Source organism: Mastigoproctus giganteus, chromosome 13 (assembly GCF_048544385.1).
Source record: "Mastigoproctus giganteus isolate SK-2022 chromosome 13, ASM4854438v1, whole genome shotgun sequence".
Lineage (NCBI taxonomy): Eukaryota > Metazoa > Arthropoda > Arachnida > Uropygi > Thelyphonidae > Mastigoproctus > Mastigoproctus giganteus.
In genome coordinates this window covers 155,200,091-155,261,038 of record NC_143587.1, presented here as the reverse complement: position 1 = coordinate 155,261,038, position 60,948 = coordinate 155,200,091, and the positions used below count along the sequence as shown (strand labels likewise).

At 41.0% G+C, this 60,948-nt stretch overlaps 1 protein-coding gene across 2 annotated transcripts; it reads right to left on the bottom strand.

Annotated features, from left to right (window-relative positions):
* Positions 1 to 5,518: 5,518 nt before the first annotated feature.
* On the bottom strand, positions 5,519 to 33,175 carry LOC150076537 (metabotropic glutamate receptor 3-like). 2 transcript variants are annotated; one of them, XM_090387081.1, is made up of 4 exons: positions 32,989 to 33,175; positions 8,795 to 9,839; positions 6,660 to 6,839; positions 5,519 to 5,760 (listed from the first exon to the last, which is right to left on the bottom strand). In XM_090387081.1, the coding sequence occupies exons 2-3, from the start codon at positions 9,759 to 9,761 to the stop codon at positions 6,673 to 6,675; spliced, it is 1,134 nt and encodes a 377-aa protein (XP_090243207.1). In that variant the 5' UTR covers positions 9,762 to 9,839; positions 32,989 to 33,175; the 3' UTR covers positions 5,519 to 5,760; positions 6,660 to 6,672. The 2 variants fall into 2 exon arrangements, with proteins under 2 accessions (XP_090243207.1, XP_090243208.1); XM_090387082.1 differs by having other exon boundaries at positions 5,519 to 5,751.
* Between the last annotated feature and the right edge of the window lie 27,773 nt (positions 33,176 to 60,948).

Here is a 60,948-nt window from a genome sequence, read left to right as displayed (position 1 = left end):
AAAGCAATATATTGCCACTGACGACTTTTCGTAAGTGCTTATTAGTGTTTCGACATAAAAGGGTTTTTTTGTTAACGGCCCCCGGGCCAAATTACCGATAATTAGGTGTTGATGCACCGGATTCCGAACACTTCTGGCAGAAGGAACAACGAGTGGAAAATTGTCTTAAATCTTTCCGACTTCGATGATAGGCTTCGTAAACAGCGTTTAATCCCATTATCTGCTGCCATATCGGGTTCGATCTTGAAGTATTTACTTCGGCCACATTGAATGCTAATTTATGTTTATTTTGTAACTTTATCGAGGAGGTGGGCAGTGAGCAAATCTCTCTTATCTGGAGAGTTTCTCGAAGAAGACGTCTCATTTTTAACAACTCGCGAATGAGACGTAACATCCCTCCAGTTAAGAGAGATTCGCACACTTTTCGTATAGGAATTTAAAAAAATAATCTCAATAATAATAATCATAAAATCATTTTTAAAAAATACAGTACACGCTCGCATTCACTCTAACGCAAAACCTCTGTGATTACCAGCCAATCAGCGAGAAGCAGTGGGCGGAGCTAGATCTGGTCAAGATTCTTTTTCTGAATTTAACCTTTTTTTTTGAGTTAGAGTATTACTATTAATTTATAAAACGTTTTTTTTTTTTTATTTACAGTATATACAGCTATTATTATTATTATTATTCCATATTATTATTAATTTGTTAAACGTTTTGATTTTTTATTTATAGAATATCCAAAATCCTCTACAAATCGCGAGGTATTCACGATTGGAATGTTAGTGGTAGTGGACACTGCATTGCTTTAACACGACCCTGGTCGAACCCAGTTCCAGTCTAACAATGTCCTAAAATATGTTTCTAAGAACATATTTTAGAACCTTCTTAGGAACATTTTAAAACTCCTCTTTTGACCGATTATATTCAGGAAGTGACCACAACGATTTAACTGATTATGCAGTGCACATTATCAACCCACTGCAGGATGGAAGCCTCCTCAACAATTCATGCTAAGAGAAATGGACCATAATCTACCACGCTGGTCCACTGCTGGTTGGCAGATCGACCGTGTTTAGCAGTCACTTGAACCCCGGTCTACTCAAGGAGTGTGTGTGTGTGTGTGTGCTGCAACGGAGGGGCACATTATATTAATACTAAAAGGGGCCCCACTACGAACGCCAGCCCTGAGGTCTCCAAGACCCTAGATCCGCCCTTGGTCAAACTATACACGTGACCACATTTCGATTCCTTTGAATACATTTGCACCGACAATGCAAACGTGGTGGGGCTTTAATATTTTGGCACATCAGTGTATGAACAATAAAAAAAAGCTGAATCTCGTTCTTTGGAAGCGTGAAACGTCCAAGGGGAATAACCTTTACAGTTATGATTATGAAAGCAAATGGCGTTATACTTATTTCGAGCAATTGCAAACAAAATATTGTTTTTACGCATTAATCGAAAAGGAATACCACTTACCTGAAGGCAGTGAGCGTACGCAAATAAATCCTCGCTCTTCTCCAACAAGAAAAAGCAGTTTCGTCAAAACACTAACACTTAAGGCGTGACCTGTTTTGCCTTACAAATTGCGCAGTTCTTTCGCAATTAGAACTGGCTGCACAGCCGAAAGAAGTATCTCGTGCCATCTCTGCTTACCATTAATTAATAAAGCGAAGTTATGCAAACTACTGGCGCCCTAATTGCTGTTGTCTTAACAGGGTTTTTCCATTTGGTGTCCTTTAATGAGAAATTACGTCGGATAGAAGGCAAGGATCTGGTGGTTTTTAATTTAACGAGATAATTAAGGTGAATATCGATCTGGAAGGACAATTCTATTTTCATGCTAATTTGTAGCGGGCACGAGAAGAGCTCTGAGCGAGATGCGGCACCATTAAGTATCATCAAGGAAGTCCGTCCGTCCCCCCGTGATAAATGATTTATCAGATTGGATACGTCCATAAAAATTCCCAGAATTCTTTAGCCGAGTACCCTCTGGAAGAAGCAATTGACTGAAAACCGGATAGAAAAAAGGGGGGAGATCACGTGATGTCCACAGCCGTCAAGTGGGACCCGAGCAGTCTTCGCCCGGATGATTTAATATTCAATGTCGGACAATAAACTACGGTATTAAGCCGATAGGGATCATCTTCCAACTCAAATATTTGGAATATTGTCGGGCACCGTGGTAACCCGTTCATTTGTATGCCTTACCTCATTTCACCGGGTCTTATTAACCTAATATCACTTGGACCGTGTGTTAGACAAGACGTCATGGCGACTGCTTCATAATTAGACTTACACCGCAGCTCCATCTGGCGAGGAAGCTTAATGCGCGTTAAGCCTAATTCGAGTTTTAAAGAAAAATTAAGCTCGAAGAAGTTTACGATCTTTAATTGATTTCATACTGGATTAAGTTGTCAAATATAGTTTACTACCAGGGGATATTTACGTCATAATGGCTACTTTATACATTTCGAGACAGTTTGTTGAAAGCTGATCATTATAGGGCACCTTATTTAAATGAGGATTTACAGAGGTCAGACGGCACTTTATGTATATTGATTGGGAACTTCCTTATGTTATAATTTCGAGAAGTTGAGTTCAGAAGCATAGAAGTGGGATTTTTCTACGGGTATTCCTTTCTTGTTTTCTCATACACAAAATGATCTATGCTGTAGAAGAAGAAATTTGAGTTGGATGGATTTTAAGTGCCGATGACCTTTATTCATCAGTCTTCATCAACCCACTTAAAAGTTCCTTTGTGTATGAAGAGGACAAGCAATTTCTTCAGCAGCCATTCTTCCTTCTGGCTAAATGGAAGAAGGCTTTGGAATATGAAATGGCCAATTTACCATTTTCTTTATATTCTCGTATTCTGTAAGCGTTATCTTGTCCTGGGATAACGACAGAGCCATTCAAGTGTGGGTGAGTTTACTCCAGACAAGGTCTCCCACATCGGAGTGAGGTCAGTCACTGAAAAGTCCTGTTTCAAATCCACGCCGTCGCTTATCGCTACATCCAACAGCGGCACACTGGGACATAATGAAGAGTTTCAACTCATCGAGAAGGTCAATGCTATACCTCTCTCTCTCGTCTTACACGCGTTATCTCTTCATCTCGGTTCTGTTTTTTTTCGCTCACAATACAATGACACCTGAAGGCGAGGGTTTTCAGATACGTCTTCGGGGCAGGTGTGAAAGGAGTCGGATTACTGGCGACATTCTTGATCATGATAAATGGAGACCTTTGCAGATTCTTCTCTGTCCGAAATAAAAAGCCAAGAAAGAATTCGTGTCAGATTTGCCCTTGAAAGTGGAAGAAAGCGTAAGATGTGAACTACCAGCTCCTTTACAGCGTCGTATCCGGACGTCCGATAACCCCGAACATTTTATAGCATCGCTGGAGCCCGTGAGATTAACAGGTCGAAAGATGGATCACGTGGTATATTGTCTCGATGAGATCGTTTCAGTTGCAGGCGAAGCGAACTGAATCTTAAACAAGCGGAATGGCATTTGGAGAAGAAATGTCATTAACCACCTGACGCCAGTGACGGTGTCACTCTGTCCCAACATTATTTTTAACGTTCTCAAGAGTAAAATTCATTGAAGGAGAGCTCAGTTCGCAGGGCTGGGAGTTGGGGAGGAAACTGCTTCGGGCGTAGCTTCTGTTGGCCGTGGAATTTGGTTATCTTCGGAGCATTTCATTCTCTTATCTCAGACGGCAAATTTCTGTCCCACGATTCTCCAAGGTCTGATGACACCATTTTAGAGTTACAGCAATATTTTATGGTTTTATTGATTTATTTTGCCGGATTCACTCACAATAAATTGAAACTATTTTCCATGGTGACTTTGGAAAATGGACTCTGCAATAAAGCTGTCGTTCGCGAACAAAAAAATAAAATAAATAAATAAATATTTCTTAAAACATAATCAAAATACATTTATGGATTAAAGAGGGGATGGCCGTGGTTCGAGATAAGCGATTTATTATATTATAAACTTTGTAGTCAAAAACTGATTTATGGTCACTTTGGTGGCCAGCTGACCTTTGCCCTTTTCTATTGCCTATTCAATTATTGGAACGGTTTTGTCGGAGCTACAAATTCCCACACACACCGGGAGACCTGTCTTTAGAGGAAGGTGCAACGCAATCTACCTGGACCTCGATTTCAGAGGGCCCAATCCAAATAAGAGGCGGTTCCCCCTCAGTACTTGGCAAGGAGAACTGAGTAGCCTCAAAATTAGTTAATGCACCCTGGCTTCCTGAACTCTAGGATCGGCCCTTACGTGTTAATTTGCTTTGGTGCACTTTCGAGATTAATCTACCCGCAATATTTTGGGCAATTCTTCGTGTTTTAATTTGGGTGAAACATAAACACAAAGAATTGCTCAAAAGGAAGAGTTCCATTTTGTTTGGTCCTGTCTTCACCGTTTAAGGGATGAAATGGCTGGGAATCTCTGTCCTTGAGTGTGGTAGAAGTTGAGACTTCCTCGCTAGGTGAACCACCTACAAAGAAGTCGTGTTTCGCTTTTGTTCTGTTCGCTTGTCTTCTGTTTCTCCGCGCTCCCCCTCCCTTTCCTATTAACATTACTTTCACCGCGACCTTCCACCGTCTCTCCGCAACAAGATAGCTTCGCAAACGGACTGGTTCCCTCCGATAATCCCGCCCGTGGTCACGTTACAACGCACGTGAAGAGAAGTAAAAAAAGCAGAAAGAAACCTTTGAGGCCGTGGAAGTAAATAAGCCGCTTTTAAAGGTCAGTGGAAGCGAAACGCTAACCTGGCATTTCACGTGGCTGCGAGTGACCTCCCACGCAACAGACGGTTGGCAGAGTCCTCGAAGTGAAACGTGAGATGTGCGCGCGCTCCCGGAGGTCACCACTTAAGGAACAAAGGAGTGGTCGCTGCGGGCAGCGAGGTTACGATTTTGAAGTTTGTACGCGCGAGATGTAAGAAGGGTTAATGTCTGGAATGAACGTTCTGTGCGGGGTCTGCTTGTCATGTGTCCACCCCCTTCCGAGAAACGTCTGAATACTCCATCGGGGAAACGACGCCAAAGGAGTGGACTAACTGAAGTGGAGAATGGAAGGACAGTTATTTCTTTGCTTCTGCAATGCCCAAGTAAAAATAAATAAACCCGAGAGAAGGAAGGTCAAACTGGAATTGCTAATAACCGGCCTGTTCGTTATTGCATCGTGTCTAGCCACAGACACACCTTTTTCCGACGGTGGAAGTGAAGAGCAATTCTCGTCTGTGACTTCGAGTGGAAGTGGCGAAGTCTAATGCAAGATCTGCGCTTGTCCAGTCTCACAAACCACCCACAAGTCTTTGGAGTAATTTACAATTCTTGACAAGTCAAATTGTTTTATAACCAAAAAGAAATTCATGATAGAGTTCTTTGGTATCAGCAATAGAAGTCTACATATGCTGGAATACTCGAAACATTTATTGGTTGTGTTGGACTAATAAAAAAATAAGTTAGTTCCATGTAATTAAAACCGTTTATTTAAACTCAGGTATACAAATTTATCTTCTATACAGTAGATTGTCTCTTGATTTACAAGAATGGATTTGTTCTTCAAGACTCACTCAGTCATTGGCGTATGTGACATAAAAAGCAGGTTGCTCTCAAAACCTTGATGACCAGACTAATGCTCCTTATGTGTTCATCATTCTTTCTTCCGTGTGTACTGTGCATCAGCAACGAATCAGAAAGGTCTTGCCAGGGAGAGGTCAATCGGTTGGCTGAAGTTACTAAAATGAAAACAGTTAAATTGTCAACCACACACACACCTAGCAATATATTTAAGAAAAAATGGCAAAGGTACCATAAGACGGACTCTTTGGCCACTGAGGGCACTTAGTGCATTGTCACAAACAATAAATTAATTAATTGAAAATTGATTGAAAACAAGAGTCTGGTAAAACACCTAGCCTGTCTTCGTGGCTATCAGCTACTGTCAATTAAACTGCATGTCATATTAGACGCTTTAGAAAATTTCTTTAGTATACAATTCAATGGAAGTCAGTAGAAACTTTCAAGATGGCGCTGTAACTTCTTTTATTTATAAGACGATAAGTTAACGTTACCTGGTACTCAAGTATTAGCAGCAACCCAGTTAAAAAATAAACACTCTTTTCAAATTTTAGGTAACCTAACCTTTAAGAAGAAAACATGTATTAAATTCACAGTATTTAATAGCCTTTGTTTTTAAAAGAAGACTAGTTGGCTTTTTTAAAACTAGGTTCACCCGATGGTATCGCATTCGAAATATAAAAAAAAAAAGGTTTGTTTTTAACGTGAATTTTGAAAGTCTAAAATTATTTATTTATTCGTTTATTAGCCCTCCCTTTAATAGTGAGGTTCTACTGTATTTTAAGTAGCTTCAAAATAAACCAAAAGATATTTTCTAATTGATGAAAAACTTTATAAGTGTACCTGGACCGAATCTGTTATCCACAAAATAGATGGGTTGAATCCCTTTCCCAAAATCCACCTATTTTTCATGCCTCGCAGATTTTTTCATCAATTTGCCGAATGCCCCCACGGTCGACTATGCATTAATATAATCTAAACCCTCACGTGATCATTTCGTACAGATATTCTAAACACGAACCAAACGCTCAAAGATAATTACTGCTTCGCCACCTACCTTTAGGTCGCTGTCAGTACAGCGGTGTCCGACTGAAAGTTACGTTTGGCTTTTTCTGTCCTGGCCTCTCCGGGTGAAAACAATGCATGTGGTGGTCATGTGGTGCCATCTGGGGATGATGATTGTAAGTATAACGCCAAACTCGTCCACCAGGATACATAAATATTTCGTGATCTACAGCTTTAATGACATAGAAAAACGGGGGAAGCAAATCATTAAATGGAAATAATCAAACGACAAACCTAATTTAAAAAAAAAAAATAGCGTTTCACGATTCTTCTGCGATTTCATAAAATAGCAACAGATCGCAGTATGCAGTCAATACTTTCTTAATGCACTTTATACTTATGTAAAAAGTTTCGCGCGTGTCAAATTTGCTTTTTTAAGAGCTGCTTTTTATTATCAGTTTACTAAATATATTTAAATCATTATTTTAAAAAATATACATTGAAATGTAAAATTCGTGGAATATTTCAATTATTATTAAAATCCAGGAGGGAATAAGTAAAGTATATTACAAAAATGATGACTGCATACTATGATCTTCAGGTGCGCGTTTAGTTTATTTTATGAAATCACAGAAGATCCGTGATTATACGCATTGCATTTCAATCGTTATTTCCAGAAAGAAATATTACAGAACGTTGAGTGAACATTACTTTGGTGTATTAAGTGAAATGAAAGCAATTACAGTACTTTGTATATTATTATTTAATTAGAAATCAATTTCGTAATTATTAGATAATTACCTATTACTTCTCACTTCTATTAATCACAGAAAAATAAAAGAAAAATCAATGATTTAAGAAATAAACATCGAAGATGACTGAAATGGTGGACATTTCCCCACGATGGACTAAAGTAGAAGTGGAATCTCTCGGAGATCAATTCTGAAGCCACGCCTCCTGTTTCTATTCTTCCTTAGTGACATTGATGAGGCAGTACAGGAGTTTTCTGATTATGTCAATGTAGAAAATGCGCTTAAGGACCGGAACTGCACCAGACTGTTTCAAACTGGCTTGGGATCAGCTGAAGAATGCCAACTAAACTTCAAGGATTCTAAAATTTTGTAAAATAAGGTTTTAACGTCTATGAATCAGAGTGTTTGCTTTCGTCTTCCCACAAATGGAAGAAATCTTCAAGAGATGAGAAAGAAATAGAAATTCCCCAACAGAAAATGTTTGACACTGCTCTTCACCCCCCAGAAGAGCAGTGTCAAACATTTTCTGTTGATTAATACGACAACGGGTGCCTTGATATAATGGTAACAATAATGGCATTTGAAAGGCTTCACGAACAGGACAAACAGGTTTTATTTGGCTTCAGGAGACTCATTCTTAACTTACGATGGTCCAACACATTCTAAGGGAATTTAGAACGTGTTGGACCCCCCAAGCATCGTAGGGTTTACTGAGAAATTCCCATTGTGCCAATGCCTTACAGAAGCACGTTCATTCTTGGTGCTGGATATCCCAGAGTGCATTTCATTTCAAGTCAGTGTCCCGATTGTTGTCCCGGGATGGCTATAACAAGCGGTTCAGTTGAGTCAATGGCCACTGGCACGCAACTTACCACCTTACTGAAAATATATTTTATTTTTTTTATAGACGAGTGCATAATAAGAGTATTATTGTGAGTTAATGAACTCCATCTTCCACTGTTTCTCGCTCAGTTGGTCCATTTTTTTGAACGTGGGATCCTCACTTCAATCTGGGAGGTCCTTCCTATAGATTTCTGAGCGGTCACTCACGTAAGACAGCAGTACAAACTGCTGGGCACAATAAACAAGACAGGGATCTTCATAGATTGTTTATTATGTCTAGCATTTTGTACTTGTCTTTAGGAACCCTTGCAAAAATCTTGACATTTCTTTCTTTATAACACGCTTGCAAAATATGTTCTCCTTTAATCTGTTTTTGCTCCCAGCAGAATTTAAACTGCGCAGACAGGACAGCGATAGAGATACAGGACAGGGTGAGCTGCTGTGGGATATGCAAAACCATAGTTCAGCTAGGAAATCGCCAAGAATTTTAATCAACCAGGGTGTTCGCTTCTGCGCTCCCCCCTTTATAGATAATTTAGATAGCTTTTCTGGTTGAGCATTTTAAAGAAAAGCGTCCTATAACGTTAATTACCTCTGTCGCCTGACGCTGTCGGCTGTTTGACGAGCGTGTTCGGCTTGTTGAGCAGCACGGAGCTGGGCTTCATGTGCAGGAAGGAAGGGGTGTAAATGGAATGATTAGCGGAGGAGATGCCGTCTCTGTCCTCCATGTAGATACGTTCCTTACCCATGGACGCGAGCTGCCGGCCCTTAGGCAGGAACATCACCAAGAATATCACGCTGGCCGTAACCACCACGCCGAATCCCATGGCGGCATCCCGGTAGCGTTCGTCTGCCAACAAAGTCACCAAAATCCACGCCAGCCACGTTGGAATGATCAGTCCGATGGCACTGCCGATGAAAGTGGCTTCCCGATGATTCTCGCGGAGTCCTCTGGTCCTGATGGACAGGGCGGTCACCATGAGCACCAGGAACATGTTGTACACTAAGGAGATGACCCCGTCGCGGTGGGAGACGTTGCACTCCAGTCCACTCCCGCCGTTCGTAACTATCACGTCCGGCGGCCGAAAGACCAGCCAGTGAACGGCGATGACCACTTGAACACCAACCACGAAGAAGAGGAGCAGTCCCTGGAACGCTGTGGGGAGATAAATCCCCACGTGCAGGCTGAGCAGAAAGACGCACTTCACCAGCAGGGTGGCGAACACCAGGACGCAAGCCAATCCCATGCCCATTCGGGTCAGGGCGCACGTGACCCAGTGGTCCGTCAGGACGAAGGCGAAACCCAAAGCCGAGCACAGGAACAGTCCGAGCAGCAGCATCTGACCCAGGAAGAGGTGCCGACGACGGCTGCGGCATGACTTGTATAGCACGAACACCTCGAAGCACCCGATGACCAGGACGTTGATGGTGGACAGCAGGATCAACGGAATCACCCAGATGTCGCGACGGACCCGCACGTGGTCGGCGACAGTGGTGCAGTTGTCAAGCTCGGTGCAGTTCATTGTCGTCTCATCCGTAGCGTTGAAGATGGTCTCCATGGTTACGGCGGTGAGAAATACATCCGCTGGCAGGACAGCCTTCCTACAGAACTCGAAGATTCATCTCTGGTAAAAGCTCTGCAGAGGGAAATAAAGGAAAGTCAATGAGCAGAGTGATGTACAGCTAAATAAACACAACAAAACAGACATGGGGGGTGGATGGCTCATTACAGTGCTTATTGTCCAGGTGGTCGATGGAGCTCATACAGTCCCACGGCCACCAGTGAGGTGATCATTAGACGTGTTCCACGCAACAGATCTGCGAAGTCATCTCCTTAATTCCATCTCAGGGTCGTCGCTAAGATGCTCCACGAGGCTGGAACTCCTTCGGCGAAGTTAGCAAAACCAGATTACTTTCTATGAAGCGGGTTCAAGCCTCATGGAGCATTTTAGCGACAATAATCCACGAAATCTGCGAATTCTAACAGCGTTAAATTTGAACACATTAAAAATGTGCACAACGTATTGTAAGGTCAGAGGTCACAGAGTTACGGTGCAGTAACAAAGGGAGGCAGATGAAACAACAAAATTGCAATTAAAAATGTAATTAGAGCAGACCGCGTCAGTAAATTAAGAAAAATACGAGAGCAGGCTTGATGGTCGGGTAAGTTGTGTGCCGACTTTTCATAGGAGCGCATTCTTCCTCGGCGGCAAATGGCAGGTGCCGACGTGCTATACCGTCATCCCACAAGCCTTCCTCGGCACTGCGATTAGCGAGGGCACGAACCACACAATTTCGTAAAGGCTCCCTCCAGCCACGCGCTCTCTTTTCTCTTCGCCGTGATTTAGCGTGGGGTAATGCATTAGCGTCGAGGTCGCCTTTATATCAACATTCCTTTGTTCGTCCGTTTACGCAGGTGTTGAATTCAATCAGTTCTTCGCCAAGACGTAGCCTCGAAAAAACAAGACCTTCCATGGAGATTAGTTTCGCTTTAGAAATTCTTGTCTACTGCAGCCATGTCTCCTGATCCCCCCCTCACAACGTTAGCACAAAAAAAAAACCTTGCCCTTGCCTCCCCTGGTACTTAATATCAATTATTTAATCATGGCGTACTTCGTAACTATGGATCTAAACTTAATTCAGAAAAATACAATTCTTAAGATATCCAGTGCAGAAACAGGAACTTAGAACCTTAAAAACATAAACCACAAATATGACCGAACAGCTTATTCACTTTATTCGGAATAATGAATATGTTACCCAGATAATTTTGCGGTAAAGCGTATATTCCCCCCTATTCCCTTGTTTAAAAATCGGAAATGAACTGAAATCTGTTGATATTTCCCACTTATATCAAAATCACTTGGTAAAAATTTGGGCTTTTACTAAAGCGATTCGTAAATCCTAGGATTTACCAGAAATCCCAATAGCCCTACAGGGGCAATTCCCGCTTCCCCAATAGTCCAATCCGCCCCTGAAAGAATGAACCTATTTTGCATCGGCTTAAAATACAAATTAATATCAATAAAAACAATTTCCCAATCGCTTATATTATTCCCAATGCCAAAAATTGCTCATTTATTTTCAACTCGAATTTCTCCAAACTCTCCGCCTTGGCCAAGTTCGCGAATAATTTATTCAAAGCGCTGCTCGAAAGAAAACTTCAAACCATAAAAGATTACAATCCTAAGATCCCATATTTTTGTCCCCTAGTGTGTGTTTTTAACCCTTTCAGATATTCCCCCCTATTCCCTTTCAGATCCCCAGTTACGAGAGCCCAAAACATACAACAATCCTACAGCTTGAATCTTGCCACAAAGTATTATACTCAGTGACTGAATTGCCTTTGAATTTTAACTTGACCACTCGGCTGTTGTTTTAACACACGCGCAGAACGCTAGATGGTAGACGCGCGAGGAGTATGTCCAGTAGGGGGCAATGACCCATTCACTATACAAACAACACGAATGGCATTGGCCACTGTTGCTTCCAAAAGCATTTATTCGTTCTGAGAATTAAAAATAAATAAAAGTGTCATTTTAAAGCCGCGCAGTAGCTTTTGTGAACCTGAAAGCGCCACCAATTGTCACAGCAATGAGCAGCAACCAGTTGCGGAAGCTTCAAACAGTCACGAACTCGTGAAAAATGAGTGGAAATTTCTTCGAGGTGTTTTTAATTTTTCAAGAATCCGTAATGAATGACTGGTTCCCGGGTACGCCAATAACGACACCTAGCAGATCTTGGAGTAATTAACCGTTGACGAGCCAATTACTGGCTAAATTAATTAACATTTAAGTTCGGCATTTCAATTAGCAGCGAACTCAAGAACTACGAGTCGGGGTTGCCGACTGCCATTAATCCAGACCACCCAAACGCTCAAGAAACGCCAACGTCAATAATCGGAAGAATTTTAGCCGGATATTCGCTTAATCAGTGTCCTAACGTACGAAATAGGCCCCTGTGAGCCCCTGTGATTTTAATAATATTAGCCGAAGCGGTCTGATGACGTACTCAAATTTCCCGATGACGTCACGGCTTTGTTGGAAACGTAAAAGTGTCATAAACCGAAAACATTGCCATCGGATCAATTTTCGTACACGTACCGCCTACAGCGACCTCTGCCTGACCTCTGACAGAACGCAGGAACTGCAGAGCGTTATTTATGGATGTCAGGATGTTGGGATCATAATGATGTGGTCACTACAGAGGAAACAAGTTATCAAGCAAAAGCGCAGCAGCATCAGTTTTTAATGGAGCGCAAACCAGTGATTATGACAGCTAACGGATGGATTCTCTCTCTGTCTGTCTGATGGCCTCATTAGAGAGCAGCTGAACAGTGACCACTACGTAGATGCTGTAATAAGCATCCAGCAGTCTTAAGTAGTTCTTAGTGTGATGGAGAGTCACTAATATTGTTTAATGTAGCGTGGTTACAAAAAAATAAATAGATCAGTTCTGTTGCTAAAGACGTTAAATATAAATTGTTACATAAATATCGTAATACAGAACAATGGGGAAAGATGTACGCTACCTTTTCAAAAAGTATAAGGATGCCATTGCTTTTTTTTAAGAAAACAGATAATTAATTCGGGGCGAGTTGACTTTGGGCAGTTCAAAGATTTGTAGATATGGCGTAGGACAATGAAACCTCTTTAAAATCACGCGAGCTTTGCACTGACACTTTTACAACTGCCCTAATTTGCGTAGTCTTAGTCCCCTCTTGCGGGAAGTAGGCAGAACCCACCTTCGTGGTTAGTCCATCTGGGTTCGAGTCCCTTCTAGATGGGAAGACCTTTTATGGGCTTTAAAAAAATATATTGCCGCGTTACTGGGGCTTTCAAATATTCCTTTCAAGTGCGTTTGACATAGATTTTTTTTTTTTTTTCCTGCACGTCTATTTTGTCTGGGGGGCTGTCGGACTTGATATATAACTAGCGCTTTCTCGCGCTAATTACTACACCTGAAAACTGCTTTAAACGAGGCGTAATTCTTAAGTTATGAGGACAGTCATGAAGTGTAGATCGATTCGAGCGACATCCAATACTCCAGAGAAAGCGAAGCCTCTAATTTATGATCCCTAATCTAAAATGTAATCTTGGAGCACTTTTCTCACCTGGCATGTTGAGTGCGCAGTTCAACCTGCGTGATTGCTTCCCATCCATCAAAAAATACTACTTGCTCTCCTCCAGTCGAGTTTCAGTTGAAACTATGTCATACGCACGCGCACTCATTCTCCAGTGAGTGTCCGTCTGTCCGTTCCATCGATATAATGCGTTTCCAGTGGTGATCACGTGCTTTTGTTAACACGCACTCTCCTTTCCATGCTTATAGTATCGTCTTTGATTCTTGTAAATGCCTTTGACCGTCCCATAAAGAGAAACAAATTTTGTATTCTCTTCTTTTATACATACGTCAACGACTCTACAGGTTTAAAACTCAAAATTCGATTAATTTATTAATAATTATTCTTTATTATATAAATTTCTTACCACGCTTAATAAATTCCATAATTTATTAATTAATTTTTAATAAATAAATTAATTTTTTAATAAATTAAGAAATTTATTTATTAATTTTAATAAATATCCTTATACAGTACTACTAGCAATGAAAAATGTCATTGCCCTTGAAGGATTACTTCCTGGCACGACAAGCAGTTTAAGGATAGTCGCAGACAAACATCAATGGTAGAGGCGTGGCTTAATGCGATGTAATATTATACGTCATTTGCATATCGTGACAGAACAACTCCTTCTTCCTATGCCCGATCGACCACTCCGACCGAATGCACGAGAACGATAATCGATCACACAAGGGTGCTTAAGGATAAGAAGTCGGAAAGTGCGCGGAATAATAGGGAACAGGTTACAGATCGGGAGAGGGTAATGATTGTCTGCTAGACACACTGGCTAATGGGAGTCTCGCTTATTTGCACTGGGGGGGGGGGGGCTTCGTGGTATATTTAGACGCCAACGCGGACAGCACGCGCAAATGTCTCTCCTACATCTTAACGAAAATACTAACAACAAAAGTTTCTTAATTTTAGAAATTACACGAAAACGCTCTCTTCAGACATCAGATTTCCTCCTTTTGAAAATAAGAAAAAAAATTAATGCGACACCCGATTAACGAGTTTCCTCTTCGGAGTTGTTCGTAACTATTAATTAAAGCCGGCGGAAAAGCAATTTCTTAAAGCGAGGCGATCACGACCGAATAATTTAACGCAGACGGGAAATTTCCGCGCTGATGGAATAATTATAAAATTATGGGACATCCGATAATGCTCGCAGTGATTAATTAAAGGCCACAATAAAAGTCTCTTACGAACGGCAATCTTAAACAATTAAGAAGACAATTATAAAATTCCTTAATGGAGGAGAAGTGTGAGAAAATAAAAACGGATCACGTGATAAAAATCTTTGAATTTCGGAAAGGCAAAATTTGCACGCTCGGTCAAAGAAAGATATTTCGCTCACCGCTGTATTCGAGCAGGAACTCAATAAAACGCCTTCGCTGTACGCATTGCGCGTATTTTATTTATTTTTTTTAAATTGCACGTGTCAGAGAACGCACAATCATGCTGTCGCAAGCTTAGCCCTCCATGCAGAACGTGACGAATGATAGAGCCGCACTCAATTATATCTCGGGGTCTTAATGACGCCATTATTAGGGATTCATTAGAAGAGAAGAGACAGCCGGCCCTTGAAATGAATTCATTCCTTCGAAAAAAGAAATGCCGACAATGCATTTTAAAAATCATTACTTTTATAGCTTATTTTATTTTTTTCTGATTTTTGGCTGTTGGATAATCTTTAAGTAGATGAATTACTGTATTAACTTTTTTTTAAGTTAATAACAATGGCTTGCATAACCTCAAACTATTTCCAGTAATTTTACTGTCGGATGTACGAATTTGGCCCCTCTTGTGGCCAATGTGCTTTTACTATTACCCTTCCACTACTCTATAGTAAGTTAATTGACCAGCGAGTTACATTTCAGGGCTAATAAACGTACTTTCTCTTCTACTGTGATTAACAGAAATGAAAAATAAATAATTAACTATCTTATAACCAATTAATTATTAATTGATTATTAATTTATAAAAATAATTATGTTCGATTCACTATACACCTTATGACATAATATTTACGCCTTGTATTTCTGAAATTTATTAAAAACAAAATGCTTGTTGTAATCAAGGAATTTACTGATAATAAAATAAAAGTTAAAAAAAAAAGCACAACTTTAATGCGCACAACCGAGAAGAAAATTTCTTTTCTGCGCATCCGCCATATTGTCTTTTCTGCGCATCGGCCATTCTAGAGCAGTGTTCCTCAATATGTGTGCTGCGGCACACCAATGTGCCGCATAAAATCCAAATTTAGGGGGGAAAAAAATTGGTAAACCTTAGAACAGGATGCCACTCCAGATTGCTGGAACCCGTCCCGAATTAATAGCGTATCATAAACTTTTCTTTTTTTCAGTGTAGTGCTAATCATTATTAATTAACGAATCATTAATTGATTGGATCTGTCCCGTAACTAACCTAACCTTTTTTCACTGGAGTGGCACCCTGTTCTTAGATTAGCCAAAAAATTTATAAATCTAAGTTTCATAATAAAAATTAATCATATTTTTATTTGTTTTTATATAATTATATTAATTTTTACATATTTCCTTTTAAATTTCATGTACCTTGTGTATGCTGAAAAAAAAAAGAGTTATTAAAAAAATAATAATAAGTGCATTCTTAAATATACCCAACAGAAATAACTTCCCATTTGTGAATATATGAGTATAGTAGTATGCCACAAAATTGTAGCGTGTTTAAAAGTGTGTGGCAGCAACGAAAAGGTTGAGAAACACTGAATTTACTATTTTCTAGAGTTTAGTTCTAAAATATACGGCATATGTGATGTGTATAAAAAAAAAAAAAAAAAAAAAATACTTGCCAGATTTCTGCTAGTCAGATTTTAATATAATTTGGGGCGTCTTGACAAATCTAAAGAAAAAATAAATTTCACAAAATCCATATACTGGAAGTCGAGTTATTGCATGTGGACGGATAGACGGACGGACGGACTAGTAAAGAAAGTCGACACTTCATTGAGTTGATATGGAAATGAATAGACACCTTGAGCTGCCTATTGTTTTTCTCCTCACTATAATAGTTGTTATACAGAGCGAGGCATAAAACACGTTACCATTATTAATTCAATATTTTCAGATGTCACTGATAAATAATAAAGACAAGAACAAAATTGTAATTATACGAATATTTTCAAACATTGTTTTTCGAATTAGTGGTGGAAGATGATGAAAAAAAAAAAGAAAAGAAAAAAACTCAGGCTAATGTCCTGCGAATCCTAAGATTTAATAATTATACGAAATTCGACCCCACTGAGGATGACACGCGTTGTGTGTACGTGTCCTTTCTAGAATGCAACGCTGTTTACGCAACGCCTGTAGATGCTTCTCTCTCACACACACACACACACACTCGAATTCCCAAACAAACACTTCTATCACTGTCGAGCCACGGTCACGTGTCTTCGTACGAGAATAATCGCGCTGCTCCTCAGAAATTCGGCACGTCCGTCCGTCACGCAGTTGCGATGGCTCACGAAGATTGACAATTAACCATAATGACAGGTGTCTCCGCCGTGATTACGGTGCTTTGCATCCTTACGTACGTATTAAGCTATCGATGATTTCGATGGGGAGGAAAGAAAAGGGGGAAGGATTTCGGATAAAAACAGGTATTGAAAAGGGAAACTTGTAGTCGACTTCGTATCGGAATTCCTTCTATAACTGATAGCCGTAAGGAGCAATTATCGGAGAGCAGTTCCTCTCGCCTTACGATACACGATTCGGACATCGAAAGCACCGCGAGCTCCGTCCTGGGTTGGGCCACTTTTGAGCCAAGATCGCATTTTAGAAATTCCGAGAAGAAAATCAATTTACGAACACCTTAAGAATTACATTAAAGAAAAGAAAAATAAAACAAAAGATATTTCTTGGCTAAATGCCTGAGTATATGATGAAGGAGTTTGTTTATGCATGGGTAACACACACACGCACATCATTTCTACTACCAAAGTAGTTAAATTGGCATCGTTTTAATTATATCTCATATTCTGAATACCTTCACAACGAGTTGCCATGGTATTCCACCACCCAGACGGCTCCGTTTCAAGGCTTTTTGGCCTCTCTTCAGTGGGTGGCTTTGTTGTTGTGGGAACCCAGTTATAAAGTATAACTCCACAATATGAGCGATATTTGATGGTATTCATTAAATTAAATGGTGTGTGTGGATTTAATCACGCACACCATCAAGCATCCCTCATATTGTGGAGTTATACTTCATAACTGGGTTGTCACTATTGCAACAACAAAGAATCTACCCACCCCACCGAAGAGGAGTCAAAATGCCTTGAAACGATGCTGCTCGGAGTTTCTGAGAATTCTAGTGCTCCCGGAGTTTCCGAGAAAAGGTAACAACAGTCTGGGGAACCACTGCCTATTCGGAGAGTTTATGAGTTGAAGGAGTTACTGTTCCTTTCATTCTTCTACACCGTTTCTTTTCTTCTTGCTCTCCTACTATTACTTTCCCTCTACTTTTTTTGTCTTTAGATCTAATAGGGACAAGTGGATAGTAGAGTGGATAGTATTATCCTGCACATATACAAAAAAGGCTTGAAACGGTGGGTACCTGCCCACCCACCGATAAGAAGCCAATAAGCTTCGAAACGATGCCGTCTGGGGAGGTCTTCATGGAGCCCTCGTTACCGCGAATTGGTAACAACAGTCTTCCCTGATGGGGAAGCATTGCCTATTCGAGGAGGGGGGGGGGTTGAGTGATTTAGTTCATTGAGTGTGAGGAGTAACTGTCCCTTTCTTCTTTTTCCTCTCCTAATATCACTTTCCTAAGTCTCATAGAAACAGTATGTGGATAACACAATGTTTTGCCTATATCCTTTTTCTGGGTGGTGGTATCGGCCGAGATCTTCTCCACTGGTGAACAGTTACTTCAAGGTAGTGCAATATCATGGCAACTCGCTGTGAGGGTATTCACAATTATTATTATAATTAGATACATGATGCAAGGAAGCCTGAGGCTTTTGCTGCGCCAGCCAAAAAGAAATTTGATTTATCCTGCGACCCAGAGAGAGAGAGAGAGAGAGAGAGAGAGAGAGAGAAGTAAAGGAAATCACCAAAAAAGAGAAGAATGATGATATCCAGCTCAATATGAGATATAATGTAAACTATATAATATGATGAAATTTAATGTGATGTATTAACAAAACAAGTATATACGCGCACATACGTACAGTATTATGTTCGTTATATATATATATATATATATTTTTTTTTTTTTCTTTTTTGTATATCAAGGTTTAAAGAATTAAGAACTTTTGTTTGACTTTAATATTACTTAAACTGACAATAAGTGTATTGTCTGTTAAACCGTATTTCTTAAACAATAAGTATATTTTTAAATACACCTGGACAAGGTTATTTTTTGTATCGTAGGCTTAGGCGTTTTTCAGATAAAAAAAAAACAGTCACGTGTGGCAATGCTCACAAAAGAAAAAAAAAATTATAACCTTAGGGAAACTTTCAATGGACTTTATATTATTATATGAGCTTATAAAATGTTGCTCATACAGTAATGGATAGATTAAAAATATCTGCGAAAATGTAGAAATACTGGATTGCATGAATAGGTGGTCTGAATGGCAGGCGGTTAACCTTGGGTGAAAGTGTCGTGTCGTACAAGTGACGTTGTTTACGATTCCTCGCTGCCCGTGCCAGAAGGACGCCATTCAAGTCGTTACATCATCGAAGGTCTCACCGCGTACGTTATTAATGAAATAATATTTCTAAATAGCCGCGACCACCACCAGGAAATGCTACTACCTTCTCGGGGATGTAACAACGCTAATACATCACCGGAAATAAACTGTCATATTCCGGAAGTGCGTGTCAAATGCTACTTCCGGAATACCACTGGATGGAAGTGTGCTCTATACTTCTAGAACCGCTCTCTTTAACAGTAAAAAACATTTTGTTGTCATCTTCGGTGACAACGGAATCCATAATGATCTCCTGTTTATTGGACTGGAATCATTTTGAATCGGAAATACGTCACCTTCATTTACGTCAATGGAACGTGTTCGTTGCTATGACAACTCCAAAGCAGACGAAACGCAGAAGGAAGTTACGTTTCGCTTAGAACTGTAAGCACTTTATTCCACGGTACCTCGTGAGATGAATTAAGGGTGCAGTGCGGGGAAGTTTGCAGGGAGATGGGGGGATGAGGTCGATTATAAGTCAGTCTTCGAGACAGCGTAGAAAATGAAGGCCGGTCGTGAGTAACTGTTCAGAAGTGAGATGTAATTACATCTTCCTCGCACCACCTGTAACGAGGCCCTTAAAATAGCGGAGTGGCTCTTCCTAGGAAGTGGGTTAGACACGCCCTGCCCGGGCAAGGTGCGCACCGTACGAACAAAGAATTTATTAGAGTCGTAAATTACCGCAGTTCGGCTTATTAGGGTGCGCGGCGGGAGGGAGTCACGAGCTACATTTTTCACCCGCCTGTGAGGCTACGGGTTAACGAACAAAAGCGAGGCAGCAGTTGTAAGGCTTGCGCGTTCCACTCCCGTGATTCGTAAGGGCACTAGAACGCTTAGAAAATATTGCGTACGTTTTTCCCGTTGTTTTCGTAGACGGGTGGATATGCTGACACGCGAGATGAAGGGTGTTTATCGTAGCTAGGTCACTGATAATTCTGTCTGTTGGACAAATAAGACGATGGGAAATATCGGAACTAGTCGGACAAAACTGCTGTCTTTCCCCTAGAAGAAAACGGGGTCAAAGGAGTACCCGAATGGTTCCTATATTTCCGTTCAGTCTTAAACGAGGAATTACTGCGATCGTGGAAGTGTCAACTACGATTCGATTTTATTTAAAGTTTCGGCAGCAGCCGCCAGTGATTAACATTCCCTTCGCAACGCTATCATTTCTGCTTCCCGATACACTGCCATAATTGTCTTTTCTTTTCCCCAAATGGGCTCTTAAACACGCTGAAAGTTTCTCGCGTTCTGTAATTATTCTCCCGTTGATGCTTCTAGCTCTCTTCCCAGACTTTAATTGCCCCCTAACCTGTCATCGTCTCCTCCCCTAAATCGCCACTGGTTTCAAACCTGCGTGAAACACGGCGTGAAGAATTCCGATTTTTCAATTCTGTTTCGTTTGAAACTTTTTGAAGCGTTACTGGCAGACAACTGTTGGGCAATTTAAAAGTCAATAAAATAGACGATTGCTACTTTGCAACAATATTTTATTCATTTCAAGCTTCTTTCAATGTTTCTCATTTATAATTTACATTTAAAAATTGTCTGCGTGTTCAGAAATAGTCTCGGACAGATTTTACGAAATCCTACGAAAGCAAAAAGTCCTCGCTTTGCCTCTGGTGGTAGTCACATGACTACAGTTGTGGATATAAATGCGGCAGAACAACATTTCTAGTATCAGTTAACGTACAAACCGTAGCAAGAATGGGGGAAAGTTTCAAGGGTGTATTATAATTATTATTATCATTGTTTATTTTACATAGGGAAACCACACCGGGACGGAGGGTGCTAATTACATGTCAGGGTATGAGATACTACGGGTTACATATACTGCACTTCTCGTCCCATTTATATTTTTGCGAGCTTAAAATCTTGAAATAACTATAAGGAAACCTTATTCCCTCATCCTGAGATAGTCTAACATTAAGCCATTGTTATAGCCCTCAAAATTTTCCCCAGTTACCAACAGGATTCGAATCCCGACCTCTCCGAACCCATTATACTATCTCGCTAAAGTAAGAACGATATAGGACATAAACCAACCGAGTATTGAGAATGGCGCAACGAACAGAAAGCATCCTCTCAACATTTCAGAACAGAAAAATCCTCTCATCTTTGAAGCGTTGCCAGTTAACTCGCAGTTAACGCTCAACACCACAACGCTTGGGCAATTTAAAAGCCTCAATAAAACAGATGATTGCTAAAAGCCCGCCATGGGATGGTTCCAGGAACAAGACAATGAATTTTCTTTGCTGCATTCGCCCGCACATGCGCACGCGCATACCCAAATGCACATGCGCAATGTGCACTCCCACTCAAACGGTAGATTCTTAACTAAGTGCATCTGCGTGATGTATATATGGAACACATGTGTTCCATACATACCTGCACACACACACACACACACACACACACACACACCTAAATGGACATACGCACGCCCATGTCCATTAATTGACATGCGCACACGGAAATAGATATGCACATGTCCATTTAGAAGCACATTGCGCTCATTATGCCCGCATAATAATATTATCATTTACGTGTGCATGTCCATTACATACGCACACGCGAACGCGTATGCTGTGTAAATTTATATGCGCTTCTCCCATGTACATGTACATGCGTAAATGATGCGCATTTACGGGTACATGCGAACACGTAAATGGACCTAAATGCGCACGCCCATACCCGAATTCGTGAATGATCATACCTAAAATGCACACTGGTGCGCATGCGTGTGTACATTTGAGGTACAGTGCGTACTTTAAATGAACCTGCGCGCGCATACCTACTGCGCACGCGCATACCTAAATTGACCTGCGCACGCGCATACGTAAATACACATGCGCACGCGCATACGCAAATGGATCTGCGCACGCGCATACCTAAATGAACCTGCGCCCTAATCCTGAGATCTGTGGGTCGGTTCAAAGATCTGTGGGTCGTTTTCGACTCCAAAACGTCATACAGTATTAAACGTCTCGACTGCTGACTTCACTAGCTGTTAAAAAGATATGGCGTCGGCCCCCGAATCCATATCTGCCCGAATCTGTAACTCCACCTTCCTCCAGCTCTCAGATCAATGCAAGTTAGCATGACTGCGCATGTAAAAGAAGGCTGCTGTTCACATCAAGATGGCCACTGGTAAAATTACAGGGCCGAACTTCTGGGATCACTGATACTCCGAACTTCTGGCGTATTCCTCCCCCCTTATCTCCCGTCTTTTGCAAGCCATAACCTCGACGGTGTACTTAGAAGGGTTGTTTGTGAGAAAAAGATCAAGCGTGTTGGATTGTCCGAAACAATCTGTGCAAGGTCATTAGAAATTACAAAAGCCTCAGTATCTCGACCACCTGAGTCTGTGTGAACGGAAGCCAGCTGGAGTTGTGAACATTAAAATCACCATGGAAAATTACCTCACTGTTAGGAAAGTTGGACTGGAGAAAGTCAAATTGCAAAGAGAGGAAGTCAAAGAGCTCCAAGTGATTAGTGGAGTTGGGAGAACGGTAGAGACAACATATGAATTTTACACAATGAGGTAGAGAGATTTTAATCCAGAGAAGATTCCAAATTACCAAGTCTTTGACGTTGAATATCAGAACGGACATATGCACAAGTACCACCTTTGCGGCGAAAGGAGTCATACAGCGAAAAATTTGGGCAACTGAGATGAGCAGTAGTTGAATCAACCAATAACTGAGATTCTGTCAGAAAAAGTACATGGGGTTTGGAAGACTGCAAGTGGAAATGGACATCGTTGAGATTAGAATTGAGACCACGTATATTTGTGAAATGAATTAGGAAGTCCTTGGGAGGTTTAGATCTTTTCGCAGATAAGCTTGTTCTATTAGTTTGACAATTCATAGTGTATTCAATAGTAAGTAAAAGTGGGTAGGACATGCTGATGAAGTAATGAAATTTTTGGATATGGCGTACATGTGGGTATAAGGATCTGGGTATAAGAATATACCCAGATCCTTGACATAACGTGGCCTCGACAATGCTCCCCGCATACACACTACTCGGACTAGGAATCCTAATATAACAGCCACCAAAGTGACACAGTTATGTACGACCTGGGCAGCTTGCGCCCACGTAATCACACCCATAGGTTCCTTCTATGTGGTCTCCTTATATTGTAGACCGGGGGTAGAAATCACTTTTGCCATAAACTACCTTCAACACCTCTTGGATGTCCTTCCAAACCAGAAAATCATCGTCGGAGCAGATGTCAATTGCCGCTCGCCTGCCTGGCATAGTGCAACCGAAGATAGAAGAGGAACAAATAATGGCCAGCTCTTGGAAAACTTCCTTGCGGGGTCACCCCTAGCCATACTCAACCAGCCGCACCAACTCCCCACCTTTTGCAATACACTGTGGGAAGCAACAATTGATATCTCACTTGCGTCCACCAACACGGCCGCCCACGTCTCTGACTGGAGGGTAGAAAACTCCTGGACAACCTCCGATCACCGTGTCATCACGCTGAAAATCTCTAGGACACTAACCAGAACTCAGATCCCAAGACAACTGGACAACCGATATGCAATAAACAAGGCAGACTGGAATCTGTTTGCTGAGAAGCTCCTCACAGCAGTAAATGCTGGAGAGCAGGACCTGATGCTGGAAGAGGATCCGGACCTCCTTCAACGAAAGATTACGGAACTCATCACCAAAGTCAGCAAGATAGCAATTAAGAAGAAAATTCCATCCCCAGGGGCAGTGCCTTGGTGGAATCGGGATCTGCAGTCACTGCGGAAGGAAGTCATCATGCGCAGGAAAGAATTTCAAAGAGCCCGGCGCTCTTGGCCAGAAGCTGAAGTAGAAGTCATGAGACAGCGCTACAAGGCTGCCAGAAACTTGTATACGGACTCGATCAGAAGAAGCAAACGAAACTCCTGGGAGCAACTCGTCTCCAACATGGGAAACACAGATCCCTGGGGGGTGGTATATAAAGTTACCACCAACAAACTCCCCAGGGGGGAAATCCTTACTACTACCAGAACACCGCAGGGACTGCTTACAACATCGTGGGAGCAGTCGATTGAAAACATCCTCAACTCGATCTTCAAGGAGCAGGTTTACCCGCAGTCCCAAGCACAATGCAGGCTTTGTAAAGAAAACGATGACTACGCCACTGACAACCAGGAACAGCCGTTCACACAGGAAGAGCTTCAGAGCGCTGCTGCGCAGATAAAAACTAGAAAATGCCCGGGCAAGGATATGCTTGAACCGGAAATCATTAAGCGTGTTGTGGATTTAACACCAGGACTCCTACTTCGACTCTATAACTGTTGTCTGAAACAGGGGTACTTCCCCAAGGACTGGAAAATTGCCAATACAAAATTAATCCTAAAAAATCCTAACAGAAACCCAACTCTTCCGACCTCCTATCGGCCCATTGCTTTGCTGTCGGTCTTGAGCAAGCTCTATGAAAGACTTTTATACAAGCGGATTCAACAGTATTACTCCATAGCAAACCTAGAGGCAGCAAACCAATATGGCTTCAGGCCGGGACTGTCAACAATCGAAGCCATCAGGAACCTTATAAATACTGCCAATTCATGCCAAAGTAAATATTTCCTGGTGATCGCTGTGGATTTTGCTAGGGCGTTTGACTCTCTCTGGTGGCCAAGCGTCCTTGGCAGACTCCGCAAAGCTCATACGCCCATAAACCTTTACAATACTATCAAAGCTTACCTGTCCCAAAGAAGAATTGAAGTCATAGCGCCCTTCCAAAGGATAACAAGAAATATCCATAGAGGATGCCCGCAGGGGTCCGTTCTTGGCCCCCTGCTTTGGAATATAGTCTTCGACGACTTCCTTGACACCAACTTGGGGGAAGTAAAGTGTCAAGCCTTCGCAGATGACCTTGCACTGATGGTGGCTGCAGACTCCAGGGCCCAACTGGAGATACAGGCAAACCATGCCCTAGAGATCCTACAACAATGGGCGGAAGAAAACTTCCTACAAATTGAACCGACAAAAACAACGTCGATCCTTCTCAAAGGATCATTAAATATCAGAAGACCCCCGCAAATTAAAATAAAAGGAAAAACGATAAAGTTTACCACCCAAATGAAATATCTAGGTGTCATCCTTGACAACAATCTCTCCTTCCAACCTCATCTCAAGCAACTAAGAATAAAAATTAGAAACTACTCTGCACTGGTAGCCCGTGTTACAAGGCGTGACTGGGGCCTGAAAAAGCGAACACTCTCTCTCTACTATAAGGCTACATTTATACCAGCAATCTCATATGCTGCTCCAATCTGGTTCCACAAGACAGCCATGGCCGTAAATAAAAGAATTCTTGATTCAATCCAGAGATCAATCCTTCTAACAATAACCCGCGCATGCAGGACTGTCAGTACGCATGCGCTCCAGGTGCTGGCGGGGGTTCTCCCGCTGGACCTGGAGATTGTCAGGTGTGGCCTGTCATACTACCTATCTAAAGGGATGCCCGTCACATTCATGGGGTACACCATCGAACTTACAAATGACAGAAAGACAGAAAAAACCCGATTATTAGGGCATCTAAAGCAAGAGTGGCAAACCCGCTGGACAAACAGTACCAAAGGAGAAGTGACAAGGAAATTTTTTCCGGAAATACACAAAGTGTACCCTAAATCACCGCCTTGGCTCCACCCAGGACTGCACTCCACTTACCTCCTGACGGGTCACGGCCCTTTCAATGAAAAACTTGCAGCCTTTCGGCTTGTGGAGGACCCACATTGTCCATGTGGGGAACGCGAGAGCTGGCAACATTTGATGCACCAATGTCCACTGTACGACGACCTACGCGGAATCTTAATCACCAGACTAACTTACTTACCTCAGGACCAGGAACACCATCTCCTGGACAGCTTCGATGAATATAGTGCGCTCGCCAAATTTGCACAAGACTTATTTGCAAGAAGGAGAACACAAATTGCAATCAATAATGCACGCCATTAGCCCAGGGCTCCCTGCAGATGAGCATCCAAACTGAACCAGACTATGGCCGTTATGGTGGGACCTCACTCTCCCTGTCTCCTAGGATTGAACATCCATTGCAAATGATAGACGATCCGACACCATATATGCGGACTCCTACTAGACAATGATCTCTCTCTGGACGGGACTCTTTCTCCCATGTGCGACGCAATGACTGGACCACATGACCACAGCAGCTCTGCTTCAGCACGCCGCCTGGCGTTCTAAACTAGGCACCTTTGCCCAGTTCACTTTTAAAACCCCATCCCTAGGCAGGGAAGGGGAAGAGATAGGCCTCTGTCTCATCCCCTCCCCTGTCCCCCCCTTTCCTCCCTGGTGGGGCTTGCTCCACTGACACTCCTGGGATCGCCTTCTCTTTCGTTCCCATACTTCTATCTGTTCCCCCCAATCTTCAGTCTTCCCCCACTCTACCTTTACCGACCGTGAATGTCCCACTGCATGCTGCTAAATTTCAATGTAAAAAATTAACCTAACCTTCATTTAAAACCTATCTCGGCCTTACCTAAACCTCTAGCGTCTACCCCATTTTTTTTTTTTTTTTTTTTTTACATAGGTCCTAGCCACTGAAATCTCAGGAAATTAGGTGGCAGGGCCTGCCAGAGTAAATAATTGTAAAACTGGTGTACCTGGTCTGCCTCCACGGGGCCAAGTGTGGGCAACGTTGGGCCTCAGTAGGGGTCCAGCGGCTAAATGACCAGATGAACAACGGTACACGACAGTACACATGTACAATATCCACACACTTTTAAATCTCTGGCCTCAACAGTGTTCTGTTTCACATGACAATGTATACTACGCGGAGATGGGGGAAAACCCCTGGTGCCGTTTGACACGAATACACTTTACACTTTACACTTTACTACTCGGACTCCCTCCAGTCACTATCTGGCAGAGTAGAGGTAGCAAGATTATACACTAGCTGATCCGGAAGCCTCCTAGGGAGTTACCAATAGGTTCGGTCCGGTGTTCTATCTAGCGGCTGGCCTGCGAACACTGTTTTAGAGCTGTACCCTCGAAATGTAAGGAAGATTGGATCTCGCCAGATGTCCATCATAACGTCAAAAGTCATCAATCATACTGCATGATGGAAGAGATGGGGAAGGGTTGACGGGAACAGCTCTGGAGACTAAACATGGGTTCCACCACTTCAAGCCTCCAATAAGCAAAGTGATGGTATTGCACCGGTTGATGAGAGTCATCTACCACCTAGTACTGCCTGGTAACACAGAGGGGCAGCATTTTTCCAGTGTGGGCGCCACACCTCGATCCCAGCTTACGTTGGCTCACACCTGGGTGGTCACCCACAGTGTGCTTGTGCATGGACGTTATACCCAGGATTACTAACAGTCCCACCATCGTGAAGGTGCGGACTTCGCCGAAATTGGGTCCACTTACTCGAGTGCCACCCGAATATCAGTTCCATCAGCATTTTAGACTCCCAGGTAGCAAGCACAGCTTGTCTGGCATATCTGAGAGAATGTCTGTGACAACCTCAAGGACCAAAGTTGCGCCTCTGTGGAACATTTATGCGCATACGCGTGTATGTTTTTGTTCTTATCGCTTTTAGTACTTTTATTAATAGCGCTCCCTTACAGCGTCAATGATTCACAGACAAAGCGAATTATAGATTAAACGTGTTAAGGAATAAATTATTATATTTTATACATTCGATTGAATTCATTGCCGAAAAAAACTGTAAACTCCTCAGCCCTGGAGGTCGAGCGCGGTATAAACACATTTATTAATATTTCGAATGTCTTTTCATTTAAAAACATTTCCGTGTTTGAAGCGACTCAGTGGTATCGAATTTAATTAGAAACGATGTCAAATCACTCCTTTAAAATCGATTACTTTAATGAAACGCCTCTATGAATAATTTAACGATTGAGTTGGAAACGCAACTGGGTTGGAAGAAATTAGCATTATCGATAGTATCGTTTTTCTTGCGATACTGCCGTTTCCACCATAGAGAAACAGATAAATATTGATTAAACTTACTAATAACTCTTAATTTAAGCACCCAGAAGGGAATATTTTTCCTCCTCTCCCAGTTTCCGTAAGAACGTTCCGGTCCAATTCGATCACTCAATTTCAAGCTACCCAGTTGGAACTGACTGCTCCCTCACACACACATGGGTGCTTGCAGTCAAACAGCCCCGGGGACTTCAAAGCTATTTTTATATGTCCGAACAACGACATCTCAATGCATGCATTTTCAGAAATGTAGGGTCCAGCTTCGAACCATCGCTGACTTCAGGAACTTTTGGAGTTGGGTTGGTTGATCTTAGCAGAGGTTCTTCTGAGAATCTCTGCCACCAACTTTGAAGTATAACATACTTCGAAAGAATCAATGTAATCTTATATTGTATGTACACGCGTGCGCGCACACACACCTCCCACGACCCTGTCGATAATATATCCAGTCCAGGGCATCGAGTTGCCATGCATTGCGCAAACACCCCACTGTCTATCCAACATTTTCTTTTCCCGGAATTGAAGAGAAAATGCCAAATCAATCCCATTCCCCCCCCCAAACCCCTCTTGTATTGAATCCTGCTGGGTGGAGTCGTTCAATCAACATGGACAGGTGTCTGTCTGATAACACTTTCAACTCGCACGATAAATTAGATATTCCTGACCTGCATGTAGAAATATGTAGACAGCAGGGCGGTTAGCGGTAGACTAGTTAAGGGAGGCAGACAAAGACCATCCCACACTAAACGTAGATTTATTGTTCCTAGAACTGAGAAACGACAACTACCCCTATCTATAACCGCATCTTATATTGCATACCCCAACGGCGATAATGCTGTTATAAATTTTGATTTTAATCCACGCTTCTCAGCGGGCTGGTGTGGATATGACGCCTTTCTCAGAGTGGTTTTCTTTGATCCGAATTACTAAGAAAAACACATCACAACAGGATGCAAAAGTCACCCAATTTTGCATACGGACCTTCTTGTAGGTAGTACCTCAAAACGGTGGCCACCCTGATTTTGTTCGAAAATTTCTTTTCTGATTTCATTTTCGTCGACTTCCAGCTGATCCATTGGGTATGGATAATTCTTGCAACCCTTCTGACAGTGAAAAAAAAAACAAAACATCGAGATTATATTTAGGTTCAGATAACTAAAAATCGCACGGATAAGCAATTGGAACATGAGATCCAACGACTTATACAGAATCCCTAATTCCTGTTATATTTTAGCTCAACAAACTCGATTTCATTTGGACGATTTCACATCCGATTTGATTTTATCTTTCTACCTACACAAGAAAGCCGAGCTACAAAGGAAAAAGAAAGCAAATTTGAGACCACTCCCTGTCTCTCAGATACACACCAACAGGAAACATCAAGTGCTTGAAGGATAAAGAGGGGTGTCTGTTCTGTTGCCAGAAGCAGCTTTGGTGGACTGTTTCGCAACTTCGAAACACCTCGAAATTCTGTACAGGTTTCGTCCTTTCCTGCCGAGTGAAAGAAGTTTGGCTTCTCGCCATGCCATCTGTTGTTTTACGAAAGTGAAATGCGATTCCCCGGGTCTCAAGGACTTCCTACTAAGTTTTAGAAAACGAAAGGAAAAACAGTCGTATTCGTTAGGCAGCCCAAACACGCTGAAATTTTGGTTTTGAGTCAAGTTTGGTAATTAACATTCCAGCCAGTTAAATATCAGCTTATTTATTATTTGAATGGTGAAACGAGTGGGTGCAGTAGTGCACGCTTTGAATCGACTGTGGTTCTAGCCCACATAACTGCTAAATACGGCACTGTTCTTATATTTTAATAATATTTATTCCTTTAATAATCGGGAGGGGTTTGTAGTTTTTTTAAATAATCATAATCAGTAACAAAATGACTTTCATTTAATTCTTTTCGATTTTTTTTTTTGGTCTGGTGTTTGCCTAATGACCTTCTGAATAACCTTGTCGACAGGATGCGGGCTCGGGGTGAGACATGTAAAGGAGTGAAGGGTGAACCCTCCCCTTTCTGCTTTACGATTATTTCTCTGTGTATCCCTTTCTCTTTACACTTCTTATATAAAAGGCTTTCATATGACAAGTAATAATAAATGTGGGTCTTCTAAATTTTAAAGGGGTGGGTCATTAAGTGCATATAAGTTGTGTAAGGGATACTTGAGAGAGAGAGGAGAAAAGCTGATGATCACTACTAGCATAGACAATCGGATATTGAGGTGCCAAAGGGAAATGCTACGCTTAAGTTCCATCCCAGCTCAAAGAACAATACCGGATATCTTCAGTAATGACTGGGAGGGAATGGGGTGCTCAAATCGACTTCCTTGTTGGAGCCCACCTTTGGCTCTGCTAATTTGGAAGTACTTCGGCATATGTGGCTCAAACACAATCGCCGCATTGTCCCCAGATAACGTCTTTCCGTCTGAAATGAAGGATTGCATTATTTGTTTTGGCTTTTAAAAGTGGTTACGATGATGTTCTGTTATCCATCAATTCAAATCATTGGCTTCAGTTAATGGAGTGGAGTTAAGCAACCGTGAAGCCACGGTGGTCACCTACGTGACTCATCGACAGCTGACTGCTAGCGGGGGTTGCATTTGGGCATTTTGAGATTTTTCCCTCAGCTGTGAATACAAAGAGAAATCTGCATACATATTAAAGAAAATATTGCTTGTCTTTTTACCTTAAGGTTTATAAATCTTTCTCTACCCTCCCTCTCGTAAAGCAGGTTTGGATAAATGTATACAAAAGGGAGAAAAGGGAGATCAGTACACCGTAATTATTCATCTCGCAATATAAATTGTCCGATGTATTTAAAGTGGAGATCTTAATCTTGCCTTTGCTTGCTCTGTCTGTCTATTCACCGGGGGTTTCTGCATAATCGTACATGCATTAAGTAAATTAAACTCTTGAACCCCTAGAATATATCACCCTGAAACATGTCACAGTCCCAGACTGTGTGCCTTGGCGCTTTAATGTGCCATGAGATCAGGGAACACTTCATTCAACTCAACGGCAATCACTCTTCAGACATACACCACAAATTTAGCGAGTTCAGGGAATTTAACATTGCTAGTCACATTGCCCTCCCAAGGTTCTCTGCCAAAGCTCACTAAAAAACTCTCGTCACTTCTATGTACATAAAACACGGTTATTTCCTTAACTGGATATTATAGTATTACTATAAAGACTACCATTCAATTTCAAGGTTTACCACTTTCTCCTTAGCCAGTTGTTTGAATGGCTTCGTGACCTTGTGAAGCTCCATTGGAAGAGGAAAGAGAAAAACACACTTCCAGTACATGAATGATCACCAGCAGTACAAGACCAACGGCGTACACAATTCAGCAATGTGAAACGAAAAGGGGATAGTTTCCGGAGGTCGTGAAAATCTTTAAAAACACAGCCTAAGAGACCTCCGGGAGGGCTTATAAATTGGTAGTTGGACCCTGAATCCACTGTATTCTTCAGTTCACAGTTGTTACAAGGAGAAGAAGAATTGTTGTTAAGAAGAGTTGTTGTTAAGCACCCCTCCACGAAGGAACTCATCGGGAGTTAAGTCGGATACCATTTCGCCTCCAGTCCACGAGTTACAATTCTTTGTCTGCATCCCTTCTGGAACTAAAAGATTCTTGAGCAGCGAGTTCTTTCAGGGAAAAATAACCTTCAGCGAAATCGCCGTGCAGTAATAAATCAGCATCAACCGCAAATTTGTTAAATGTTGCTATTGGGATGATGCGAAAAACTTCAGATCCTTTTAACAAGGGTTCAGTTCAATGGTCTTAAGAAAGGATGCAATGTTTCCTCAAGATTTTCTCCAATTTTTATTTTATTTATATATTTCATCGAATTAGCAGCAAAGCCACCCCCAGAACACAAGCAATTTATAAGTATGACCTATAAAAGCCCCCCCCCCCTTCTCTCTGTTCTCTATGAAGAATTACTTCTTCACTCAGTTCACTCACTCACTACGAATAAAAACATAATCCAAGGAGCGCTTCAAGATGAAGTTGGAGTTCCACTTTAAACTTCTGTCTGTCTATCAGCACGTGACTTAAGTCAACAGCCTCGTTTTCGATTTCGGGTGCAGAATTCTTCCTTGTGTACAATCCACAAGACGCACCCATTTGCGAAATGGGCATTTCGTGATTGTTCGGGAAGATAAACAAAAGTGAAGGAGTGGAGAAGGTCGCTTGCTTTAGTGCACTGATAACACTCCACACACCTTTACTGGGTGTTTTCTAAACATTCTTTGGACGAAAATGGGACACCTGTCTTTAACTTCAGCGAACAATCCCTGCATCCTTCATTACTCGAAGGAAGATTATATCCCCCACAGTGATTCTTACTTCCACGCATGACCTCATTCTCGTACCACACGTTGACCTTAAGAAGTACTTCCACTATCGCTTTTATTTCACGCTTTCCTCTCGGTTAGTAGCTATGGAATTTTAACGCCATGTCTGGAACACAATATTCAGCAACAATTATAATACGAAATGGCGTTTACACCATGGACCTTTTGTTTCCTAGGCTTTCTGAAACCAACCACGAGATGAAACATTGCCAATAAACTGTTCCATTCTTTCCGTTTGATGCAACTTTGTTTGATTGCATTTAGATCGAAATTCTCCGATCATAAACCACTTCCGGTGGTGTTATTCCACTTCACCAAGCCCCAGGGGGGAAAAAAGGAAGTTGCATAGACACCTGGTTTGGAGATGGTATTTTCAATACTGCGTTTTGCAATACAATTCAATACTAATATGCGTGTTTCAACGTACAGAGAAATTCTGGGTGCATTGAAAAAGAATGGCTTCCGGATCACCAGATGAAATCAATGAGATTCAGCAGAGGGATCTGTTCAAGATGTAGGGATAGGGTGGAGGGGGGAAACAAACAATCAAAAAAAGCAAATTAAGATTAAATATCTTACCAGCTCCTTTCATTACGAACTTACCTTCACTCTTCTATCACTTTCGCTGTTATGACCTTTTAAGTCCAAACGAACAGAGCGTCCTTGCGATCCGTAGGCCACTCCTCCCGCTTCCTGCCTACTCCTCCCTGTCCCAACCGTTCCAGACTGTCGCCAGCAGCTGCCGACTACTAACCCACAGATGCCGGGACAAGCTGACACACTGTCCACCGTCCTCCCGTGCTCCCAGGTGCTCCTGTTGTCGGCAGCGTACAGCGCCACCTATGCCGAAGGAGACAACCAGTTTCGTTGGCCGTGGGAAAGGGCTGCTGTAGGCGTGTCCTTCGCCGCTGTCAAGTAGGGGTTGTCACTAGCAGTACTTATGTCTGTGTGTGTGTGCGTGTGTGTAATTAGGAGAATGAGGAAGGTATTGGCGGTTGAGTCTTCCAAATCGAACTGGAATCTCAAGGTCAGTAGTGAAGATGTCAGCGAACAGGTAGCCAGCAATCAAGTTCAAGGAAATTCTTTGTCGTATCTCTGCGTGTCCTTAACTATACACACGTCAAACAGGACTCTTCCTTCAGGGTGCGATAATGACTCTTCAACAGACTCTCATTCTCCTTTCATAATGAATGTCACTTGTCTCCGTGGCATCCCTCGTTCATTACACTCGGGGCCGGCTCTAGTTTAAATAATACCCCTGGCAGAAGAAGAAGCCTTTCTGAAGTGGTATCCTTCGATGGTTTAGTTAGATACCTCTAAATGGTACCCCTTATGGCGCTAAGAGCGATCGTACAGGTCATTCAGCTTTAACGCAGGCTCTGTCACCAAGATACGGATTCCATGGGTATTCTGCTCTTCTTTTGTTAATCTGCAACATTAGTTACTGAGCCCGGACAGTTCTGATCATAGTGTGATTGTAGAGAGGGATAATTTCATTGCAAAATTTGGATAAACCGTAGACAGAACGTCTTGTGACCTTCTTTCCGCCTGTTAACACTGCAAATTGAACTTCTTATCTGTCTGTATCGTAATCATATCTGAGTCTTTCTTATTCAGCAATTCCTCTACTCTATTAGCTGTCATTTTTCAGTGCATAATTTCTCGCAAGTAGCACACAGCGAATAACAACAAAACTCCTCCCCACACCAGAGGAAATGTTCTAGGTTCGAATCCCGTCAGTTTGAGTAAGCCAGTCTCAGGAGAGAATCGCATGGTTTTCCTCTCCCAGAAACTCGGGTTTTTCATCCACCAGCAGACGGGCCGAAGAACACACGCATTTACAGATATAAATTTGTGGTTTAACACACTCAGACATATAAAGTTTGACAACTGTCCTTAATATTATTCAAGAAGATAAGAAACAAGAAAGGTTTAAGTACTGATCCCACAAGGATCCTATTTGCTATTTCAATCTACTCTAAGAGTGTTTATTTATCTAGCCTCTGTCTTTCATCGGATGGAACTTCCCTGTTACCGTGATCTGCTCTAATTTATAGAAAGACCTCTTATGAGAAACCGTATGAAAAGCCTTACTAATGTCAAAGTTGTTTCTCATATCTAACTGCTTTACAACCACATCAGAGTAGTTTGAGTTGCTGTTGCAGTAGGGATTTAGGAGCAGCAGCGACTAAGGCCATATTGCACCGTGTCTGTAAATTGAGTGTGTTCTGTGTTCGATTTTCTGTTTGCTGGACAAAAAAACCGGATTTCCGGGAGAAAAAGCCACACTACTCTCGCCTAAGCCCGACTAACTCAGCCACGTTGTAAAAAAGACCCATACAAAATTCCTCCCGAACTCAGGTCTGTAATGACCATTAATTTTTGGCTTTCCCTTTTTGAACTGGGGAGACATTGGTACTGCTACACCCCAGTGGAATAACCCCTAAATCTAATGATGATCTTATTAATATTACTAATAACTAGATGCACTCACCCGCTGCTTGTTTTCGGTATAAATTGATGAACGTCATCTTCCAACCTCAGAAGATTTCCTGATATCCCAAAATCACTTATTTAAGAACGATCCAGCTAGTCCAGCTTCCTTCCTCGGCACTGATGTAATTTCAATAGTAAGAATAGTTACAAAATATCTGTTCAGCTCGGCCGAATCTCTTCGTCGACGATTTTTCACAGATGTCCTCCGCTTTTGCAATTCTTACCGCATCAGTGGTTTGATTACATATTTGTTTTATAGGTATCGTCAGAGGCGTAACTAGGGTATGGAATGTGGCCCCCATCACGTGCGCCGATTCACCTTGGGGGGCTCAATGCAGACGAAGACTTAGAACAACTGAATTGATAATTTATTTTAAAAATATAACGAATTATTGTTATTTAAATCAACTATTAATAAAACACAACAGTAGATTGAGCTCCTCATAATCTTTTATTAAAGTTCAGTGAAATGGAAAGCTATTTCATTAACTGCAATCCTCTACAAGAGACATTTGCAAGATGGATGTTCCGTTGTTCTTGTAATCGAATACCAGCAGATTTATTTTCGTTGGGTTTGCTTGTTTCTCTGTTCACCCACCGAGGATCGAAGAGATGTGTCCAGATGGCGATAAGACGGGTGGCTATGTAATTTGACTGCATAGTTAAGAAGCAATACCTTTCTCCTAAGAAGTAGTGCAAGTTCATTGGTATCTATGTACAGACTTTGCGCTGGGGATGTCCTGAAGGCTCCTAGGGCAATCCTAATTATAATATCCCATCAGGTCCTGGTGCACTGTTTGCTGAACTGTTTAGGAAGCTCTCTAGCTGAAAAATTGTAAAAGGTCGGTTGTACGGAAGAGTACTGGATACTTGTACAACAGATGGAAATCAGATTTCAAGTACTGGATACTTGAGTAGCTGCCCGAATCCTAGATTCGTTACTTTCCAGACTAACTCATTGGTGAATCACCAACGGCAATTCCCCCAAGAGACACGATATGCTTGCTGTTTCAAGTTAAAAAAATATGTAGACAAAAAAAGATTCAATAATCTTCTCCCCTCCCACTGCTCATACAAGGGTAAGAATATCCCCTTGTATTATAACGCGACTTGGAAATAATATGTCAATAGATTCATAATTTAAATGTAATATTTTGGTAATTTTTTGCATGGTCCACATGTCTAAGGGCGACCGTAGATGTAACCGTCCCCTGCCTGTAAGCGTCATTTAATTGAAATTCTGACGATAATGTGCCTCACCATCTCCTAAATCTCAAGTGTGCATCACGTGGTGAAGGACTAAGCTTTTCGACACGTGATTTAATATGGCTTCCCAGCTGCTGGATAGGATTTCATCACTCGATTACTCATAACTTTCTTAGTAGTTAAGATCTGTGTGGGAAAAGGAGGTCAAGAGCAAAACTGATATCTTTGGAGATTAATTTTTCCGACACAAAGACCTCAAGGGTAAATAAGGTTTTGTTTTGAAGCCGATTTCATCTATATTGGAAATTACCTCTAGAGGGAGCTACTACGAACTATATTTGGATACAGGCCGAAAGTGTTTGTTTTTAATACTAGAGATTGTGCTGTATTCTGAGGATTTCCAAGGCCACATAAAAAAGTATGTAGATAACCTTAATGTCCACCTACAAAGTCTAATTCTACTGAATTTGTCTTCCTTTTGTGAAAAAAAAAAATGCAGAATGACCGCATGAGTGTGTTACTGTCTTTAAATTTATATATATATATAAACTAAAAAGTTTCAAAAACCAAAACACTCTTATCCACGAGCAGCCACGATTATAATTTATGCAGTCTCGAGATAAATGGCAAGAAGACAAAGTTGTAAATCTAGTTTTGTATTTTCCAGCAAGTAGTAGTTGGTAAAACACGTACATTTGGTGTTGCACAATAACCACTGTTGCTACGATAAAATGTAAATTGTAGACGTAAAATCACACGCGAGAAATTTTTACAGCTACATACGATGAACTTAAAATAATTAACATCTTTCTTGGATCTCTTACGTCAACCCAAATAACGATGTCTTTTGGTTCTATCAAAGGCACAGAGATGCCGGTTTCTTAAGCCACCTTCACAACGACTTCTCTCAGTATTGCACTACTTTAAAGAGCACTACTTTCTAGCTCGACTCTTAGGTCTGAGGGTCATATGAAATGAAAAAAAGGAGGAATTAACGAAGACCACCACTAATTACAGAAATGTTTTCTTTTTCGTTTTAAATACAGCTGTTGGGTTGTGAGCAAAGAACAGGAAAAATGAAAAATAAAATAAAATAAAATAAAACTTATTTTATTTTATTTTATTTTTCATTCCTCCTTTCCCCTTCCCCCTTTTATTTATTTATTTATTTTTTTGTCATAGGTCAAGTAGCATCCAGGAGGTGATCAGGGAGACAACTAATGCCAATTCGGCGTCTCTTGTCCAGGGTTCTCTCTCTCTCTCTCGCTTTGAGACAATAAGTCAGTTTCTAGTGTCCAGCTCTGTGAGTCACTTCTGGGACCAATATCCCATCCAGTGTTTATTTCAGTATGGTCTAATATCGGTTTCTGGTTTCCAGTTTTGTCAGTCGCTGTTGGAACGCAGGGTCCCGTCCATTGTCTGTTTCTGTGTGGTTAAGCCAGACGTTGGCGCTGTTCATTGGTAGTCAGTCAGAGGAGGCTGCTACTTTGCTGCTCCTCTCTTTGTGAACATCTTGTTTCTTGGGTTGGGGTAGGATGGAGTACTGAGTCAGTACTACAGATTCAGGTGAGAGGCTGTCTGTTTTCTAAAGGACTATATCGGTTGTGGATATGTCCTTCTTCGGGTAAAGAGGTCCTGTGAATATGTTAAAGCTAGTTGTCCTCACTTTCCAGGAGATAATATTCTTGGTTTTGTGGTATGAAGCGAAGTCTAGTGATGAGGCAGTATCGTAGATTCTCGTAGAGTTCACAGTGGTGCATGAGATTGCTCCCAAGTCTCTGGCTGTCCACAATGGCAGAGAGGGGTATCACTTAGTCCAAGTGTCGAGAGTTTCCCTCTAATTGATCCGTGTCCCGTTAGTAAGTAGGATGTCAGGAGTCCCAGAGAAAACTAGGTTGGGCTTTTGGGAAAGACTTTTTGAATGTCCGGAATAAATCCACCACAGGGAGTCAAACGCCCTGGGTGAAGTCAACAGAGATAACGAGGAAGTACTTGCTGTTTGCTGTTGAGGCTGCATTGATGATATTTTCTAAGGCTTCCACTTCTGAAACCAAATTGGTTTCCAGATGTCCGGAATAAATCTTCTGGTGACTTCTCTTTTCGTTGACCCTGCCCAACGGGTCTGCCAAGCCCTCTGCAGGTGGGCAAGCAGGCGTTTCTTTTCGAGTTTGATGTCATTCGCCAGGTAAGTTGTAAAGTCAAGGCAGGTCGATTCTCTGCCCTTGGACAATCGATAGAGTTGCCCACAGCGGATGATCTCCAGGTCAAGGGGGAGGGTTCCCACAAGAACTTGGAGGGCGTGGGTGCTTACAGTGCAGCATGCACTGGAGTTGTCAGGAGGATAGATCATTGGATGGATTTCATCTTTCTTCATATGTGATTGCCGATGCGTATGTGATTGCCGGCAGGAAGATGGTTTTGTAGAAGATGGCGAGGGTTCTCTTCTTCGGTTCCCAGTCGCGGCAGGTGACCCTTGCGAACAAGGCCGAATATTTCTTGATCTTACTTTGCAGAGGGAGTGTGAATGAGAGATTATTGTCTAGCACTATGCCAAGGTATTTGAGCTCCTTGGCGAGTTTCACTGTGGTTCCCCGGACTTTTATCTTGGGGGAAGGTATTCTCATGTCAAGATTTCCCCTAAGTAAAATCAAGCAGGTTTTTCCTAGTGATATTTTTAGGCGGTGCTGGTTGGCCCATTCCTGTAGAGTGTTTAGGGCACGATTTGTGGAGATTTCTAATTGAACTCTCGAAATCTGCCTACAGGATCAGTATCAGGTCATCTGCATAGGCTTGCGACCTCACGTCCTCAAGGTCAAGGTTCAAGAAGCTGTCCAGTACTACATTCCAAAGAAGTGAGCCAAGTACTGAGCCTTGTGGGCACCCCTCTGTGTACTGGTCGTGTAACTGAGCAGTATGGGGCACAAACGGCTACTTTCCTATTGGAGAGGTATATTTTTATACAGTTGTGTAGATTGGCAAGTATTTTAGCCTTCTGGGGTCTGCCGAGGACGCTTGGCCACCACAGAGAGTCAAACGCCCTGGGCGAAGTCAACAGAGATAACGAGGAAGTACTTGCTGTTTGCTGTTGAGGCTGCATTGAATGATATTTTCTAAGGAGCTCCATTCTGAAACCAAATTGGTTTCCAGATGATAGACCAGCATTAGGGTGGTGCGTTTTTATACTGTTGTATTTGTGTAGGAGATGTTCAGAATGGACAGAAGGGCAATAGGGCTGTACGACTCCGGGAGGTTTTGAGGTTTCATTGGATTCTTTGGAATGAGCTTCAGCTTTACATATTCCATTTTGCAGGGAAGTAGTCAGTCTGCAGGCATTGATTAAAGAGGTTTAGTATCTGGAATGGTTTCAACCACCTTCCTGACAATCTCCGCCAATTTTCCTGACAATTTCTTGTTTTTAATCTTGGCTGCCGCGGTGATTAATTCGTCATTGGTGAAGATATCCTCCACCTGGGTTGTGGCATAAGTTTTATTTTCTTCACACAGCAGAATTTGCTCCGGTGTATTTGTATGCATGTGCTGGAGGAATGTAGCATCTGCAATGTTATTTATGGACTCTGTCCATGTTTTTGTATAAGTACCTTGCCGCGTTTTAGTACCTGGGGTGACTTCTCTCCTGGGGAGTTTGCTTGTGGTCACTTTATAAACCATCTCCAGGGATCTGTGTTTCCAGTTGTGGAAACTAGATTCTCCCAGGAGCGCTTCTTTCGTCGTTTAATCATGGTAGTGTATTCATTTCTTATCGATAGCATAGTTTTCTATACTGTTGTCTGAAGTATTCTACCTCTGCCTACTGCCAGGTTCTCCTTGCACGCTGGAAATTTTTCCTTCTGGTGTAAACTTCGCGGCTTAATCGTTGGAGCTTCGGGCACCACCAAGGGACTGCTCCCGGGACTGGTTTCCTCCTCCTCATAGAATTAACTGCGGCTTCAGTGATGTTTACGATTGCCGTTTGGTACTGGTCTGGTCTGGTCCAATCTCTCAAAGTTAAGAGAGTGGGCAGCCGCGTCAGTGTTTCCTTCAATCGTTGCCCATCCGCCTTGTCAACTAGTGGTTCGACGTGGTCCAGCTCTCTCTCTCTCTCTCTCTCTCTCACTGTACAGGATGATACGTATCGCGCAAGTGACCTTGTGGCCATGGTGACGTCTATTGTGGATTCCAACATTGTACTGGAAAAGGTAGGCAGGTTATTTGGTTGATTGAGTAGTGTAAAATGTGTTTAGCGTCAAACGGCATCAGGGGTTTCCCCCATCTCCGCGTATACATTGTGGGTGTGAAACAGAACACTGTAAATGACAGAGGTTTAAAGGTGTATGGATTTTGTATATGTGTAGTGTCGTGTACCGTTGTTCCTCTGGTCATTTAGCCGCTTGGCCCCTAATGGCACCCAACGTTGCCCACACTCCGCCTCGTGGAGGCAGACCAGGTGCACCACTATTATAGTTATTTACTCTGGCAGGTCCTGCCACCTAATTTCCTGAGATTTCACTGGCTAGTGCATCATAATCCATACAGATTAAAGGGTAGTGGTGTGGGCTTCACTATTGTAACGTAATAATCGTTAAAGACAATATACGTCGTTGCGATTTAATTATAAAGAACGACGAATTATGGATAAAGAAGTTAATATTTTTAAAAACATGAATAAATACTTAAGTAATCTGCACGGACGGCACATGCTGATGCATGATTTGGCATTGTTTTTACACACTGTTTCCTGTACAGAGAGAGGGCCCTCATTTCGAAATTTCAATAATTCGAATAATAACAAATACGAACATAAATTTTAAAAACAAATCTTTTGAAATCCAGATCAAAATATTATTTTTAAAAATTACACAATGATTAGAATTTTAGCTATAGAACTTTTAAACACAAATCTTTATACTCGTTTGTTTTTTTAATGATAAAATCTCTCCTTAAAAAAAAAAAAAAAAAAAAAAAACTGATGGTGTGAATTGACCTGTGAAACCCCCTTTGTGAATTGATTACAGATATCTACCACAGGTTTCTGTGTCGCCAGATAATTTGTATGCATCCCACGCCTTTTTCTTCTCTGCCACGAATCTCATTAGTTCATCTGACATCCATTTAGGCCTAAATCTTGAACAGTATTTCTTTGTTGATAGGAAAAGTCTAGTAAATTCCAAGATTAATGGGAAGCATTCCTTGAATGCTTCACATTTAGAATTTGCTGTTGGTAACGTCGTCAGTTAGTTCCACTGTCAGCCATTCAAAATATCGCGCCAGCCATATTTTGAAGTATAATCAAGTAATTTCTTACAAGTGCGTCTAGATCCAATCCAGTCGAGAAGAAGCCAGGTATGCAGATATGTGAGTAGACAAAAAAGTGGAAGAAGTGCCCAGTCCAGAGCTCCCGAAGAAGAGGTAGACCGCCAGAAAGATTTGAAACAGATGTAGGAAGCCTGTCTGGAGTGCCAAAGAATTAAAAGTTGTGGCCCATTTCGTAACGCGTGTTCCAGTTTTATTGAACCCCGAACTGATAGACTGATAAGCTTAATTCTGCGAGAAATTTGTTTGATAGCATCATTCAAGGAAAGTGCTTTTGTAATGTACAAGTGAGTTATTAAGTTGGATTAGATTATAGATAAAGTTAATGACCAATGTGAATTATGCATACATCTACATATTAGGAATATTTGAAAATAGTTGATGATGTGTGTGAGATGGTGAATTGTCGTGTATCATAGTTCCTACATATGAAAATTAAAATTTGGAATCTATATATGTAATTTGAAATTTGGTATATATATATATATATATATATATGTAAATAATTTTTATTAGACTTAATAAAAGTTTATTATTTATATAAAAATTTATATCGTCTTTAATGCTCTGGTAACTGACTACTTAACATACCTTAGAATTTGGAGTTTTCTAAAAATTCTAGTCAAGGTCGACAACAGCGAATTATTTTATATAAATAAATAAAATAAATAACCGGCGTTATTACAAGTCACATCCACCTTTGCCTGCGACTATTGTTAATTCTATTAGTCCTAATTCCCGAGTTTTTTCCAACGTTGATCTGCATTTGTTAAGTCCACAGGAGTAGGAGTAAGTGTCTTGTGTTGTCCTCACTGCATTACTGAAGTTCAGTATAATATAATTTCCTTGTTCTTAGTTCTCTATACTAAGTTTTTTTTTTCTTTTTGTGAAAAGTATTGTGAAAGCCTTGGCATAAAAAAAAAACATGACCGAAAGAACTGAAACGGACTGCTTTTGAAAAACGAAAAGATCGCACTTCCTTTCTTCAATGTGTGTTGCGTCTACTAATACAAAACCAAGAAATTGGTCTATTTGAAGGCGCCTTGGAAACGGGAGAAACTGGTGTAAAACTGATAACACTACAATGTGCCTTTTAATTTCCGCATCACGGTATCAAATTTTGCGACTTTTTCACTAATTAACATTACAAGTTCATCAAAACTCTGTAAAATAAATAAAACTTCCTATTTTTAGCTTATTGGAACTTGCTGGATGAAACCACCATCGTCAATTTCTTTCTACTCTAAATAAATGCGCAACTAAACAACCATTCCATTAAAGATTTAAGCTTTAGTATTAATCGCATGTGATGAAAGAAAGCAAGCTTATGCATCAGACCAAAAAAAAAACAAACCATTTTTCCCTCTAAACGTTTGTCCAGTTCCTCCTGTAATTTATTTAAGCTATAAATTTCCACAACTACAGATGGAGGTTTGTTCCAGCAATCAACCACCCGCTGGCTAAAGGCAAATTTCCGCACATCTATTCTACAAGTGCCTTTCCTCAATTTGAATTTATGCCTTCCTCAGGTTCCTAATCTGAGCAAGAGGAAGAATCGCATCAGAATAGACTTATTCAAGGCTTTATACACCTCAATCAGATCACCTCGCAGGTGCCTAGTCTCCAGACGCTGCAATTTTCAGAGCTTAAGCCATTCTTGGCAAGACCACCCTTTCGTTCCCCTCACCAATCTTGTTGCTCTTCTCTGTATTCGCTCAAGCAACTCTACATCCTTTCTAAGAAGACTCCAGACCCGTATACAGTACTCAAAGTGTGGCCTGACCTCCATTTCCCTACTAGAAAAATTCCTGTATATCATTTACAATACCCCATGGCCTGCTCTGGAAGCCTCTCTCTCTGTAGCATACTGACATAAATAACCCTGCAACCTTTGTATGATCTGCAACCTTCGATATTAAGCCTGATATTCCTTCATCAATATCTACAAAACATAAATACAAATATACAAAACAACAGTGGGCCCAACACCGAACCCTGGAGGACTCCACTAATAACTGTACATATCATCAAGTGCAGTCATATGTACGCTAACTGCAGTTATGTACGCATCAATCTTTTCATATTGTGAAATTCTACTATTTTGATATAACTTGTTCATTTTATTCAATTATTATTAATCTCTATTGAATTTTTTCCGAAAGAGGAACATCGATTTCGATAGTCGTGTTTTTAATCAAAGATGGACCGAAGACTATTTTTCATTGCGTACGACGAAAAAGCACTATGTTTGTTGAGTAAGGATACTGTATCACTTTTAAAGAACATACTGTAGTTTGTCTCGACAAAAAATTATGCGAAGAGTAGAAGATATTAGAATTAAGAAAACAACAAAACACTGAAAACGTATCGGTCAAGAAATTAATCTGCTGTAAGTGCCAGTTATCAAGTTGTACATTTGAATTTGTTAAACGCTTTTAAAAGCTAATTTTACATAGTGCAGTGAGATGGCTTAGTCGTGGCAATGTATTATATCGTTTATTTAAACTTCGTCGTGAAATTGATAATTTTATGACAGAAAAAAGGGAAACAAATAAAATAACTATCAAATATGGAGTGGCTGTTTGATTTTGCAATTCTTACAGACATTTCTAGTCCTTTAAATGCTCTTAATTTAAAAGTACAAGGCAAAGAAAAATTGGTCTCTGATTTGTATGGTGACATTAAATCGTTTCAGAATACGTTGTTATTATTTAAATCCCAAATTGAGCGAGGCAATTTAGTTCACATTGAATGTTGTACCGAGCTAACATTTAAACACATTTCCGAAGAATCGTTGCCTCTCGTTATTACAATTAGTTTTTGACGAGTTTGAAAGTCGATTTGCTGATACGAGATCCCATGACATAAGCTTGTTTGAGAATCCATTTACTTCTATGGCTGAAAACTACATCCCAGCTTGCAATTTGAACTTATTGATCTTCAAGCCAAAACATGGTTCAAAGTAGAAAGTGCTGTCATCATGTATCAATATTTGTTTCATCTGACATCAGATCAAGCACATCTGCCTTACCTATATTCGACCATTATCTAAATATGTTCCCTCCATATCTGATGACATTGTACCACTTTCTACTTTTATTTCATTGGTATTTTGCTGTACTAATTTTACTTTACAGTTCTCCCACCTTCTATTGACTTAGGATATTAACATTCTTTCACCTTTCACTTATCTACTACACTTCGTTTTCAACTATCCTTACCCTTCTAGTTACTGGCACTTTGTGTAACTTTCACATCCATTTATGCGTACTTTATTCAATATATTAATACAACTTATATATACTCTTGCATCCTTTAATGCTTGTACTTTTTGGTGCATCTGTCATACCTGACTTATTAATCTTTCATTTACTGAAACCATTTCATCAACTGAATACCTTTTTATCCTATGTAACTTTTTAAACATTACCTTTAATGGGTTACATTTAATATTTTTAAATATATATAGATAGATAGATAGTAGTAAGAAAATAAGTAAGTAATAAATAATTTAATGCAATGTAAGTAACGTGTCTAAGATTACGAGATGCACAGTATTATTGTATTAAGAAATAAGATGAGAATTTTCTATATTTTAATTTCATTAATTTTTTTATTTATGAAGGCTATTTGATAAGCTTCTGTCTTCTTATGGGAGAAAACTATTTTTGGTCATATATAAACCTCATAATTTACAACGGTTTGCTTTTAGGTCATTAAAAGAAAGTTTAAAACGTTCAAAATTAGAAATTAAATTATGCTATTTGAGTTTATTGAAATCATATTAAGTCAGGAAGGTTATCTCGTCCTTTTTTTTACAGCCACAGGAATTTATTAAAGTGCTGCAATAGTCGTAATGCAAACAGATTGCGTTCACAACGAATTGCCCTGATAATGCACTACTTTCAAACAAATTGGATCGCCTAAAGATTAATCTGACCAGTTTAAAATACAATACTGTGTCAGGCATCGCCAACAATCTCAAAAATACTTGAAAGATGAGGTTACCGTGACAGCCTGTTTCTGGTCTTGTTCTTCCTCCAGATAGGCTTAACTGACAATAATTCATTTAAATGATAACCCCACCTCAATACTGAACTAGTTCCTCTCACACAGCGAAGTGGGTTCTTCGCTATAAGACGCGCAAACATTTTGTGTTTGAAAGTAGTGCAATACCAGAGCAACTCGTTCTATTGTGAGCATTAACAGCGTTGCATTAACTGCATCCAATTTAAATATATTGGATGCAGAAACATATAAAAAGGCAAGGTATATGTCGAAAAAAAAAACTTCATGTAACTTAAGATATACCTTATAACTTAAAATACCTAATACTTTTAATAAAGAAAATTAACTTATTAATTAAAGCCACACTCTGCCAGTCAGGATGCCATCAGCCATAACTGTGGATGAAATATAATATCATCGCTACCAACAGGACTCACAATTGCAGGCAAAACAATGGTAGATTTGCAACCTCCAATGAAGGCAAGTGTCTTGTTGGCAGGCAATGTCTAACTCTGGGATTTAAATGGGATAAATCAAACAAATAATGGTAGATCATCTTCCAAGGGGACAAACAATAAACAGACATTACTGCGCTAACTTAGTAACTAAATTAAGAAATGCAGTCAAGTCAAAGACACCAAGAAAGCTGATTAAAGGTGTACAGTTTCACTAGGACAATGCGCCCGTTCACATATTGCTCTTACCATGGATAGCAGTTCACCACTGATTGGCTATGATTCTTTCCCAGCTTACCATTCTCTCAGATCTCACCCCATCTGATTTTCGCCTATTCTCGAAACTAAATACCAACTTGTTTGGAAGGAAATTTGGAACAGATGATGAGTTGATAGAGATCGCACACTCCTTTTTTATATAAACTTTGAACAAGCAACTACAAAACTGGGATCAGGTATCTAGATAAAGGGATTTATTATAAAACGAACTTCGTGTATAGAATTACGCATGCCAAATCCATAAAAAAAAAAAAAAAAAAAATCACGTAATTGCAGCTCATCTATAATGATAAGTAACACTTAAAAAAAAAAAAAAAAAAAGAAGAAATAATCCAACTGTAGAGTTCAACAAAGATATATTCTATATGTAGGAATGCAAATTGTGTACTGGCGCAGTTTCTTTATAGTAATAACCTCGTGAACGAGTATTAATTATGATTAATAATTTTCCCTTAAATTATACAAGGGATCCTCGTTATCCGCGGATAATTGGTTCCAGGAAATTCCACTTAAAACGGGGACCAAATTTTCGTAATGTTTATTATTTAAATAAATGAAAGTAGGCATAACATTTTAAGATTCTATATGTATATAATATCGGTGTAGACACACTACAGACAACTCTTAAAGAAAAACTACGGTAGTAGTGTGAAAGGCATCATTTCATCTGGATCTCATATTGAGCACATCCTTCATAACGAGTTGCCCATGTATTGTACTACCTCGAATAAGTATCGCTTCGCTAATTGTGAAGACTATTGGTGCTTATTCTCGGTGGGCACCCACCCAGTGCGCACCGTTTCAAAGCTAGTTGGTTTTTCATCGGTGGGTGGGCAGGTACTCTGGTATCGCAAGTGAAGCTTTTCTTATTCTAGGTAGTGCAATACATGGGCAACTCGTTGTGAAGGACGAGTAGTATGGTGTATCTACACCGATATTATAGAGTAATGGTTATGTACAGGGTGGCCATAATTTAAGTATCCCCATTCAGAGCTCTAAGTTATAAGCGGAATGCCACCAAAATTAGTAAGTACACTATTCGAGGCATGGGGAGAAGGATCCCATGAAAAAGAAAAAAAAGTTAGTTCCAAAATTTACCGATATGGGATAATATGGCGCTGTAGAAGAGGAAGGACATGACAAAGTACCAACAAATAAATAAGACAAACCTTAATGAAATTACAAATTTTTATTTGTGCTCTTTGCATAAATACAGAAAGAAACTGAATTGCACTAAAGTTTTAAATCCAAACTAAAAAAATAAGACACCTAAGAGAGCAGAAAATTTGCATTAATCTGAGTTAATTTAATGTTTCCAGCAACAGAGAGCTATAAAGGCGAACATTGCAAGCGTATTCTGTAAGTTTACTGTTAACATTATTCCTCAACTGCAGCAAAGAGGAGGCCTGGATGAGACAATTTTTATGCAGGGTGGGGCTCCTCTTCATATGGCGTGACCAAAACACCAGCAGCTTCTCCGGCATCACTTTACTGCAGAAAGAGTCATTAGTCATTTGTTTCCCATTGCATGGCCACCACGTCACCTGACCTCACACCTTGTGATTTTTGGCTGTGGAGTCATCTCAAGGCCAATGTCTATCGAGGAATGTCCCTAATCTGGCTGTCTTAAAGGACAACGTAACGCAACATGTGAAGAACATTACTCCAGAGATGTTGCATTCCGCAGTGGAGTACACTGTACATCGAATGCAATTTCTGGTCCAGAACAATGGTAATCACATGGAAAACCAACTTTGACGTCATCGACCATCGGGAGTAGACTGTGAGTGAGTTTGGAGCTGTGAAACCATTTCCTCTGGCACTTCAGTTCACTTTCTTTTTGTTTTTTTGCAAAGGGCAAATAAAAAATTGTAATTTCATTAAGGTTTGTCTTATTTATTTCTTGGTACTTTGTCATGTCTTTCCTCTTGTACAGCGCCATATTATATTATATTAGTTCAAAATCTGCCAATATCCCCTATCGGCAAATTTTGAACTAATTTTTTTTCCAAGGATTTCTCCCCATGCCTCGAATAGTTTACTTACTAATTTTGGTGGCATTCCATATATTACTTAGAGCTACACAGAGCTCTGAATAGTGATACTTAAATTATGACCACCCTGTACTTGTACATAGTGAAAAATGGATGAAGGAACTGAAAAATGGGAAAATTATTTTATTAGACATGTTTTATTATAAAAGAAGATTGTTCCACAAAAAAATATTCAAGTGCCTGGTCAATTTTCTCAAGGAAAAAAGCTTTAATTCTTTAATTTTCAAATCCTCGTAACTGCCGGGACTCGAATAATGAATACTTGGATACCGGGGCCTCCCTGTAGTTAATATTTATTCAACATCCATTTAATATTTGTTCCATTTTCGATTATATTATTATTATACGTATCATTTACACTGAAAGGACAGAATTCATGGGATACCTGGTTCCTGAGCAACGCGACGCTGTCACGCCTCTTGCTAGTAAACGAAACCACCTCTTGGCAGGTATATAGGTACACTGCATTCACCTCCCAGGGCTAAAAGGAGCAACAATGGACTGTGATGCATGTCCACTACTAGAGCCAATAGGCTCTCAACATGCTGAGACCCGAAGAATGGAAGACGATCTCAATCTTCCAAAAAGAATGAAAAAGGACTGTAACAAATCAGAACCACCAGCTTTTCTGATTATACATTCTTTATCGACCAGCCGCTAAGCAGACTCTCTCCCTTTGTCATCCAGAAATGTCTGGAGAATGCAGCAGGTACACCGAAAATGGTGAAAAGGCTCCAATCAGAAGATCTTTTAATTCAGACCACTCAAGCATTCAGAATTTTTACTAAAAATGTCATCTATAAGCGGAATCCCAATCAAAGTCTCACCACATAACACCTTGAACTCCTAAAAAGAAGTAATAAGTGAGTGGGATTTGTTAAACGTAACCGAAGAGGAGATAGTCATGGAATTACTAGAACAGAAAGTAACTCAAGCAAGAAGAATTATGATAAAGAAGAATGACAAACTTGTTCCCACACGTAATATTATACTGACCTTTAGTACACCGAATTTGCTGACCTCAGTTAAAGCAGGCTACCTAAACTGCCATATCCGCCCATACATTCCAAACCCCTTAAGATGTTTCAAGTGCCAAAAGTTTGGTCACTCCCACACAACATGCAGAGGCGAAACTACTTGTCCTAACTGCGGGTCAAAAAACCATCCACAAACAGAGTGTACTGCAAAGGCTCCGGAATGTCCAAATGCAAGAATGACCATCCAACATACTGAAAATCATGCGAACTCTGGAAAATTGAAAAAGAATACAAAAGTACAAGATCGAGAATAAGGTCACATATCAAGAAAGCAAATAAAGTCAACTATCGCAAAAACCACGTACGCTTCCGTTACGCTAAAGTGCCAAGCTGTTTCAACCCAAACTGAGGTATCAATTCTGCCCAATGCATCCATTGCAGAATGGGCACGATCTGTGCTATCAACATCTCAACCTACCACCAAACCCGTTCTAGTTGATGAAATAAGTAATACCCCTATCACAGTTCCGCCTAAAATAAAATCATGTGATAAAATGTCTAATAAATCACGAAGGCAACAAGCGACTGAATTACAAAAGACAAACTCAAATAGAATGGACTCTGAAAATATAGCTACACACGATGAAACAGTCCTTGATCTTCATGCAGAAGATGATATGGAGACTGGATTTTCATCAGGTCAAACTGATGACGTAGAAGAGAGTACAGATCCCGGACGTCCCAATTTTCCTAGAAAAGATAAAATGAAATATGACCATCAAAAGCAAACTACTCACAAGAAACAGACAGACTCGCCTTCCCTCCTCAAACCCAGATAATGCAGAACATTGTTCAATGGAATTGTAGAGGTTTACGCAGCAATACCGATGACATCTATGATTTAATCTCCCGATATGGTCCTATAGCCGTTTGCACACAAGAGACTAATCTAACTCCACAAGTAACTCCATCAATCAGAAATTTTACGTTTTACAGAAAAGATAGAAACTCCTCATTATCCACACGTGGAGGCGTCGCGATTCTAGTTGACTCTAAAATACCTTCTAGAAACATTCCGCTTCAAACCCACTTAGAAGCTATTGCTGTACGTGTATCAGTTGGGCAAATTCTAACTCTAGTATCTCTGTATACCTTCCACCTAACAAGATGTACACGTTTAAAGAACTAGAAGACCTTATAAGACAGATACCACCACCGTTTTGTATCCTTGGTGATTTCAATGCGCATCATCCATTGTGGGGATCGAACCACATGGACAATAGAGGACACTTGATCGAGACGATATTAGACCAACTGAATCTAACATTATTGAACACTGGTGAAAATACTTATACTCACCTTCCCTCTGGATCTATGTCAGCAATTGATTTAACTCTCTGTTTCCCCATATTATATCCCAGTATAGAATGGACAGTTTTAAAAGACCAACACAATAGTGATCACTTTAAAATCATATGCAGAATCCAAACACTTCAAACATCATACCCTGATAATCGCTCAAAATGGAAATTGTCCAGAGCAGATTGGGAAAAGTTTTCAACCCGTCTTTCTTTTGATAGCCAATTGATCAGACTACGACCCATTGATGATGTCACAGAGCATATTACCAGGTAAATACTGACCATTACCTCCGAAGTGCCGACCGGGCTAGCCGAATGGGTAAAGTACCTGCCCGGCAACCCAAAGGTCGCGGGTTCGATTCCCGCCTCGGGCTTGGATCAAAGTACTGCAAAAACCTTGGGAGGTGCAATATGGCCACAGAAGCCGATGCGCCAACAACTACCAAATCAATCAATCAACCTCCGAAGCAATACCTCAAGCCTCCACATGTAAACACAAAAACCTCAAACACTGGTGGAATGAAGCTTGTACCAATGCCAAAAAGGAAAAAAATAAAGCTTGGAACCTGTTCCAGAAGTTGCCAACAATCTAATTCAATATAAAAGGCTCGACAAATTAGAAGAAAAGCCAAAAAGGAATCATGGATACAGTTTGCTTTCACTATTACAAAGGATACTAGCAGTCGTCTCATCTGGAAAAAGATTCGGCAATTAAATGGGAAATATCCCCCTCTTCCTTCTCCCATCTTAATCAAAAATGGAGAGGAAATTTCTTCTGAAGAAGAAATAGCTAACGCCCTTGCAGAGAATTTCTACCAAACATCTGCCACGTCAGCATATGACAACTCCTTTCTTAAAATCAAAGCTTCGGCTGAAAGATACAAAATAAAATTCCATACTACCCAATATATTGCCTATAATCAACCGTTTAACCTATTTGAACTGCATTAAATAGATTACCCAACAGTGCAACTGGACCTGATGGTATATATTATGTAATGCTGAAACATATAAACAGTACGGCCTTGAATTTACTATTAATGTTCTATAATCGGATTTTTCTTGAAGGTACATATCCATCTTCCTGGCATCGTTCCATCATTTTAGCCTTTCTTAAACCAGAAAAAGATCACTCACTTCCAGAAAATTACCGACCTATTTCTCTAACCAGCTGCCTAAGTAAAATCCTAGAAAGAATGATACACAGACGGCTTACCTGGGTTCTTGAAACTAAAGCACTCATGAACATCAATCAGTTTGGTTTCCGACAAAACAGAACCACTTTGGATCTAATGGTGAAAGTCAAGACTAACATCCGCAATGCTTACATCAAAAATGAACATCTTGTAATGGTAAGTCTCAATATAGAAAAGGCTTTCGACACTACCTGGAGGTATGGCATATTAAGAGAACTTCATTCCATAGGAGTGCGAGGGCACTTACCAGAATTCGTTAAAAATTTTCTTCAACACAGAACCTTTCAGGTCCGCTATCAATCTGTACCTTCTCGGTCCTACACTCAAGAAGAAAGTATCCCACAAGGATCAGTACTGAGCTCTACCCCTTTTTTCACTTAGACCGAACAACATCCCAAATACTATAGAACTATATATGTATGCTGATGATCTAACTATATCTTGCCGTTCACAAAGTATTCATACCATTGAAAGACAGCTGCAACTCTCCATAAATAAGTTGGAGACATGGGCAATGCAGAATGGATATCGTTTATCAGATCAATAAACAATTGCAGTTCACTTTTGCAAAAAACGTAAGCTACACCAGGAACCGGAACTCAGATTAAAAAACCATTTGATCCTTCTCACCAGTTACCTTCGTTTCCTAGGCTTAATATTGGACACCAAACTGAACTTTGTTCCACATATAACATACCTCCGAACAGTTTGTCTAAAGAAATTTAATATACTTAGGTCCATTTCTACTATGACATGGGGAGCTGATAGGTACACTCTATTACATTTGTGTCGTGCTATGATCAGATCTCGTTTAGACTACGGTGCTATCGTATATGATTCAGCTAGGAAAAGTGCATTAATCAGACTTAATTCCATCCAACACAGCGCCCTTCGTACTGCTCTGGGTGCATTTAGAACATCCCCTGTTCAGAGTCTGTATGTAGAGGCACACGAACCTCCACTTCACCTTCGAAGGAAAATATTGCTTCTAAATTATGCAGCTAAAATTCTAAGCCTTCCAGACCATCCCGTTCGACCGTTCCTTTCCAACTCTGAATATAACAGTAAACCGACTGAAAATAGACCAACTGGCATTAGATTAAAAGATTTGCTTCACACCCGGAATATTGATTTTGATAACATACTGCAAGAGAGCGATATTCCTGACCCACCCTGGTCTGTAAATCTCGCTCACTGTGATACCCACTTTCAGCAATGGGGAAAGAACTCCCTGGCAGATGAAAATATCAAACAACTACATAAAGAACATGCCCTCAACAATATACAAAAAAAAAAACTACTAAATATATACAGATGGCTCAAAAACAGGTTCTGCCGTTGGTGCCGCAGCTGTGTTTCCGTCTTTTACAGTCTCCATATCACTACCAGTTGAATGAAGCAGACTGCTGAGTTATGTGCAATCGACCTAGCCTTACAGAATATTAATACTCTCCACAATACTAGCAGTATAATATACAGTGATTCATTGAGTGCAGTGTCTGCTTTGGGCAATCAATTTTCAATATCACAACCAATCAAAGAACAAATCATTTGCTGTTTAAACCATCTACGAAGTAGGAATCATTCAGTGAAATTCTGCTGGATCCCAGGGCATTCTGGTATCTTAGGCAATGAGAGAGCAGATCAGGCAGCCAAAAAACCAAGCAGTACAACACCAGCAAATTACCAAGTACCATATAGAGATTATTTGAAGCATTTAAAAAAGTCTGTATGTTTCAGTGGTCCGAAATATGGAAGTCACAAAGTAATAACAAATTGCTCCAAATCAAAGAAGAACCAGCGTTATGGATTTCCAGCTTCAGAAAATAGACAGGAAGAAGTTGTACTAGCAAGACTAAAGATTGAACATACGCACCTAACTCATATGTTTCTACTCATGGGGGATGACCCACCTCGATGCACACATTGTTCACTACCGCTTACAGTCAAGCATATACTTTTAGATTGTCCTCACTATTCCCATTTCAGAAGTACTTTCCACTCTCAATCACAACTGCAAGTACCGCTATCGCTTAACCACATGATTGGCAATAGTGCTAACCTAGCTACACTCTATACCTTTCTGAAGCAAATACATATATATGAATTCCTCTGATGCCAAAATGGAACACATTATATTACTTTAGGATAATAATATAGGACCTGGCACATTTTGGCCTTAGCTGCCCTTGTGCCCTTAAACACCAATACCAATACTGCATTCACGTAGACAGTAATTCGATGTCACTATGGATAAACGTCGTGAGTTAACCCACTTTCAAAAGGGATGATAGTGGGTGCCCGACGCACGGGTTACTCTATCGCGGAGGTGGTACAGAAATTGTATTATCCCCGTTTGACAGTATCAAGAGTGTATCGGGAATACGCCATTTCCGGAATAACATCTCATCATGGACAGCGCTGTGGGGGGGGAGAAAAGTGGTGAATAAACGTGACCATCGACGTCTGTCTCGCATTGTTTCAGCCAACCGGAAGGCGACAGTCGCACAAATCACTGCCAACTTCAACGAGGGAGATTCCGGAAACGTCTCCACCAAGACCACCGGGCGATCATTAACTGCAATAGGTTATGTGAGTCGCCGACCCACCAGAATCCCATTACAAACACCACGACACAGGACTGTAAGCCTCAACTGTGCCAAAGAACATTGGGACTGGACCTTGGATGATTGGAGACCGGTCTCCTGTCCCATGAGTTCCAATGCCAGTTATTTCGTGCAGACGGGAGGGTGGGTATCTAGCGGAAACCGCACGAAGCTATGCACCCGTCATGTCAACAAGGAACTGTTCGGACAGGTGGAAGGTCGGAAATGGTCTGAAGCGTGTTCAATGGCACACTTTCGAACCTCTGATACGTCTACACGCACTTCTGAACGGTCCAGGTTACGTGTCCATCCTTGCAGACCATCTGCATTCCTTCATGGTCATCGTGCACCCACGGGGCAATGGACTGTTCTAGCAAGACAATGCGCCTTCCCACAGAGCCGTGGTGACTAGAATATGGTTCGAAGAGCATTCCGAAGATTTCACCACCATGAAATGGTCCCGTCCACCGGAGATGCACCCCGTGGAGCATCTTTGGTGGTTGTTGTTGTTGTGGGGGGTTTCATGGCGCATAAGCTACTTTGGCTATAATGCGCCTATTCATTATAATAAAAAGGAAATGAGAGTGTATCGTACCGTCTGAAAAGTCCTTAATCAGAAAAGATTAAAAATTTCAGTTTGTTGAGAAAGCGGAAAAAATCAGAAATATTGTCCTTGTCACCAATTAAATTCTCTAGGGTTATTGGTTGTTGAAGGAAAACCAGTGATTGTAGGGTTGAAATTCTGTCTTGTTTATGGTAAGGGCGCTCAATGAGAATGCGTTTAACAGTCATATTTATATAGCAATGTGGACACTGTGGTGGATCATCTCCTGTGAGTAAATGAAGGTGGGTCAGGTAAGTATGACCTATTCTTGCTCTTGAAAGGATTACTTCTTCTCGTCTTGATGTCCGGACACTGGAGAGCCATATTTTCAGAACCTGTTTAATTTGAAAGAGTTTATTATTAGTTTGAGAGTGCCAGATTGTTGTCCATTCTGCTAGGCATGCAGCATGAATGATTTGTACATAGTCTGATGCTGGAATAGGGATATTTGTTAAATCTAAGCTGGTTGGGTTTTTTGCTGCTTTATAAGCCAGTTGATTGCGTAGTATACCAGAATGTGCTGGTATCCAACAGAAGGTGACTAGTTGGTGGCGTTCTTCAGTCTTCAGTAATAATTTTCTAATTTCATTTAGAACAGGGTGGAATTTATCTGGGGAATTACACAAAGCCGTGATTGAGCTGAGGGAAATCAATGTAAATTACAGGTTTTAAAGATCAGTCAGAAGAGAGATTTTGTAAAGCTAATTTAATTGCATACAGTTCGGCTGAGAAGATACTGAAGTCAGATGGAAGGGATGTTGATACGATTCTATTCGGAAACACTGCCGCTGCTCCAACGTTTGAATTGGATTTTGAGCCATCTTTGTATATATTGGAAAAAAAAAAAAAAAAAAAAACAATATATCTTTGAGTGTGAACTGCATGAAGATGAAGTTGTCTGATATTTGATGCTTGCAAAATATTCTTTCCCCATTGACAGAGGTAAGTGTCACAGGTCGGTATAGGAGGTGGAGCCCATGGTGGTTGACAGGGGCGGGCAGAAGGGGAAGTAAAGTGTAAAGTGTTTTCGTGTCAAACGGCACCAGGGGTTTCCCCCATCTCCGCGTGGTTTTCTTTGTGGGTGTAACAGATCACTGTTAAGGCCAGAGATTTAAAGGTGTATGGGATTTGGAAGTATTGTGTTGTGTATCGTTGTTCCTCTGGCCATTTAGCCGCTAGACCCCTGCTGGGGCCCAACGTTGCCCACACTCAGCCCCGTGGAGGCAGACCAGGTACATCCAGCATAATTATTTACTCTGGCAGGCCCTGCCATCTATTTTCCTGAGATTTCAGTGGCTAGGGCCTAAAAAAAAAAAAAAAAAAAAAAAATAGTAATAATAAATAAAATAAAATAAATAAAAATAATAATAATAACGCGATTTTAAGGGGTGGTTCGCTAATGAGGTTAAGTTTCGGAATTGATGCACGATTTGGCTGTTATAATTTGGAAGTTTAAGTTTTTGTCGTGTCGTGTGGAGCGTACACTGTGATGTATAGAGAGAGAGAGAGAGAGAGAGAGAGAGAGAGAGTGGGGGGAAAGACTGAAGACTGGAGGGGAAAGACAGAAGTATGAGGCCAATAGGGTAGACGACCCCAGATATCAGTGTGGCATGCCCATGCCGCACCAGGAGAAGTAAACGGGGGAGACGGGGAAGGGGACGGTCCGGCCCCTCCCACCGCCAGGATATGGAGAGAAAGTGGGCCAGACTAGGTGTCCAACCCAGATCGTTAAAAGGCGAGGCAACAGCGTAGCTGCGGTCACAGTCATGGTTTTTGGATGTTCAGTTCAGTGTCACTTCAGGTAGGTCACAGTCTTGGTTCAGTCTCACTTGTCTCGTGTTCATCTTATGGGATCAGGAAGAGGAGTGATGACTCTGGTCAGTTTGTAGTACTGCTTTGATGTCAATTCAGGTAGTCATATTCGTTGAGAGCAGTCCTGGCCATTTGCACCAAGTCATGAATGGAGAGTTATCTTTGTTGGTAATTTCTTCTGATCAGTTGTAGTCATGCGGTATGTTCATGCTGTAGTCTCCTCTTTGGTTAGTTTCAATGGAGTTCTATTCAGATGTTTCCATATTGTTGCGGATAGCGATTTCTGTTCTCCTTCTGTTAAAGATGTCCTGGGCGCAGCGGCTGAACGCGGTGTACTCGTCTTCCGAATCCAGAAGGTGATGCTCATTGTCTTTTGGTACAAACTTTATACTGGTGATGAGTACTGATCTTTGTTCCTCATAGCATTCACATTTGTGCATGATATGTTGCCACGTCTCCATATTGCCACAGATGCAAGTTGGGTCCTCGGTCAGTCCGATCAGTCCGGTCAGTTTTGCGTTAAAGGGCCCATGGCCCGTCAGGAGGAAGGTGGTGTTCAGTCCTGGGTAGAACCATTTCGGGGCTTTTGGATAGGTCTTGTCTACGTAGGGTATAAATTTCCGTGTGAATTCACCCTTGGTCGTCTCTTGCCATCTCCTCTGACAAGTTTCTTTCAGGTGTTCCATGATTTTCTGTTTTTCCATTCGGTCGTTGTTTGTAGGGTCCAGTGTAAAAGTGTCAAACGTGGTCGGTGTTCCCTTTGCCAGGTAGTACATCAACCCACATCTCGCCACCTCCAGGTCCAGAGGGAGAGTTCCCGCCAGGACCTGCAGCGCACAGGTACTCACCGTGTTACACGCCCTGGTGATGGTGAGGAGTATTTTTCGCTATATTGTATCGAGGATTCTTTTATTTACTGCAGTTCTTGCTTTGACGTACCATATTGGGGCTCCATAAGTAATTGCTGGGACGAAAATTGCTTTATAGTAGAGGGATAATGTTCTTTTGTTTAGTCCCCAGTCTCTGCGTGTTACTCTGACTACTAGTGCTGCGTATTTTCTCAGCTTCTCCTTCAGATATAAGAGGTGTTGTTTAAAGGACAGGTTGGAATCTAGGATAATGCCTAGGTATTTCATCTGTTTTGCCAGTTTGATTGTGCTTCCCCTTACTTTTATCTGGGGCGGCCGTCTGATGTCGAGTGTTCCTCTCAGTAGAATTGAGTTCGTTTTGGTCGGGGAAATCTCCAGTGTATGCAGGTTTGCCCAGTCCTGGAGCACTTGCAGTGCATGGTTTGCACGGGCTTCTAACTGTGATCTAGAGCTCGCTGCCACCGTTAGGACGAGATCATCCGCGAAAGCTTGTGCGTTGACATCACCCAAGTCGAGTGCCAGGAATTCATCAAAAACAATGTTCCACAGGAGCGGCCCCAGGACAGATCCCTGCGGGCAGCCCCTGCGGACCGATCTTGTCAGGCCCCGGAACGGTGCCATTACCCTGATTTTTCTATCTGAGAGGTAGGATCTAATGCAATTATATAAATTCATGGGGATTTTTGCCGTGCGGGGGCAGAAGGGGAATATGCCCCACCCCTTAACCAAAAATTTTAAATTAAAGAAAAAGAATGCAGGAGGTATTCTATAAATCTCAAATTCTGGGCGCCATGACTCCCTTTCGATGATACCTGGATACGCCACTGGTGGTTGAGTACAAGTTGCTATCTGTTGTACGGAATGGAAGGAAACATTCCAAACCTGCATTAGTTCAAGAAGGCGAAGACCAGCTGGTTTTACTATGCTTGGTTTATTTCTGAGAAGATTTTCTAATGGTGGATTGAACAGGTATACTGAATGGGATGCGAGGCACAACTTTGTATCTTGACAGAGTACTTCAGCAATAGCGATTTCCTAGGTAAAGATAGTGGGGGGCTCGTGAGCGTCAATGTAAAGGCTATGTGCTGGCGATGTTCTGAATGCGCCAAGTGCAATTTTCAGTGCACTGTGTTGAACTGGATCAAGCCAACGTAATGCGCTCTTTCTGGCAGAGTCATAAATGGGAGCTCCATGATCAAGACGGGATCTGATTAATGTCCTGTATAATCGAAGAAGGGAGGTACGATCTGCACCCCACGTTTGAGCACATAAAGCTCTGAGTATGTTTATCTTTTTTTAGGCAGGCAGTACCTACTTTTTTAATGTACTCTAAGAAATTTAGCTTGTTGTCCATGATTAAACCTAGAAATCTAATGTTACTTGTAACTGGGACTGAGATATTAGAGATGTGAAGTTCAGGATCCAGATGAAACTTGCGTTGTCTACAAAAATGGATAGCAACTGTTTTCTGCTGCGAAAGCCTATAGCCGTTAAGGCTGGCCCATTGCTGTATTTTATTTAGTGATATCTGAAGCTGTCGTTCAATAGATGCCATGTTTTGGGAATGACAGGAGATGGAAAGGTCATCTGCATAAAGGTAAGTCTCAACTGTATTTGGAAGCTGCTTAGTGATAGAATCTATTCTCAGAGCAAAAAGAGTGGCACTCAGTACTGATCCCTGTGAAACACCGTCTTCCTGAATGAAAGTTGCAGAAAGGGCATGTTGGTATCGAACTTGAAACGATCTAGTGTGTAGAAAATTCTTTACAAATATAGGAAGGTTGCCCCGCAGACCAAGAGAGTAAAGATCTCTTAGTATGCCATGCCGCCAGATGGTGTCAAAGGTCTTCTCTATATTTATTGAAACCATTACTAGATGTTTATGTTTAACAAAGGCATTACGAATGAAAATTCAGCCTTAACCATAAAGTCCAAGCATGACCTGTTTTGACGAAAGCCATACTGACTATCGCTCATTAACCGTTCTGACTCAATGATCCAGACAAGTCTACTGTGGACAATTTTTTCTAGGATTTTGCTGCGGCAGCTTGAGAGGGATATTGGTCTATAGCTATGGGGATTGGCTGAATCTTTTCCAGACTTTTAGGAACGCCAAAACAGTAGAATGATGCCAAGAAGCTGGATAAACATTTTCTAGAAAAATACGGTTGTAAAAGGCCAGGAAGAGGCGCAAAGCTTTGTCATCGAGATGTTGTAGCATGACGTAATAGATTGCATCTGGTCCGGCAGCACCATTGTGGGATGTTCCAATGGCATGCAACAGTACTGGATATTGTAGAGGTTTATTATATGGCAGAAGGAGGGCAGTTTGGAAGTTAATAGAATGCTGTTCTGCAGTGTTTTTAATTCTTTGTAATGTGGAAATATGTACAGGGCGGCACTAGAACGTCTGTTCAACTCTGCCTCGTGTCTCTGTGAAGAACAGTATCACTACAAATGGGCCGATATGTGTGTGGTGTAGGTTTCTGTGTATTATGTGTGTGTTCTATTGTTGTGTCTGGCTGCTTGGCTACCCAGAAGCATCAGCCACCTGGACAGATGATTCTGAGTACTCCTCCACACCACGGGAAGGTGGGCCAATTCCAGTAGAGCACGTAATGTCTCAAAAGAGACTCTAACCCATCTAGTGATGCCAAAAGGTGGGCTAGTATCTTCCGGGGCCCATTCCAGAGGAAAAGAAAAGAGCAAGAAACGGAAGAAAGAAAAAAAAACAAAAAAAAAAAAAAAAAAACCAACCCGTGGTTGGGAAAAAAAAAAAAGACACATTGATGATAGTTGGGATAAAAAAATAATAATGAATAAATATTAATAATTATGAAAAAACAGTAAATGATACAATTTTAAAATAATAACAATAATAAACAAAAATAATAATAAAAAAGAGGGTGTAAAAAAAAGAAAGAAAGAAAGAAAGAAAGAAAAGTAGTTTTTAATAAGTATTCTTGTATCCAGGATAATTCAGATTCTAAAGGCCATCAGAACTGATGGCCTTTAGAATCAGTGCAGTGAAAATTCTTTCGTACATGAACCAAAGGAGAAAATATATCGAATTTTGATGCAATTATGCTAAATTCATGAGCAGCCCAGCACTGCGCAGAAATTTCTGAGTGTTCCCTGAAAGTAGATGTTTTTTCATCCAGGACAGCGGAGAAGCAAACTATTGTCCCGCTTACACAGGTGTATTTGGTGGATTGTTTTGATGCGCTACTCCGGCGTTGATTCTCTTTCTGCGAGCAAACACCTCGCAGGCAAAGTTCTGAAGAGCTGAGAGATGGTTCTTATTCTGCAGAAGAAGTATTTCCTCCCGTC

Coding starts and splice junctions, on each gene's coding strand:
- LOC150076537 (XM_090387081.1), bottom strand. CDS start 9,761: ATGGAGACCATCTTCAACGCTACGGATGAGACGACAATGAACTGCACC. Junction 6,840..8,794: donor GACAGCGTCAGGCGACAGAG/GTAATTAACGTT, acceptor ATGTCATTAAAG/CTGTAGATCACGAAATATTT.